Source organism: Gallinula chloropus (genome assembly GCF_964237585.1).
Source record: "Gallinula chloropus genome assembly, chromosome: 4".
NCBI lineage: Eukaryota > Metazoa > Chordata > Aves > Gruiformes > Rallidae > Gallinula > Gallinula chloropus.
The window spans coordinates 78,658,055-78,730,143 of NC_140088.1; the positions used below are offsets into that span (position 1 = coordinate 78,658,055).

The window sequence follows — 72,089 nt, forward strand, 5'->3', positions numbered from 1 at the left end:
GGCTGTAATGCCTCTGATATTATAATAGAAAATAATATAATTATTAAAAAGATGATGTGTGTCTCAAAACACTGAAATGTAGAAGTATATTTGATGGAAAAATGAGAACATGAAATGGTGTGGAAAGGAGAAAATTAAGAATGTCATCAACATAAATCAGTGATTGCTCAGCCAGAGCTAGCATTCAGTTTGATATAGTAAAAATGGAATTGTTTCATTCAGTGAGTGTCCAGTGTCCAAGTCCTGCAGCTGTCTCACTTGGAACAGACCTTTACAACTACACTGTCTTTAGATACAGCAATCAGGCCCAATTCAGCATTGCAGCTGAGGTTGGTGAGAGCCCAAGGAAGAAGATATTAGCATACAGCAGAGGAATATCTGAGCATCGCTGTGAACTGGAGCATCTGAGATTGCTCTTACTTAAACACACAGTTTGACCTCCTAGTTGTTTTCAGAAAAAGAAAAAAAATTCTGGAAGTGAGCCTCTCAATCTCTGAGAAAAACAAGAATTTATGATTTTTTCTGTAAGTCAGTCTCTTATTCTAGGTGTAGCAGGGCATTAAGAACACGCAGACTACACCTGGGAGTCTTTAAGCAGTAAGACAATAATTCGTAACCATGTTTGGTATCAGGACCACAAAATGAGCATATTGCAATGCTGTTATTTGATTTTCAGGTATCTTGGTCAGCTTGATCATACATCAATGTCCTGTAACATGCAGTGGTGTGGGAATAACATACATCAGCTGAGGAGCACATGCTTTTGGAAAGGTTATTTTAACAGTAATTATTGCTACAGTATATGAAATGGAGCTCCCTCTTCTTGTCATCAGATACCAGACTAGATTATTGGCTTAATCATAGTATCTGTCAAGAGGACTTGCATAGCAGACCTTAGAGCATGAGCAAAAGGCTTTATGGACTGATTCTCTCTTTCCTCCCCCTTAAAGCATGATACGCCTTTTCAGGCTTTTGAGAGTTTAGCTGCCAAAGACAAAGATTGCCTGAGGCATCAGATATGGACACAAACTAGGAGTATCTCGTATTTGCAAGGTTTTTCTTTAATGTCTAGGTTCTTAACAACAACATTTCTAAGAAATGAGACTAAGCCTTCCCATGTGATAGCATTTGGGGTTTTTTATTTGCAAACAGACTAGAACAACTGCAGGGATAGCTGTTTCTCACGAATATGCAGATGCTGGCATGAGGACAACTTTTGTAAGCCTACTTCTTTGTAGTGAAGTGCAAACCATTTCCTTATTTGTTTAGTAGAATTGCTTTTTGTCCATACCTGAACTCATAGTGATTTTACTTATCTTCCAGTGTCAGTTAAGTAACTGTAACACTCTTGTGCTCTTAATTTATTTTTTTACTTTTGAACCAGGATAGCTATGGTACATAAGCACAGACTAAGTTTTACCAACAGTTACTATTGATAATGAAGCAAAATCTGTCCAAAACTTTCCAGATTGTGAAGCAGCCTGTGAATGTGATGAAGCATTAAGAGAAACTACTGCTGCAGCTCTGTTGATCACTTTTATATCATGAGCAAAAACCATTTTGTGGATCTCATAATAGCAGCCAACTAGTACCTTTTGTTAATATCTGCTAAGGGAAACAAGCCTCTCTGTCATACTATACCTAGGGCAGTGATGTCTCTCTCCAGAAGATCTTGTTGGGAGACTGCTGAAACTACAGTTTTAATACCCATGAATTACTCTAGGCATGTCTACTTAGATTGATCCAGAGCAGATAGAAAGAAGACATGCAAGACCATACAGCAAGGCAAGGTAATGCTTTACTGGAAAGTATGTAACTTGTAACTGCTGTCTGGTTTCATGCTCAGCACTTGTGATTGCTTCATGCAGTTGATCGTAATCTGGTTAACTATCATGAGAAGGTGAAAAATTGCTAATCAGGAAAACATGCAAAAGAACATTATTCATTGATTCCTTACTGCAAATAATCCCATTTTAAAGTCTCACTCAAATATTAAGAAAAAAAATTTATCAGCTATCTGGTTTAACAGAACATGGACCACACAAACTCATAACAAAATTTCCTTGATAAACATGAAGACAATAAGGCACAGAAACCTAGTTTCAGTTATGTTTTAAGTTGGTGATAAGTTGGTTGAACCTTTCTCTTCTTTGAAGAGAGATACTGCTTTTGCTATGCAGTATCTTCCTTGTATCCACTTGTGGGGACAAGTAAATAGCTTATCATGTCTATAACAGCCTGCATACTATGTTTTTTCATCTTCAATGTGGATAAACCAGAAGTACTGAAAAGGAATCTGATGCATAAATCTGTGCTGATATTTTCTGTTACTAAGAGCACAGTATGATATAGCCTATAAAAATACTACTTTGGGCTTGAGTCCCATGGCAATAGTAAGAAGTCTGAGTCATTTGTCATTCCAAACCAAATGCCAAGTGCGAAATGGAAAGAAAAAACAAAAGATTTTCTCAAGATGGCAAGTATAATCTTCCTACTACTTCATCTATAAAAAAGTATCAGGGCAGTACTATGTTTTCCAAAGAACTTGACCATTGAGAATGGGGATGTCCATGAGCAGTGACTGAGCATTTATTCTTGATGAAAATGACACCATTTTGAAGCAATAAGGGTCAACATTGGGTATTTACCAGGAATTAATGGCTAGAATGCAAAATATTTTGGTTAATGCCATTTCAGAGCTTTTGCAGTGGATTAGTGACTCACAAAAAGACTTGCTCATTTGCTTGGACAATCTCTCAAAGTCACTCACTACTTCAACTTGTCTGTGCTACCATCTCCCATCACAAGCGAGGTGAGTGACTTGTATGGTTCCATTTCTGTCCTTGCCTGCTACACAAATGACTGCACTTCTAAACATGCTTAATTGTGGTCAGGTTCATCGGTTTCGTGACTTCATCTGAACCATGATTCCAGCCTTACTGAATTTTCCTTCACACATACTTTTCCCTATCTTCCCTTTTTGTATTCTTCCTGTTCATAGGTAACGCCTGCCATAAAAGCTGCTTTTCATAAGAAAATGGTTAATTTGGCCCTTAGCTCTAAGTGTAGAACTCTTATTTGGAAGAGTACTTATACTCTGGGCTCATCACTAGTAAACAGGATCAAGCACTTTCAAAAAGCGTACTTTAGTTTGTGTGAAGAAATTGGATGAGGATTTTTAAAATACTTGTATGTAGAGATACTAATTTAGAGATACTAATGCAGTATACAGAATTACAAGACAAGTGGTTGTTGTTCCTATGTTCCTTTCTTGCTTGTGAACAGCTGTAAGAGCAGCTTGAAAGAAGAGGAATCTGGTGATCCCGGAGTTGAGTTAAACTTACAGTTCAGAAAAATGAAGGATGACTGCATGAAATTCAGAAAATTCCTTGGAAGAACAGATTTAACATAAATATGTAATGGTTGTTTTACATTTCACATTATAAATGCTAGTAGCAAACCTTACAGCAATTCTCTTTAAACAGCCTGGAAAGATTCTTTCATTTCCTGAGGTGTTACAGAGGTATACTTCCAAAACTTTATGGGTCTACACAAAAGAGGCTTAAAATACTAGTTAACATTCTGCTACACCAAATGAAAAGTCAATTGACATTCAGTCCCCAGTTGGAAAACAGAACAGAACAACCAAGTAACAACACAGAACAGAGAACATGAAACAGAAACACAGTCCTTAATTGCATGGGAAGTTGGTTGTAATTCCACAGGCTGTTCTCATCTTTAACTTGGAAGACTATGGGCAAAGAGCAATTCATTAAACTTTTATTCTTAGGTTCTTACATTGTGCTTATCCCATCAAAATGCTACAAACAGGTAGGATTTCCAAACAAAACCAATCAAGTGATTTTCATAAGTTATAAAATTATTGTGACTTTTAGTTTCCCTATTCAAAGGAATTTAGATGAAGGTCAGTATTAGGAACACCTCAGCAATAACACTATTTTAGAAGAGGATTATTATTATTGGTGTCAGGTATGTTTTCTAGCATTAGGTTAGCTGATAGGTTGAGAGAGCTGAAGTGTTTCCATGGTCTGAAAAAGCACAGATTCAGTAAGTGCTATTCAGTAAAAGTTAGACACTTCTGAAGTGCTATAGAGGAATGCAAATTTTCAGTTTCATGTTCTATTTCAGAAATCAGAAGCATTTAATTTTCATCTCACTTTCAATGTCCTACATATCCCCTCATCATCTGAAACTCTGTAATTTTCTCAGCTACATTTCTTCTAGAAAAACAGAGAACAGAACGAGCCAGCTTTTTAAAGCCATGCCCAGAGATGTACAAAAACTCTTCCAGAACACAAGGAGTACTTCTTACAGCCACATATCAGCTGGAGGCAACAAACTGGACCAACCTCTTCTCACCAGATACTACACCAAGCCAGAGAAAAGACCAGAATGGCTTTGCATCACATAAAAAAAACCCCAAAAACCTCTTCTTGAGTAAATAGGCAGTTCCAGCTGAACTTGACTTAAAGGTAATTGCAGCCTGGTTGACTTTAAGCTTTTAGTTTATTCTATCTTTGGTTCTTACTGAGCAGAAGTAACCTTTATTTCTGTTACAAGAGACTACATTTTCATGTGGAAAAACATCACTGATGTGTAGAAATCCTAGGTGCTCAGGGACTGAATACACACAATGGCACATTCCCACCCCCTGCTTCCTCTTGTCACCAGAGCCTTGCACTCACCAGCCCACACTTGCCCATGATGCACAGGATGCATCCCTGCGCACGCCAAGAGACTCACCCCTTCCACACCCATGCATGTGGGAGGGATTATTTTATACCCATTGGTGCATGGCAGGTTTTTTTCCCACTCCTACCTGTTTCCCTTTCAAATCCATAGGCACAAATGTGTCATCACATGCCACACGTATTTCAAAGGGGTGAAATGGAGGAATGGCTTTCTCTTTCACTGCAGCTTATTGTCAAGACCCTGAAATGTTACTTTCCTCCACATTTTAAGAATATAAATTTATGTGAGAACAAGCAGTGTGCAAACTGCTGTTCTGCCTGACTCTGACCTGGAATGATGTAGATTGTAGGTGTTTGCTATGTAGCATGACCTTTATCTTCATGTTTTCCTGAAAGGTATTTATAGCACATTTCTGCCACAGCACCCATCTGAGATTTGTAAGCACACCAGTGAATCCATTAGTACTATTAATTATCTATGAGTAACTGAAACACACTATCTCATTTTTACTTTCCAGAATCACTTCAATGATCTCCCTTTCTTTGCCTTTAATGTTTCCAGATTTATTTCTTTGAATTGCCTTGCTAAAGGCCAAAGTAAAATTCATTATGATCTACAACATCTAATTTATGTTCCAGCCAGGCAGTAGCCTTGGGCAGAACAAGATATCAGAGACAGCTGTTAAGACTTAGTAGTTTCTATTAATCAAAAGATGTGCATGGGTGTACATGCACTAGTTTTCATAACAACTATTACATCTCCAGGCTTCCTAAGGTGGAAAAAGACATTTAAGGAAGACATTGCATACATCTCCTACAGAGTTTTGTCTCCACTGTATCAAGCCACACACTAGAAGAACTGCAGGCAACTTAAAGTTAATAATTGTTATTGTGTGAGTACCCAAGAACTTCAGTCTGTATCAGGGCCCTTGTCCTCTTTGCAGAGCTGTGCCATCAAAAGGAGAGGAACACAGAATTTGTACAGCTGCAATTCGCATTCCCACCAAACTAGACAGAGGCAGCAACAGGAAGCCATCAGTACTAATTTACACAGCAGCCTTTCATGGCTTACCCTTACATGGGTGACTGCCAGCAATTACCAACTATCGTCTCTTTCAATAACTAAGTTATAGTACCTTGTACATTGCATATGATTACCAAACCAAAGGCCATTGAGCCACTGACTTTGCCTAAAAGTACAAAGCAGATTGTACTGACAAAGCTCCAGCAGTAGCATCAGAACTATTTGTGTGCAATGTGTGTGTCTAACTAGACAGAAATAGAGCACAAAGCAGCTCAGCTATGCACATGCAGTGTACTGAGCTGAAAACACTGTCTCAGCATTGCTATAATGTCTGATTTCAGTCTCAATACAAGACATTTTTGGGAAAGATTAAAAGCTAACAGCATCTGACTGAAGATCAAGAACCATCCTTTGTTAACCTCTATCATTTCTACACAAACAATTCCTGCTCTCTTACCTATATAGAAAGAAATAGGAGAGCTGAGTAAAGATTAGGTGCTTCTGAAATATTATCATTGCTGAACATTTGACCTGATAATGGAAACGAAATACATACCAGTTCAAGTATTATAAACACAGTGCCAAACATTTTTGACCCTGTCTGTGTGATTTTAGTAGCCATGACGCAGGTTTGCATCATTTAAAGCATGATATGAGACTGCCTGTAAGAGCTTTATCTGCTATTGTTACAAATGAAATCCAAGATGACTGAAAGGGAAAGTGATTAGAGAAAGTGTTTCTTTTTTCAGCTTGTTTACTCGGTTCTCTTGACAATAGTTTCTGTACAGTCAGATTCTTCATGCTGAAAAAGATGAGCTTGTACAGATACAGACATAACATTATGATAAAGCTTCAGCCAGCATGGCTTAGGCTCTGTGTAACTCCAGCTCTCTTTTTATCTGCCTCCCACACCATTTAAGGACACAGTATCACATAATGGCCTGTATTCACATGAACATGCTCATACTCTAGTCCTGAATACTGAATTGGAGGAATTAATGCAAATTAGTACGTATGTGAAGCTAAAGTGTGATAGCTGTTGCTCACTAGGTCTCCATGAGGCAAAGTTACTCCATATTAAAGCCATGGCTGAATAGGGATCCTCAAGCCCAAGGCTTGTCTATGGACAAACACATGCAACCAAACAGCTGTCAATAACAGGAAAATGGAACCAAAGATCCCCAACAAACCCTCATGAAAAAAATTCACAACTTCCCCTCACCTCAAAAATGCCTCTAGAAGAATTTACCACAGAAACAGTTGCACCTGGCTCTGCCCAGAACACATTCCTCTCACATCAGGAGGTTTTTTCATGTTTTCTTGATGTTTCTCCTCACAAGCTGCTCCACTCCCCACCCTGGGTGGCCAGAAGCTTTTTCCATTTGGCTTCAATTCAATCTCTACTCTTCTGCATGCACTTGACACAAAGCAACTGGCTCTGACATCAGAGTTCTATTGCTCCGCTCATGCCTGCCAGCTTGCTAGCCCACTTTGTAGCCCTCCAGGTTTAAAATTTGCTTCCTAATGCTAATGAATGTGCTGTTCATCTACCTATCCAGCCTAAATTCTGTTCACAAATAATTCAGGTGAAAACTTGGTCCTATTTCATATTAATTTCCTTTGGAATCTGTATTATGCCACTTTGTTTCTTGGCAATATACCAGGAAAGATGCCCACTACCTTTGGGAGTAAAGGTGACCAAGGAACAGTTGTTTCAAACCACAAGCTTCTTCACAGTAACACTGCATCCCACACTTGCTCCTCTACTACAAAACTCATTAACTGTCAAATCTGACAGTTACATTATTGATAGGTCTGAGCAGACTTATCTGAAACAGTGTCTTAATTCTTTTCATCTTAATCAAAATATTGACTTAGAACCATGCAAAGGGAAAAAAAAAAAACCCTACAAACCAGAGTTCAAATCACTGTCTTTAAAACCCAGGGGCAAGTAGAACCAGCTCTTGAGTTTTTAACTAAGATCTCACAAACGCTAGAAGTATTTCTAGAATGTGACTTCACAGACAATAAGACCCATGAGCAACTGAAGGTTTGAATCTCTCAGCCTTTAGTCTGTTGGGTTTCTTTTAAGAAAAATTATATTAAATTAAATATATATGGGGGTTTTGTAATGTAACAAAACCTGCTCAAACAGTCAAAATGGTTAAATCACTTTCTTACATCTATTTCAGGAAAGGTATCTTACCACTCTGTTGCATTTATGCACCTTTTCCATCTATTTATGTCCACAGCTGAAACACTAAGCATTTGCAAGAGAGAAAAAGCACAGTTGACTTTCTTACATCACTAATCCCAGGTTTTGCCTAGTTAATGTGTTCAAAAAGTTTGAATTTGTGTTGTTCCTAAGTAATTAATGGTTAATGACTTCTATTGGAATACCTAGTAGCAGGTGACCCTGCCTGCTCTTCTCAGATGTCAATCCTGACTGCCAAAGGAAGAATGAAATCACAAGACTCACTGCTTTTAAAGAAAGAAACTTCTCCAGATAAAATACCATAACCCACATGACCTTAGAAATGAAGCATGGAAAAATAATGTGATTATGACAGAACACTGACTCAGTTGCCTCGTAATCTCCAAGACATTTCTCAAAGCAGATTTAAGAATAACATAGTTTAAAAACCCCCACAAAACCTAACTATAAATCTGTCTTTTAAATATGTTTATTACCCCACTAGAAAGAGTGTTTAGCTTTTGAAACTGCTCATTGTTGTCCTTATACTCAGCAGAAGACACTGGGGGAAAGCTCACACAGTCCCTACGATGCCTCCCCTTCCAAAAGTTTCAGAGGTAGTGGTTATGATTGTGTATTTTACTAATGTTAGCAATACAGAGAGGAGGCATAGGACAATTCATTAGTGTAGTCAGGTAGCTAAGAGATTTTATAGATACACTTCTACTGGGAAGTAGAAAAGCCCCCAAAACTTCTGTTCATTTTCAAGGCATAATTAATATACCTGCCAAATATGACTCAGTCCATGAAGATGTTTAAACTCAGAGCAGTTACTTACACATTAGTGGTGGCTCTGGGAGAGAACATGGTCATTCCACAGTGATAGACCTGCCACACTACCAGTTGCTTAATTGCCCATGCATTTTGACTCTGTAATTCAATGGCATTTCCTAAAAAAGAGCCCATGTTCAAACTTTCCAGCATTGGCATAATTAAAAAAATATTCGGATCACCACTAGATAGTGAAATTATCTGTGTATAAGCAGCTGCTTAAGATCCAGCACTGAGATTTTCTAGGATGATGCTCAGGTTTGTAAATTGTGCTGCACAGCTGAAGTCCAGCATGAAATGACACTTACTTACATCAGCCAGGATTCTAGCCCACTCTACTCAATACCTACACTTTTAGTTAGAAATGTTATGCCATAATGATTGAGCCTTCATTATAACTCAAGATTTGGCATATGCTGTTCTTAAAAAGGAGAGGAATCCAATGAGCCAGTGCTGTTTCTGCAGTGAGACTTCTGCTATCATTCACTGTTGATGCTTTCATCAAGAAAGCAAATTCCACAAAAATAGCTTTTCCATCCTATCTACTCTTTTTTGGTACATTGATGAAAACTCAGATTTTCATCAGCTTTTATTGTGAAATATCTCATTTCTATCTGAACTTGCTCATGACTAAACACAGGTTTGCTTTTTATTCCCTTATGCAGGGAATTCAGTACAAACACCTTGGAAAGGATGACAAATGGCACTGGGTAGCCAAAACCAACATTCAAAGAGCAGGATCAGACAGCCATTGACTCTCAGTGCCCACATAAACACAGTCAGCAGCAACTCAAAAGGTTAAAGTGGGTGCACATTACTGTGTATGCCCTTTAAACTGGTGTTTACTCTCAGATTACCTGAGAAGTACACTGTAGATCACTGGAAAGGGGATTGCTCCCAATTTTTCCCCTATTAATTCATATATGAAAATCTCATGCTAAGGAGATTTGTCATTTATGAAAGTCCCATGCTTTGCTTCCTATGTGGTGTTTTGCCATACTGTGTGGCTACTGCTTACTTTAATCTAAATTCACGTAAATTGATTGTCTTTGTGGACAGGTAAGAAAACCAGCGGTACACTTAACAAATATACACATCCAAAAGACGTTGAAGTAATGTTTAATCAGATAAATCTGAGATCTTTCTTTCTCTTCCCCACTATATGTTAAAGGAAGGGAAGATTGCAGCAGTTTGTGACATTTATTGATATAGTTTAGAAATAATATTCCTAATATTCTACATATCAAATTGGTTTATTAACAATGTTTGGTACCAGTCAGTTACTAAGTGAATACATACTATAATACTTGAATGTATGATCTGTATGACTGTCACCACTTTTCACTCAGTAAAAATCCCACTAGAGTTTGGGGCTAACTCAAGCCTTCCCTCCAAACCTTAGAATTTTTTTCAGCTTCCCCCCAAATGAAAGGTCTACTATTAGATAAAGACAATGACAACTGGTTACTAAGTCACCAACTATGTGACCCTTTCTCTCCAAAAGAGCACTTTGCTATGTTTTTGAAAAACTGCCTATCTATTACTAAAAATGTGAGCTATTAATTCACTGTAATAGACACTGGCCAAAGGGTAGGATGCAGCAATGTGGCACCTCTGGGTGAGAAGATATTTAGTAACCCAAAGGGATTTCTTCACTTTTGCAGGATGACCTAGTTTTTCTACAAAAGTAGAGCACTGAGATTTAGTATTAGTGAGGACTGAGGAACACAGATCACCTTAAGCAAAGCATTTGATCTTGATACAATATGTGCATATTCTGAAAGGAAAAAAAGTTTGCTTACATATTCAAAGTGAATAATGCATAATTCTTGAAATGTAAACCTTCAAGCAGATGTTGTGTGCAATAAGGTGCTGAACTGATATGCGTTTCCAGCACTAATTTCCTTTCAGTACTTGGCTTTTAAAACATTTTACCTACATTTAAGTCCAACTTATTCAATCCACTTTGGGTTTGTTTCCATCTTTATGGGGAACAAATTATTGGACCTAGCAGAAAAGTTTACCACACAATTAGAAAACATTCTTACACATTTTACCATGGAAAAAGCTTCAAAGGAGTGGACAATGTAAGAGCAGAAATGGATGTCATAATATCAGCTAGCCTGTTGTCTGGCCCAGAGGGAGAAGTGTCATCCCTAGTATTTCTTGAGTCTACTTTCAAATCAACCCCCCCAGATGGAAATGCTGTTATCTCAGTGCTAAACTACTGTTTCTTACTTTTTCTAATGACTTGCCTAAGACTGCTCACTATCATTTAAGTCCATTACTTCTTGCCCTACCCGCAGCACATGGAAGGGAATTTAATTTTGTTTATTGCACCCTTAGATGTAATCAAAGACTTAGATTTCCTCAGATTTTTCATCATTAAATTTGAAGTTGCTGTTCCCCACAACCTGCCCTTATGTTGCCTCCCAGCCTGTTTTCTAATCTCTAACTGGACTCACCACTCTGGACCCTGACATTTGATGTACATCCTTCCTGATCTGCAGAATTCAGTGCTGAACTAAGTAGAAGAGTCCTATTTCAAGACCCTGTTTCTGATGATGCATCCATTCTAGTATGTCTCACTCCCAAGAGCATGACACCTATGAGTCATATTTAGCTTGCCATCCTCTATAATGCTTAAATCCTTTCCTGCAATTCTGCTGTCCCAGCAGTCTTGTCCCTCTGTCCCTCTGAAGTTGGCATTCACTCAAGTGACCTGTTGGGTAATTACTCAGGAATCTGAGAACCTGATTGTCTCTTCCAATGCGCTTACAGACTTTTGAATTAATATCATCTGCAGAGTTAAAAACATAATTCCTTCCTCCAAATCACTGATGAAGATACTGAATAGTACTAGATTCAAGCAAAGTCCTTGAAGAATCATGTTTAATATAGCCTTTTGGTTTGATGTTAAAGCACTGATTTTGTATTCAAGAGTAGATTTTCCTTACCAATTCTGCATTTCCTAATAGTCTCACCTACTGCATATTTTCCTAGTTGTTAGACATGGCGAAGGAGCATAAAAATCTGTAAAAGTCAAATTATTTGACTCCTACTGCTTCTTCCTTATTCACCCTGTCAGAGTAGAAAATTAGATCAGCTTGACATGACTTGTTACTAGCACATCCATGCTGGATGTTACTCACCTCCTTATCATTTTCTAGGTGCCTACAAATTGCTTGTATATATATATTCTGGTATTTTTCCAGAAATCTAAGTTGCAGTGACAGCTGTATAATTCTTTGGCTGTTTTGTTGAAGTTTCTTCCCTGCTCTCTAAGCGAAGATAAGCTCAAAGCTCAGAGGAAGATTTTTTAAAAATAGGTTTTGTTGGTGATGCCAAGATCACCACTAGCAGTTATGATGGCTGAAGCAGTTTGTGTATGTAATGAAATTTAAATTTCACCAGGTCCAAATAAAATGAGAATATCTGGTATAAATCATCTTTAACCTAATCTTTCATTATAATAAGCTCAATTCTTATTCTTTTGCAACTGTTAATGCAACATCTTGCTGTCTTTAGTTAATGAAATTTGCATCGTCTCCTTTTTCCTCATGGTGAGGACATGTATAGTAGACACATATTGTGCATAAGACAGGAACTGGTCTAGCAGACATATTGAATCATGTCGTTACTGATAAATGATGGTCCTTGCTCTTTTCTAATTGATCTTCCTATGTCTGTTAGCTTCAGCACAAATATTTATTCAGGCTGAACAGACTGAATTTGTAAAGAAAAGTATTCTAATCCAGTTTGGGGCAAAAAAACGATAATGCCTTAAATGCCTACAAGAGTGCCTTTGCTTTGTTGTTTTTTACAGAACATTGTCAGTTCTGACTGTTAGAATTGTTTGAAACTGAGGAGTTAAATATTTGTTAGCAGCACACATTCCCTTTCGAGAAAGCTGTGAAGCACAGTCAAGCTAAATATAGAGTTCTTACACATAGGAATATGTGTACATGCACATTCATTAATATCTTGATCAGCACTTTTTTAAAGTCAAGAATGAAGGACTGCATTTCAACATAGTATCCCTGTTAACTATCTTACACATTTTCTGCATCTAACTGCCCCTGACCTCTTACTCAGTCTTTTCCTAACTTGCAGAAATTAGGAGTTTATTGACAGTATGGTTAGCTGAAGATGTAAATAAAGCAGCCATTAGTTTGTCAATACGGACTCCAAAGGGAAGATTTCTGGCGCCCTTATATTAAAGGATAGAATCAATGGAAGCATGAGACATCACAAGGGGAAAATTATGAGCAAAGAGGAAACCTAAACTAATGAGATGGCAGCATTAACAAACGCTTTTGCTGGCATGATTCTACTAACACCATTCTCCAAAAGCAGTTTATGTCTCTAACTCTTGAAAGTCAGTAGGAATGTCTGCCATTATTTTGGCCTTCATTATCTTCCCCAGTGGCTGACTCACAAGGTGGAGCTGTGCAGGGCACAACAGCAATTTCACATAGTGCTGCCATTCATACTCACTGAACAGCACAAGAGGCACAACGCCAAACACAAGTAAATCCCACCACAGCAGCGCTGGCCACCGCTGCACTGGACTCTGTCAGGAGAACAGGCTGCCTGCAGACCAAGTCAGCCAGGACCTGCTGAGCTGCTCAGCTTAGTCATCACAGATGCATGGTGGAAGTGATGGCAATCACAGGGCAGGATCGTGTGCAAGGGGACAGTGGCTCCAAAATGGGGCTGAGGCGGGAGGATGTGGGGCTGGGGAAGGGAGAGGAACAAGGGATTAGATGAGGCACAGGCAATCTCAGGCAAAGCTCAAACTACAAAGAGTTGGTTGGATGGATGTTAGCCCTTGTCTTGAGGACAGAACTTGGTACATTTCATTCCCTTCAGTGAGAGCTAACAGCTAGCTTCTCAGACATAAAGAACACAGCATCATGACAATTAAGGTGTGATTAAGCAGATGAAGGAGATCTGAAGAAAATAATCAATTCTGTATTTTGCCTTTCTCTAAGGCAGATAAACTGCAGTGAGAAAGTAATGAGCATGCAGGCGATTATGCACCAAATGTCCTGTTAGGTAGACTTTACTATTGCCTTCCTAGTGGTCACATTCACCATATTCATAATTGTCAATGCTGCCAGCAACTGATTTGCCTGCATTTTGCTCATAGAAGGCAGACATAAGAATTTAGCTGCAAGAGATGCTGAAGCAGAAGACTATCACAGACATACCATAGAAACTTTATGGACACCAAATATCAGCTTTCACTGACCCTTCCAACTTTGCTATTTCTGTAGGAAGTCTTTCGAAATACAGAGTCCAAGTTGCAGATCACTCCACAGGCTTAGAAAGACTGCAGAAAAATCAACTTCCCTTTAATACTTACTAGAAATCTCTTGTTGTTACCCTCTGCCTTGAAGCAACTAGTCTCAAACTCAAAAAAATGTCACACAGTGCACAAAGTTCAACCTTGCTTATGGACTGCACAAATCTTGTTGTGCTATTTGCATTTTGATTACCACCTTATGCAATACAGGAATGAGGCAGAAGTGTTTATCAAATCTGCTGTATTTTCCTAACTGTGGTTGAGTGTCAGATGACGAATCTGGACTGTGCCAAACATCTGACAGTTATGCTGAAGCTCCATTTGATGGAGCAACAGTCACTGTATATCTCTAACGATGAATGTAAAATTGGAATTTTAAATGTTATTTCATACATCAAAAGACAACATTATGTTATCTGTGCCATCCAGAGCTTTAAAAGCTGTGTTGGACAAGTTAAGGAATACATTCTATTTAATTTTATACCTTCTATGATCACACAGCTGTGTGATATGATACCACTAAAATAACTTTTCAAGGAATGGAAACACTCCACATGTTAAAACTCAGAAAGCAGTAATAAATCTTAAGGATTCAATTTGCTACAGATGTTGGATATTACAGTAACACAGAGCCCAGCTCTGAATATTGTAAGAAAAATATAATGTGAAAAAAATGCAATTTGTAGTTTTCAAAACAGTTCTGATCAGCTTTTTAAAAATATGTAAAAGCCACATCTGTCAGCTTTAGACTTGTGTTTTATTTAATCCTAAATTTTCTCCCTAGTATCTGCAACCTTTTTTTGCTTCAGTGCCCAATATGTGTAACTGCTAACATAAACCAAGCAAATAATTTGGAGGGTACATTTTTTCCAACTTAGCAAGTATAATCTATCTGCTTACATCTTTCTCTGACACATCGGGTACCAGCCACCCTTGCATACAGGACCTTGGACTGAATCTACCATGAAAGTTCATACATCTTATTTAAATGTTTCAGGATTATCCCTCAAACCTGATTTGAGCAACCAGCCAGTCCAGCTGCACTCTTGTCACAGAACATATGCTAACCTTCATAGGCTGTCGTTACTAACAGCTAGTGGTGCCTCCCCTGCATTATCCTTCTGCATTTAGGAAGTGTGGTGCTAAATTTGTATTTAAATGAAATAAAGGTGTTAGACAAGTATAAAGAACTGGGTAAACAAGCAATGGCTTGATGGTTGAGTGCCAACTGAACTAGCTGAAGGAGAATGTTTTCTTACATTATGGCAATTACTTGTTTATAAGCAATGAAGTACTAAAGCAGGAGCAAGCTCAGTTTTCCCCCTTGAAAGTATGTGGTTTTGTTTACTTACACCAAATAGCGTGGCATGTCCTAAAGCCATTTTATTTGGTCACTGTTTCCAGAAGAAAAGTTAAAATCAAAGCTCATTTAAAAAAGGTAATGAAAAATAAGATTTTAAGAGGCTAGATATCTCACTCAAGATCTCCCTCAGATAAAGTTCTACCCAAGATGGGAATTTTGCCTAAATACCTAATCTTCACCATGATCTCTGTATGCATCTGGACAAATGAGAGCTGACATTTCGTGGAACTGATACAAAGTATATGGGGACAGACACACTGATATGTGTGCATCTCCCTGTAAACCTGAGAAGTGTTTTGCTTTACTAGGACTGCTGACATATCACTCAAATGTCTGAGCAGGAAGCACTCAGAAGATGTAGTTGGAAGTCGCAGCAAAGAGGCTGATAAAGAGACCAGGGTGGGGGATTCTCTGCAACACATCCACTATGAAAGAGGTGTTGAGTGCCTGAGCCCACTGTGCCTCTCAGCAAATATGAGGCATTAATTCACGCACACTCACAAGGAAACATGGCAGCTGCTATCTGTACAGACTGCAGAACTGCAGAGCACAGATATTTGCCTTGCTTTGCTCCTCTCGTCTCCTGTCTCACATCTTCACCTCACCCAATCTTACCGTGCACTCTGCTGTCTTTCTGCAGGGAGCAGTGACGAGAAGGCTGGGTGGCCACACGTATGTTGAAGAAGATTTGGATGAGTTTCCAAAACTGTTTTCTACTGGATGAAAGAAGATGTATCTATAATCTAGATAAGCAGTTATAATAGTTTGGTTTAATCTACATTATCACAGTATGTGTGTTTTCTTTGTTACTAAAGGCTGACTGTAGAACACTGCTGACCATTTACAGCCCATCAAGCAACATGTTATTTAAAAGTAGCTTGAAATTATGCATGTATTTTCAGTCCTAATTTCCTTGGAATCAGTGGTACTTCTCCAAATTTCTATTTAAAACTTTAAAGAATTTGATTCTTACCTACTAATGGATAGTTCAATCTTTTTGTATTTGTGAAATATGCCAAACTTGGCATACGAAAAAATAATTTTTACATTGTTACAGAAAAGACACAGTAGCATGTATTTGAAATTACTCCTCCTGCTCACTCCAGTAGGTACCCCAGAAATAAACACACTAAATTTCCTGTGAACATGGAGTTACATAACACATGCCCAACAATGATGCTACAGAAGATATAGTAGAAGATATTACTTCTCCATCAGAATGGAAGAAGTTCTGTCTCAGCGCAGCCATCACAATAAACACCCCAATGAGCAGCTGGAAACCTCTCTGCAATATGAGACTGAGGAAAACAAAACTCATTTCTCATATACCACTGAATGTTGCCAGTAAGATGAAATATAGCCAGAAAGGATCTAGGTACCTAGAAGTTTGTCACATTAATATCTAATATTCAGGCTGATGATTGATACAGTGGAATTTGAAACAGTTATTGGATGCCTAGGTCCATACACAACAGCTGATGGAGAGCTGCTGTCTCACTCAGGGATTCTATATAGGTGTCATGCAGAGTAAATTGTCATCTACAGACAAGGAGACATACAGGTTATAGGAAATAACCCTCTCTAGCATATCCTTGTCTTCAGCAACAGAATGCAGGAAGGTTGTGCCAGCTTGTGTATCAGTCAGTAAACACAGCAGCAGTATGAGATGCTGTTAGGGAAAACCTGGCTGGTATTCAGCCCACTCCCATTGGGCTCCCAACACCCAGCACTGTTGCATTGGTGCTGTTGCTGGGCACATCCATGCCTGTGGCTTCAGACAACTAGCAACCTCAGCATCACCTTCTGGAGTTGCAGCTGCCAGTTTCAAGCTCAGCATCCCATATGCACAGATTATTTTTTTCTCTGGAGGCATTACTTTGTTTTAGCAGAGTCATCTGTTGAAGATCTGTTAAAGGCAGTTCACTCAGATCTCTGAGGTCCTTCTGGAGCTGCCCGCTATTAGCACAGCATTTAACTGCCTGAAAGAACCAGAAGACTTATTAACTAGAGAGAAAGTTTAAGATAGCATAACAGAAAAATGTTGAAGCTTAGTAGTTAGGACACGTACTAGGATAAGACCTGACTTCTGTCTGGAATTCATTTAAAGTCCTCGAGTATCTGGCTGAATGCAGCCTGTTTCAAAACTTCAACAGAATTTGTAATAAAAATTTAGTCTCATTATCAGTGCACTGAGCCATTTACTTACTCCCACACACAAGTCAGATGCATGGCAAATCAGTTTGCCGAGATCATTTAATTACTCATGAGTACACCTAGGGCAGTATATCCTAATTCTCATAAATGACCTATAGTTTCAAGTGTTTATTCAGAAGAGAAGCATTTCAGAAGGTCAGAAGGGATCATTCATCAGAAGCTTAGAAATTGCTCCTCTGTCAGTTTTACATACAGTAAAAGGATACACAGTAATTTTCAGACTTGCATCAGGTTTCATTATTTTTCTGATAGAGAGCTTTTTTCCCTGACAGAAATAATGAATTCTCATTTAAAGGATTTCTTAACTAGTATATTCTTTCATATTGATTCTAGTATTGAACATAATTTTATGCAATCATCCAAGGACTCTGAATAAGATTATATTTTTTTTATTTATCCTGGCACTCAGAATTTGATTGCTTTTGTACAGCTACATTTATTGGAATGCACAAAGGTTCTCCCCCCCTCCTCAAACATGAGAAAGAAGAATAAGCTCCAATAAGTTTTGAACACTCATGAAGTATCACACTATTACTGTGAACATAAAGAGAATTTAATTTTCACCATTTTACTGTAGGAGATTTAGACTCATTCTATTTACAATGCCTGAGATGTTTCCAAGTGAATGAGAAAGATGATGTAAATGTCCTTCCCTGCCTCTTTCATGTACATCACACATCATGGCAAGGCATGTTCTTCACAGGCTGTACTGGAAAGCACCATTTAAATCCTTAACTATGTCAGTTACCTGAATTGAGGTGCAGCGACATAGAACATCAAGTCACTCTAGGAAAGGCAGATGAGGGGCAGCAACATGACCACAGGAAGACCCTTGAAATGTTGCCCTTCTGTGACCTCCTCTTCCCCTCCTCTGTGAAGCCCTGGGGAACATGTGAGTTCCCTCCCACTCTGCCCCAGAGGGACTGGAGCCTACCTGATGGAGAAGGACCAGAGAGAAAGGAAAGTGCTGTGGCTGTCCCATGCTCCGGCACAACAAAAGTAGACTTTTCTACAGCTTAACAGAGGGCCAGCTCTGCCCATGGCTTCCTTCCTATAACTGGTGGGCATGATTTTAACATCACAATTCATTTATTGTGGGTCTTTGTAACTAAAAGATACAGTAAAAATGACTGCAGGCAGCTCAGCAGCCACCCTCAGAGATGCGGTGTCCTGAAAGGCTGGTACAAACAAAGACTTCTTGGCTTGGAACAAATGTTTCAAGTCTTCCCACCTCCCCAGGAAACGTTTATGACCTGCTTATCACACACTAGTGCAAATGTCCTTTGTAAAGACAAAATTTCAGATATAGATCAGGTATAATTCACGATACCTCTGCTTTCCTACACCTTGAAATAATCACTGGGACTAGAAATATTCCTTATTCTGAGTCCAAGAAAAATGTGAATGCAAGCATTAAGTGTTCAGATACCTGTCATTTCAGTGGCTGATATCTGAAAAGAATGGGAGATGATATAAACTGATAGAAAAAAAGTATCAGAAAGACAGACAATGAAAAGGAACAAAAAGTGAAACAGGAGAACCAAAACCAGGACAGAAACGGTTGGGGTCCATCACTGAACTCGCTGTCACTCTGTATGATATTAATGATGACAGAGTTTTGAAGAATTAGCAGTGACACAAGGCGAGACTCTGCCGCCATCTCACCTGCAGTTACATCATTGCTCTCAGTAAAAATCTGGCTTTGAGCGGAGGGCAGTGTATGTGGGCAGCGTTTCTTGGCTGTGAGCCAGAGCATCAATTATTTGCAATGTGTTCTCTCTGCTAAAATACTTTGCACAACTCATGAATGAGGTAGCAGGGCCTCCAAAATTTTAAGCAGGGAGTTGGTAGCGAACCACAGCATCAACAACTGTGAGTGCAGCCTGAGTAGCTGTGTGGCTCCCAGAATCCTGTGCCACACAGACAGCTCTATGGGTCACTTGCCAGTGCTGATCCGTTCCGCTGAGTGCCTATCTGCAGGTGCCAGGATATCAAATGACCTGAACCTAAAAGCATGAGCCCTAATCCACAGATAAATTTAAAGATCCCAACTCCCTGCTGATTTAAAACAGGATTCAAGAGTCTCTCCAGCTCCAGACATTGACTAGGAAGAAACAGCAGGGCATAAAAATTAGTGAATATTTCTTGCAGTAAGCAAAAGCTCACCATTACCCTCAATCAGTCTGAAGATCCTGAGTAGCTTTGAACACCCTATAGCAATTAGAAAGACAGCTTTGCCCCAAAAAGGGCATTTGCATTTGAACGAAACACACTTAACTAGCTAGAGGCGGCATCTCAGATTCCAACTTCATCCCCTGCCGTGGCCCCCAGCCCCGCTTCAAGCAACACTAATGATGCAGAGAGTATTTTCAAGGATAGAAAATTCAAAGCTTCCCTGCAGAAAGAGCTTCCCCACTTTTTTTGTCTGCTTACTTCCTCCCCTAGACTCAGGTCCTTTAATATCTCTGCTACTGCAGTTTGAACAAAGTTTGTCAAAACAGCTTCCCATAAAACTAATGACTGTAGTCCCCTCTTTAATCTTGTTTTGTTTGACTGATTAGAAACAAATAGAGCATGAGCTACAAAGGAAGAACTTTTGCTCTTCATCAGCTGACAGAAGGCAAGTTATTCTCAAACTCCCCAAAACGGACCTGCTGGTATATAAATAACTTCCAGACAGGCAGTCACATCTAAGCCTCTCTAACACAAAATTGAGGGGAAGAGACATGTTTGGACAAAATTGCTATTCTGGATCATTTGACCATTAAAGTGAGCCAGGAATTCAATTATTTGGTTACAGTGTATAGAAATACTTGGGCAGATCTTTCTTATCAGAACATTGGACACAATTATCCCTGTTGTGTTTTTGTAACGTGCCTATTCTGGCAGGATTTTCTTGTAGGAATAATCACACAAATGAATAAGACACCTTGATACATCCAGATTCTTGATTTTTTCCTATTCTAGATTGCTGGTTTTCTCCTATTAGGACATCCAGGCAACAACTACTGATTATTTTAGGTAGAAATGGCTACAGACAGGTATGTGTTGAAGTTCATGTGACACCAAGTGGAATAAAGTACTGCTGTTACGTTAAAGATGACAACTAAGAACCAAAATACCACAGCTAAACACTGCCAAACATCACATACAGTCTCACTAGAGGAGCATCCATCTGCCTGCACTTTTACACGTCTAGGAATCGTGGGTTTGTAATGGTACATGTTCCAAAAATTGCTATCTCTTTTAAAAGTACCATTTGTATTTGTCTTCCTCTACTAGTGAATCATATGCAACCGTTCAGAACGGTGGTGTAATTCTTTTGTATTTCATGTAAAAGAAGGTAACACATTTTGCACCCTGTTTCCCTATTTCTTTGGAATAGCTTTTAAAAAGTAGCTATTTTTATATCTTTGGTGATATTTTTAAGCATCTTTCTAGAGTTTAACTTGAAGAGAGGAACACAAACAAGTCATGTGCCCTGGGCTCTCCTACAACCTTATATATTCATTGCTTCCAGTTTGCTCAGATTCAAAATACCTTTAGTTTAAATTAAATTTTAAACAGGACACCATGCATAACAAGTAGCAAGGTGTCAGAAGTGTACCTTCATGGCCTTGGACAGTGACATGACATATCCACCTGTGCCGTGTTGAGAATTGATATTTGTGACATTTGTGTTAATTTAGTTTCCCTATGCTTTAAAATGGATAATGCAAGCATTAGGAAGTTGTTGTGCAGCCTTATTCAAATACATACATGTTACTTTATGCTAAGCAACAAGACCAGTGAAGTTAGCTGGCTTGAAGAGAGGCTGGGGGAGCTGGGCTTGTTCAGCCTGGAGAAGAGAAGGCCGTGGGGGGACCTCATTACAGCCTTCCAGTACCTGAAGGGAGCTTATAAGCAGGAGGGATTCAACTTTTTGAAAGGATAGACAATGGCAGGACAAGGGGGAATGGATTAAAGCTAAAGGAGAGAAGGTTTAGATTAGATATTAGGGGGAAGTTTTTTACAAAAAGAGTGGTGATGGGCTGGAACAGGCTGCCCAGAGAGGTGGGGGATGCCCCATCCCTGGAAGTTTTCAAAGCCAGGTTGGATGGGGCCCCGGGCAGCCTTGTGTGGATCCAGGCCTGAGGTTGGTGTCCCTGCCTGTGGCAGGGGGGTTGGAGCTCTATGATCCTTGGGGTCCCTTCCAACCCATGCCAGTCTATGATTCTATGAAGGCACTGGCAGAGACTGCCAGATAATATGTGTCAGCTGCTCTAAATGAAAAGCATCACCTGAATCAACACCTTTAATGTCAGAAAGGGACATGCTGAGCCTTGCTGGTTTCCACCTGAAATTTGGCCTGCTGGCTTTCTGCCAAATAGCTCCAGTAATTTGGGAAGCAGGTGGGAGGGAGCACCTGGAAGAGTGCAGATTCTCAGTTTGGATCCCAGTGTGTACCAGGCATCGTGTCTGCTGTTGATCCTGCACCAGAACATCTTTATGTGGCAACACCAGGCACAAGAGCCACACAAACTGCCTGTGCAATTGTGACTGATGTGATTAAACATTTAAAGGTTAGTGGGCAGCTTCCAAATTGCTTCAGAGAGCTAAAAGACAAAGGAGAGACTCCCACAGATGCTCATTCCCCCAGGGCTCTGCTTAGCTCCTCTCACTGAGGTGGCCTGAACTCACCTCTCAGCAGCCAGACCTATTTTGGAACTGAGACCCGGGACTCATCTCTAGCCAGGATCCTGGGACTTCCCATTTCCTTGCAGGATGCCCCTGCTTAGTAAGTTACCCATCAGAGTAAAAAAATCATTTCAAGAGAGCACCGTCTCTTGGGCCATGTTTTGCCAAATACTTCACACAGATGCACACAACTTCCCCTGGCTGTGAAGATTTTGTAACCTTTCTGGCTTTAAATCTTTCTGTTAAACAGCACTCCAGCAAGTGGGAATCCTGCTTTCCAGTAGCAGGGACCGTTTCCCAGGTGCTGTGCTGTAATTTAATAGTGCCAAGTACTAGCTTGAATTTTAAAGAATGCTTTTAGTGGTTTGAACTGCATTTTCCACAATATTTCACTACAGACACTCCAGTCAAAGAACCATGCATTGGAGAACATTTCAACAGCACAACCAAATCACAACTGTCTGATATCATCACAGTTGCTGTACCATGTTTAGCAAAAACAGATTATGGGATGTCATATGATTACCAGAAATAAATAATACTATTTTTGGAGAGCAAACACAAGCATTCAGAGCCGGTATCTATAGCTTCTCTAGCAAGCATATGCATGCCAAATTTTCCCTGAGTCTTTTTGTTGCTGAGTGGACAACTCCAACCAATCTTTTCTGAGCCATGTTTAACCTATTTTATGTCACCTACTTTTAAATTACATCAACTTTTTATCTTAACCCTTTCTTCACGCTTTTGTTTAAGTACTGGTACTTTAGGTACATTTCTCTTGTTTTTTCTATACTTTTATTTAATTAAAGCTTTCTTTATTGATACATTGATTTTTCTTTTTAACTTGTATATTTTCATGGCAAATACTCCCTCAGGCAAGGCTCACTGTAAGACTTCACCACATTTCCTTCCTACCACTTCCCACCTTTTTATCATGGGTTATCTGCCCCCTTCCCACCTATCATCCCATCTATTTTTTTCCTCTTTGAAACATGGGAATCATACTGGAAGTGCATACAAATTATGTCTCCAGGATCCCAGACTCATTGCCTTTCTCCATTAATACAGAAACATGCATTCCAATCAGGGAAACCCGTATAGAAATACAAGGCTATTGCTAATTACAACAGCCAAACATACAGCCCTAGTGCTGGTAGAAGTGTCTAGCAAGAATATAAATGGGAATTAACAGACAGAACTTGCAAATTCAACTCCATCCTTTCCACTGGCACTGAGTGTCCCACTCCTCAATAGTCCCTCCTACTACCCTCCATTTCCCACCCCCTGTATTGAGCACTGGCATTATCCATCTTCCTTGGACATCACCCATCCAAACTTTCTCCTGTTCCTGGGATTCCCATAACAGTCACACTAGGCAACATACCTGTGCCTTAGGCCAGCAAAGACAGCCCAGATAAAGGCAGCCCAGGAAGAGGCAGGTCGGTAGTGATCAGGATCCACAACACAAAACTCCCAGCATGGAGAATGGAACTCAGAGTTAGAGTATACCTGAACATACAGCTGAAAAGTTCCCCTTGTAATTCCTTAGTTCCCACAGCTGGGATACTGCTGCTCAAGGAGCTGCTGCAGCTGTTTCCCATCATCTGAAAATGCTTTCCAGGAACATCCTCCTCTCCAGGTTCTTGTCCCTCATTTACATGTCTGAGTCCTCCAGCTACTACTGAATGCAAATGACCCTATAAAGTGTGTCTCAGTAATCTCACTTATCTCTATTTGAGCTGTAAGCCTCCCACAGAGACCAGGCTTCTGGCAGAGCACCTTCAAGCGTGGCCAGAGGGTGATGCTGTGCATCAGCATGCTGACTCTTTCACAAGGCCTTCTCAGCAGTCCACTAAATTCAGCTTTAGACTTTCCAAATGCTGCATTTTAAATTAGATTACTTGGGTAACCCCCTCCCCTCCCTTTAGAGAAGTGGTTTCAACCAGCTTTGTGTTTGCTAGCATTTTAGCAAGTGTACTACAGACACCACATTAATAAAAGAGGTGAGTTACATCACAAACCTGTTAGATGCAGGAGGCAACATTTTAGACACTCGTCTAGCATATTTTCAGTATAGCAATAAAAGGTTGGTCTCTAGTTCCCCAACTTGTCAAGTTTTTTGCTATAGGACCACAGCAAAGCCTTTGTTTCTGATGAATCACTATAAAGCATGACTGAAGAAAAGCAGTGCCTGGTGCCTGACACAGACCTGTTAGCAAATAGATGTGTGCAGCTGTGTTCACAGGAGTTTATGTTTCCAAGGTCTAACTGTATCAAGACCAATTTTGCAAAAATTGTCACTAATTGCTTTCTGTGTTACAGCTGCCAAGCCCCAGAGCGCTACACACTAGCGAGCAGAGGGTCTCTGTGGGATCATGCCAACATAAGGACGCCAGGGCAAAGAGCGATTCTCTGCACCCCGGGCACAGGCACAGCTGAGTGGGGTTCCCCACAGCTGCTTGCCGGTGCAATGGTAACAGACCCCTACAGAACCATCCTTGCTACTGCCATTTTAACATGGCCTCCCTTGTTAGCTGGCAACATGGCTATCAAAACTCATCTCCCTATGGGTGGTGAAGGGGGGGCAGAAGTATTCCTCCCAGATTGTACAATGATAAAAATACACATTTCCAAAGCTTTCCCTCTTAGAAGAAGTAAACTAAGCTATTTTGAGAGTTTCAGTCAAAACAGACATTCCCCATCCATAACTGAATGCAGGATTTGGGTTTCCTGAGCTGCTTGAGGTGCCCTGTTCCTTACTGGCTGAGCACCAAGCGGCAGCAGCACTTAACCCTGCTGGATCAGCAGCCTGAGAAAGCTGCCGGCCCTGTCTTCCCTGTCAGCCCAGGTCTCTGGTCATGCAAGGTTTTGTGTAATGGACCACATTCAGTACAAGTGAAATATTTGCTATAATCATATTTACAGGGGGTCCCGCTCCCAGGAGAGGACAAAAGGCTGAAGATCATCTTAGATAAAGCACAACACAGTTGTGGTTTTTTTTCCCCAATTGTACTCAAAAAGTTCAGAACCAGAGAAAACCCCATTTTGTTGGGGTCAGTGGCTACAAGAAAGACTTGGAACACTTCTGGTGAAAATCAGGAAAAAAGTAGAAACATTGCTTTCCAGCAGAAAGCCTCTCTGCTTGCAGCAGGCTCGGCCAGGCCCCGAGCCGCCTCTCCCTACTGGCATCTTGTTTGCTCCATCCCCATCCCTGAGGCACTGCTGCAGTGGCAGCAGATTATCCATTTTATAAGGAATAAATGTTTAAATTGATGAAAAGAGCCTTGCCAGCCATGCCTATAGTAAATCCTGTTCTGGCAAGTGTGGGCAGAAGCTTGTTCAGAGGCATTTTCCCAACTGGTAGGTCAGAAAGAGACATTCAGCTTGTAACAAAGTGAAACCTGTACAAAAGCCAATCCTGTCCTTGCTCTGTTTTACCCCATCAGTGGGGAGATATGCCACAAGCTCAGGATATCATTGCAGCTCCATGGCATGATCCCTTGGGACACCATCATATATATGAACCCAGTGGCACAGGTGTGCAGAAAAGAGGGCCGCTGTAATCCGATGCAGATGCTCTGAGTCTGGGCTATAGTCTAGCACACTTAATTTCCCACCCTCGTGGCAGTAATCTCAAGTAGTACAGTCTTGCCAGTGTATTTTTTTAGCAATTTAGGTGTTGCATCCATGTCCATTTTATAATTTTACTTGTACATGTCACTCATAGACTGCCAGCAAGGACTGCATATACAGGTAGAAGTCTCCCTGCTCTTTCTTTGATGACTGCTTTTACCAGTTCACATGATTAAAACATTATTTATCTGCATAAGAAATGGTGAAAGTGAATCATAAAGAGAATAGTGTAAAGGATATTTGACTTGCAAATCAATAGACAGGCTTTGAGAAACAACATGCACTTGCTACACTGAGCCATGAGCAATTAAATGTGTTGTATCATTACTCCGACATTATTTGCACATAACTTCTTTTTCTAGTGATATTTGGTAAGCCAAAAAAACACAATTTGCCCTTGAAAATCAGGGGTTGTTATGATGAGTCCTAGGTTTGGATCAGTTACAAGAGCATAGCTGTTTGCAAAGAGCATTTCTCTAATGCAGTGCTCCTGCATTTTATCGATTCACATGAGGAATAGAAACTTTAAGCAGAATGTCATTTTTGCTGCAGTGAAATTTAACAGCTTGATGCTCTACCATCTGTTTAAGGGAAAATAAGTATCAAGCTGATGTTAGGGTTTAATAATACTTTAAATTGTACAGCAATCCTGATAGCAGATTTGTTCTTTGAGATTGATCTCTTTTGGAGGTGCTATATGACAGCAAGAATGGACAGAATTATTTTGTATCTTAAGCATGTGAGATGAAATATGGTACATTAGAAGAAAGGAAATGGGAAGATGCTTGACAACATAGTGAGCAGACGAGTCAAAGGGAAAATGAGCACATAGCCCTTGTCTGCTGAAGGCAAGATAGCAAGCAAAGACTTGGTGGACTGTGAAATCAAACTGCCAGGAGCTGTTGCAACTGTACCACAGCTGGTATTCTGAAACTGCTGCTGCCTTCCCAAGACCATCCTCGTTCTCCTCATGCTTTTGACTAAATCACTGTTACATGTTTTCTGGGGTGGAGATCCTTCTGTGGCAAGTCATATTTCCATTTTACTATTGCAGTATCCAGCACCACATTCACAACCACTAATGTTTCTACAAATTATAAAATTAATAATGACTGTACCGATTGCTTTATTTTTCTCACAGATGTTCTCTCCTTCACCATTACAGTCAAAAATATTTAAATAAAAGCCTGAATGTTTAAATTTTGCTCCCTGACCTTTTGCAGTATAAATCTTTCCTTCTCCCATTTCAATAAAGGACAACATATTACTTCAGTGGTAGATGATCTAATAAAAGTTGTATCAACAAGGGTCTAGATAGAAAAAAGTGAAATCTAAGAAGTTTAGAAAGATATCTGCAGTGTTTAGTTACTGGCTCAGTCAACTGCTGCTCATATTTTTCCTACAGCTGTCAGTGAAAATATATTTCTGGTTTGGGGAGGAATAAGCGAACACCATCCTGCCTGTGCCATGGAGCAGACACTGCAGTCCCCATGTATCCCAGAAGCCCTTCATGGTGGGAGCAGTTATCCTGCCTGCCTTTACCTATTTTCATCACCAGCCTGTAAGATGAAATCATCTCTGTACATCCTTGCTATACTCTGCTATTAGAAGTGCTAAGAAACATACAGGAATTCAGGGTAGCAAGAAAAGTTTTTCCCCAAAGGTCATTTATTCTCTATGATTCTGCAGATGCTTCAAGAAAGTGAAATAGATTGAGGATGATCTGAATGTTTTCCCTGTCTCTAACTATTTTTTCTGTTGTTTTTCTTTAACTATTTTGTTAGAAAGCAGCATATGGTGTGTTATACCATGGTAAAAGTTACAAAAGAAAATATAAGTCAACCAGGGTATTATTGTTAGTATCTAGGCTACACCTGGGCACCAAAACAGTTAAATGGTGGAACATCCTACTTCACTTGTTGGGAGTTAATGATGCTTGCAGACAATGTTATCCTCCTATCATTTGTTACTATCAAGGACTGGACATCCCAGTTTATATTTCTATTAATGAAAAATGATTAACCTATGGAGGGAGTTCTTACTTCTTTAAATGAAGAATTAAAGCAAGCACTTTCACCTGTTCTTGCCTGAATCTACCCAGAAACAAAAGCATCACAGAAAAAGACTGTTCATAGATGAAATGGTAGTAAAAAAGAAAAATACCTTGCAATACCATTAACATTTTTCTTCTGAGTGTAGGTGCTAAAATTATGTGCTATGTTGAAAATGTAGCTTAACTGTCTGAGTGCAATCTGCTAATATGATCAGACTTCTCTATGCCCCAGGCTGAAATAACAAGGAAAGAGTTTCTAAATTGCTTTATTATCCATTAGGGGTAAATGTAACCAATACATTCTATTAAAATTTTAGAAACTGTTCTTTAAACAACGGTTCAGTAGAAATCTGAAGCTGATGTCCTAAGAGGTGCTTGGCACTTGAGATTAGTTCTTTAATGGTGACAGGGATGAACTAGTCTGGGTTGTGAAAGCTGATGGACACCTGGCTGCCATGATTCTGATGTTGTGAAGCAAGCAAGAAAAATAGTGGGATCATAACCTCAGCCTTCAGGAGAGAAGATGATGGCTTGTTCAGGGATCTGTTTGTCAGGATCTTACAGGAGACAGCCCTGGACAGGAAAAGGACCCAGGAGAGTTGCTTGACCTTCAAGAACATCCTCATCAGAGCACAGGAACAGTCCATTCTGACATGACAGTTTTGTGTGGCAGGCAGCTGCCATGCACAAATGGGACTCTCCTACGCTGAGTTCAGACAGTAAACAAGCCCAGAGATGGTGGAGACTACTTGCCATTCAGGAGCAAGCCAGAGACGTTACTTGAGTGGCCATGGAAGGATTCAGTACATCCAAAGCTCAACAGGAGTTAAAGCTCATACAGGATTTGATGAGCAACAAGAGGGGCTTCTGTTAAGTACAGTGATAGAAAACTGTGCCCCTGCTGCTCAGGGGGACAGGTGGCCTAGTGACACGGGAGATGGAAAAGTTGAGGTACTTGCTGCCTTTTTTTTGGTTTTTTAATTCTGGTGAGTCTGCCCTCAGGCATGGAGGCAGATGAGGAAGACTGAGTAGGGGAGCATTTCAGCTAAGTAGATATAGCTAAGTCCACAGAGCCAAGTTGGGTGTTTCTGGAGGAGCTGGAAAAGCAGGCTGATGGGAATCTTGAAGTTCAACAAAGGCAAAGTCCATATCTAGGGCCAAGTCTGTATCTAGGGCCAAATAACTCCATGCAGCAGTATGGGCTGAGCTCCAACAGGACAGAAAGCAGCTTTGCAGGAAAGGACCTGGGGTACCAGAGGACAAGAAGCAGAACGTGAAGTTAGTCATGGAACGATGGAATAGCTTATGCTTAGGGACACGGCCTGGTTCATTTACATGCATTAAAGCTTTAAATAAAGATCTGTATCCTAGCATCTGAAGGAAACATTGAGGACATTATACCAAAATATACTTTATTAAATAAATATTTTCCCTCTGCCATCAATAAACATATTAATAGGATATATACAGATATATGCACATTTTTATAAATTAATGTACATATGTTCATATTTCTCAGCTGTATTTTTTCTATGTTTGTATCAAGCTGTAACATATCCAAGTTTTTACAATATAAAATTAGAGAAAGCTTCCAAAATTTTAAAAGTTAAACACACAGTTGTACCAACTGTTCTTCTATGTCTACAGATCATCTGTATCTTTTTCTAATTGAAAAGTTGTGGATTAATGAGAGTGCCAGGTATATCACTCCTCAGATGTTACCAGTATCTTCTATCAAGAATTTTCCATCCAATCATCTAAGGGCTTAAAGCTGGTAAGGATGCAGTATTCAGTTTAGGCACAGGCTGCTTCTACCATGCTTTTCATTTTCTGCCCTCAACTGCAGGCCTGGCAGCATAGGGATCTGCCACTTGCTCCAGCTGAATGCTGCAAAAATAAACACCCAGACGATTTGTTTCTCACAGACTGCATGCTTTACCTCAGAGTCTTGATCTGATCACAACAGCTGTACAGCAAACTGCTGTCTGCTACACATGTGATATGACAGCTCCAGTTTCTTAATGCACTAAACCTGAACACAAGGCTCCAAGTGCTAGAAGTCTGGAGAAGCCTCTCCAGCCTCAATGCCTGAATTAGTTCAGTATTTTTTCCATAAAATTTGGGTGCATTAGTTGTTAGTTGGCAGTTCCGTTTCCTTCAGCCTGTGCAGTAATTGTGATAACTCTGCTGCTGGTACCTGTAACTTCCTCTTAGGTTTCCCAGCGAAGCTGCTCCAGCTGGGCATCTTCTCAGCTTCCAGAAAGTTTCTGTCAGCAGTAGATTCTTCCTCATTGGGAATGCTGTCATTGTGATACCACAACTGCTGGAAAAAATGCCTGGCCTGCCACAAGGTAACAGCCAGGGCCAGAGCCAGTTTATGAAAGCCCTGTATTCACTTATCTGCATCATCTGTGCTACAACCTGCCATAAACCAGATAAAAATCTCTGAAGAAACCCTCATGTGCAGGATTCCCTAACTGTGTGTATCTGTGGTAATACCAGGCACTCCACCACTGCAGCACAGGAACCTCAGTGTGGGTACAGCTATGAAGGAAGACTACAAGAACAAACACAAATGGCCTTAGAACATGGCCAGACCTCAGGAGCAGACTGTGGGCCTCAGGGTGCTTCTAAGAGCTCCTGCCTTTGCGCTGTCTTCTTCCTGCCAAATGAAAAAAGATGAGCTTGGCAGGAGCCTGTACGAATCCTGACCTACCCAGAAGTTCAGCATTCGAGTGATGACTCTTGACACAAGTCTGAGCCTCTTAGAAGGGGCAAAAAGGTCACTATTGTCATTAAGGTCACTGGAAGACAAGTGTGCATTGCCTGCTGACCACAGATAATCAAAGGATTGGTATCATAAAAGTCTACTGACTCTTCAGTAGAACAAAAACTGTTCTAGCTACATTTCTGGGTGAGCAGCCCAGCAACAGAAAGCTAGAAACAAATAAAAGAATAAAGCCAGGTCCGGTACAATTGGGTTTTGAGGAACCAGCAGAGACCTGCTTAAAAAACCAAATACACAACAGGGCTACCACTAACATGGTGCATGGAAGGCAACTGGAAGTTGAGACATGCCACATAAAATCCCAGCCAATATACTCAAACGGGATCCCGCAATAAAAGTACTCTGTAATCTAGAAACTGTATCAAATCTGCAGCCACATCTCACAAAGGATCAAATCTGATCTGCCAGATGATGTGGCTGTACACAAATTCTGCACAACTACTAGTGAGACCTCACCATTATTCTCTATATTAGCAAATACTTCTTGACAGTGTCAGTAGACCATATGCAACAGAAATATTGTACATTTTACAAGCCTTCCTCTATACTTGTTTATGGAAAGAAATTAGATTAACAATGGTAACTACAGCACTACCTACTGTCCTAACACATACATCTTTCCCTTTTGCTTTCTAGTACCTGCTTCTGCCTGTCATAAACTTTGCAAATGAACAGGTTCATATTTAACAATGAAACAGGACATCCTTCTGATTTCACTTTTATACACAGAGCAGCAATAAATTTCACCTGTACAGCACAGAAATAGAAATAGTGATAGCCAAAACAAATGCTTCTAAAATCCTCAGTGGCTCTCACTAAAATGTAAAATCCAAGCAGGAAGCATCAGGAAGCTGAAGAAATTAATTTGGTTGCCAGTCTCGAGTTTTTTCTTTTCTGCCAAGATGCCCCAGTGTTATATGAAATGCAGAATTAATAAATATTTCACAGAATTATGAACAACATAGGAGGCAAGTCTACTTCTCAAATGCTCCACTGACTTCCCAAGGAGGCTGCCAGTCTAAGCAGGAGTGAGATTCTCATTTGAGAAAACAAATCTATAATTTAAAGACGAGGTTTTTTGGGGTTTTTTAATACTACTTGGTTGGTGATGTTGTTTATGTTGAGTTTTCTTTAGGAATACAAACTTGAGGAGCAAGTCTGCTCTGGAGTGATTATTAAATTTCAAATAAGAAAATACAAACATAAGTAACAGCTTGAGTTTAGACTGTAGGCAAACAAGAGATTTGAAGATCTCTAAAGACATGTAGTCTTGCCATTGTTTCCAAAATAGTAAGGCAAATAGCCATGAAAAACACAGAAAGCAAATAAATAGCAACTAGCGCGTTAGCAATGATGAAAACATGTTTTGGAAGGCTTTACTTGATCATGTAAAAACAGCCACATAAGCCTTTAAATTAAGTTCCAAAAGAATAATTTGCAGTGTCTAAGGTTGCCTTGTAAGACTACCACTGTTCTGCCCTTACAGTTGATTTTGCATGACCTGCCAAACATGCTTCTAAAACCAGTTTCCTGTAGGAAGCAGGAAAACTATGGAGTGTGATTCCAGTTTAATGCTTTTGTACCATCACAAGGCTGAGTTTGACCTCACAAAATCATGTTTCTGCTTGATGCAGTTTTAATTTGAAAGCTGGTTTTATATTTCACAATGTAACATAATCTAAGAATTATATCGTGTTTTCTTTATCTTGTCCTTTTATGTACCAAATGACATGCCCATACCATAGTTTGTAGCCTTGTTTCTTTCTATCACAAGACACCTAACACCTCCTTGCCCATCACCCATCCCCCTGCCCACCAATTTACAAAGCATTTCTTCCGGACTTAACTCCCCAGCAGTGTGGCCTAGGAATTTAAAATTAACCATTCTGCTACCTGTGGGGTGAAAAAATGTCAGAGTCCAACCTTATGCATCCTAAATATCCACTTTGACCAGAAAGGAATGGAGTAACACAGGATGTACCAAAACAAAGTTAAATGTGGAATTACAAAAATTAGTACATTTTCTAAAGCCATGGACAGGGACAACTGATCTGTTTCAACTGCAGAGAGAAATGAACAATACAACACCTATTATGGATTCAGTGACAATCAGTTGTTATTGAAATAATTGCCAGAACTTCGTGGACAAATTCTTCTCATCACAGGCAACAGACTGCTCAGTAATTCCTTTAATATGTGATTTTTCCAGGTGGACTCCAGGGAGAAGATGCTTCATGCCCACGGACAGCCTGCAACTTCTTTTGCTGCTTCTCAAGCTGCTCTCTCCTCTCTTTCTTTTCCTGAGAATAAAAAGATGTGTCAAAAAAACCCCAAACAAACCATCCAAACAAAAAATTAACTCCAACAACAAAAAAAAAATACAATTACTTTTACAATTTTCTTGTGTAAAAGGAAAAGCTAACATACAGCAGAGATTTGCCTTTTGGAGTATAGCACACCCCTTTTAGTCACACACATTGCACAATGCAACATGAGGCTACACATTTGATGTAATTTATGATTAAGGTGACTGTCTCAAGAATGGGCTGGTTTTGTGCACAATCTAAACAAAAAGCCCAGCAGTAGGCCTAGTGGATTAGGTACTGTTTTTGTCTTATATGTAATTAGTCTCTTCCTAATGACTTATTTTTTGTAAGAGGATACCTAAATCATAATGCTAAATACATAGTTCTCGTTACACAAAAACATTAACGCATCTTTGTAACTTTCTGTAACTTTCTTGTCAAGTCACAATTGCCATGTACTAGGAAAAAAATGGGAATGAAACAATTTAAATAGAAAATATCATCAGAACCTTGCAGTGTTCAGAATATAAGTTATTTTTACATTGCTCTGTTCTATATAAAATATGAATTTCTCTGTGCAAAGATGACTGCCGTTTCACCATTATGAAGACAAGCATCTTAAGGCTGCACCTGCATTGGCAATTTGGTACACTGGAGAGCTCTTTAGAGCTGAAAGTTTTCCTTGTATCATACTTGCAGGTTTGTGGTGCATGCTTGAGCACACACCACTTACTGACTTAAAGTAGTTCAGCTTTACATTACGGACCAGAGCATAATTTACAGGTGGATAACAGGTCCCTGGGCAGCTGGTGTTCTGGCACATGAACAGTGCTATCACTCCTAGGACCAGCAGCTGGCATACACACCATTGGCAGTAAAGAGGTTATGTGGATACGCAGCATCACTTGTACCAAATCCAACCCTGTTCCTTTCCTCTTTTGCAGCCTAACAGCCGGTATTTTGAAGCACCATAAAGGTTTTGTATTTTCACATGTATGAACTGTAGTGCAGTGCCTGTGCTGCTCCTTGAAGGTAGCTGTAAGATAACTGGCACTCTCAGATAACCCGTGACCCTAACTCTCCGAGGGACACTGTAGATCCTCATATTCAAGAGATGCTAGCAGTGTTTGCCTGTTATTTGTGAGAAGGGAAATGGTGAGGTAACTGTGGCTTAAGAGAGTAGGCTGATAAATGGGCGTAGAAGTGATACTGTGAAAAAAGGGAGCTCGAATGGAAGTTTCCCCTTGTTTTACGTGTATAGTCAAGACTACACTGATGCTACCTATGCATGTGGTATGTACAAAAATTTTAAAAACCATGAAAGTCACTGAAACATCAACCCTTTCAGTATGATTTTAATCTGTGCCCTCTAGGTGCCCTTTAAGTATTTGTTAACACAAATCTGAAGATCCAATTTGGTTAGGTATGTCTGGTCTGGCTAAACAAATACATAATTATTTCACTAATTGCTAGCAGAAAAGTTGATTAACAGTAAGGCAAGGTTTGCATTGAGAAGTAATGCTCTCTACACTGATATTACTTAAGCATTATTTTATTACTCAAAGTAAAGTAACACTCAAGGGATACAAAAGTTATCACAGTTAGTATAATAAAAAACTACTATCTCTCCATACAAACTGTATCTGTCTGGATTATGTGGAGTAACTGAGACAAATTAGCCTTGTAGCACTGTAAGATTCTGATTCTGTCATCCTATGCTTTTGTTTTCTTTCTCCCTCCACAGAGATCTTCCTTGGATGAACACAACTACTGTCTATGATTCTTCTTCTAAAGACAAGTTCAAGATATTTTTATCAGGAATTCTTAAAGGGAACTGGTTTGTACCCTAAGGACTCTGCATTGTAAGTGACATTTCACAAAACAGATGACTAGAGATGTGCAAGAAGTACAGAGGAACATGGGAAGAATGTGCTCTACGATGGAACACATACATGATTCCTATTCTGGAGTATCTGCACATATCCAGCTGATTTATATTCAGAAAAAAATAATCACATTCTACAAATCTAACAAATCTAAGAATGTGATTCTGTATTTGACATTTTAAGTATATCAGGTCAGGTAACTGAAAACTCATTAAAAATAGAACTTATTGTAGCAGTATTTACATTTGAGAAATCACGTTACAAGAAAATGTGCATAGATTATGTTTGTAAAGCACTCCTTTCTGAATACATGTTACAGAAAAGACTCATCAGAAACCAAAAATAAAGCATACATGCATCCTGGAAAGGAACAGAAAGTTGCTCTGGACTTTTTAATCATGTTTGTTTTGAATGGGTTTGAACATGAATGAATCCCAGTGCCAAGAAGAGTCTTGACTTAATTTAACTGGCTTGTAAAAGATTGATTTTGACATGAAGACTTACTAGCTTACCAGCTTCCTCCCTGCCTTCAACACAAAGCTTTTTATGTTCTAGTCCTAACTACAGCACACATTCTCATAAGCCACAACTGATGTAAATCTTCCCTAAAATAATAAACAAGATGTTATTTGCACTAACAGGAGAAGAGTAACAGAAATCGTGAAAGATGAAAACAGTAACTGTAGCTTCTCATCCTGTAGATCAACTGGATTGCATGACTTGATTGCTCCATGGAAGTTTCCTACTTGATAATCCAGAAAGATGCAAACATTTTTCACTTAAAAAATTCTGGGAAGATCACATCCTTTAGCAGTACGACTGCCACATAATAATTGAATTTTAGATAGTACGGCAGACTTACAACATTTAAGAGGAATAACAATAACAGCCTAATTTCTAACTTACTCCAAAGCCAGGAGATTAAAATTCCAATATAGAAAGTATTTTCAGATAGATCTTATTAAACCACATGAAATGAATAACCCATGTCAGCTGTTCCTAACCCAGAAAAGCAACAAATCCGTAAGACTCATCCAGTACATCATTTCCTGATGTTTTTAAACAGCTTTAGAATGCCAAAAATAGGTGTTCAGCATACTCAACCTCAAGGTGAAATTTCAAACTTCTTCTAAGGCATTTAATCTTACTATGTTGATCTTTCAGAATTACTTGTGAGCAGCCTTACTTCCCATCAACTCATACTCGGTTAATGTTTACCACATAAAGTGAAGAACATAACACATCTAGGGTACTTGCTTTTCTCTACAGAAAATAGGCATCAAGATTACTATCTCAAAAATAACAGAAATTAAACTGATCTCCCATTATAAACTTTCTACATGATTCTTCTACATGTTCTCCTCAGAACAGGTGCATGTCAATTACAAGTGTCAGATGCTGGTAGTATCTATTAAGTAAAAAATGATCATTTATCAAGCAAAGCATCTAAATTGGCTTGAAGAGTATATTTTGTAAGCAGCAAGAGGCAAATACTATGAAAGAAACAAAAAATCCCTAAGCTTAAATTTCCTCAGCAATGCTAAAGTATCTCAGCTCAAGATTATCCTTTTTATGTTGGTATTTTACAAGTGTTAATAACCTTTTTCAGGGCATTTATTTTCATGCTTAAAACATAATCTTCTCTATGCACTTATGTTATCAAACATTCACACAATGACCTCTAAAAGTATAAGTAACAGAATTTCCATTAACATAAGCCCAGAATGTTTCTTATATTTTAGAAGTACTACAGGGAGATTTTAATGTCTGCATGCCCAGGCATTATGGGCAACACCTGATTCAGGAAAGTTCAGAATGAATTTACACATTTATTTCTATTGAATGTTACAGAAAACATATTAGAATACTTCCCATCATATTACTCTTATTATTTCCCTTCAAACAAAAATCCTCTTATATGAAATAATACACTGAAAGACTTCCACAATTCTGCCCTCTCAGATTTGATGCCTGTTTGTCTGCCTGTAGGCAGGAATCATCTCAGATCCCTTCATAATACACTGGCAAATGTACAGGCCTTTCTTCTCACTGAAGGTGTGTATCTCCTTTATTACTATAGAAAGTGATATAGTATTCTGGCCAAACATGATGACAGAGCCATTGCCTGCTATGCTCTCTCCAACAGAGGTGTGCTACCAGCAAAAACCCAGCACAATTCCATAAAGTAAAAATGTGAAGACTGGGCATGAGACACGTCAGTCAGCATTTCTACACAGACACTGAAAACAAGATCATTTTAGAGGTGCCTTTGCCAACCAATTCAGTACCCATAACATCCTCCAACACCTGGCTATTTTTCAAACTGCTCCTTTCATGTAGGCACAAGTACATCCATTTAGATCTGGTCATTCCTCTAACTACTAAAATTTATTTTTAATAATTCGACTGAAGTGATGACCAATTTACACACAATTTGAACAGGGGAGCCTATGGTAGGCTGCATATTTCATTCCCAAAAAAGGTTTATTTTTTTAAAAGCTTCATATTGAGTCCAAAACTGCAAGGAAGTCAAAGGTACAACGCAAGGAAACACCCATGCATTGGTACAACCATGCTAACTGAGGATAGCCTCAGGAAGAGTATCATGCTGGGACAGAGTATTAGCTACTCTTCAAAGCGTAATACTTCCTTTCTTGGGAGCCAGGAATATTGACTAAGTAAGAAATGATCTAAGATTGGACATTAAGCATTTGAAAAAACTGAGCTGGAATCACTTGACAAAAAGGATGATAGAAAACACTTCTCACCAATGATGACATGAGAGGTATTCCCACAGGGGACCAGGTCAACTAACATCTTAAAAGCCTTAAAAAATTTGAAAACAGAGAAGGGAAAACATGCAGGGTCTTGCTGTAACTGCCTATTTCTGAGTTATTGAAGTAAAGGATAATTATCCTTTAAAAATTTGTCCTGCACCCTTACATTTCCTTGCCTCAATTCTCATCTATTCCTCACACCACAACACCCACCCCTTCCCCAAAAAATAAAGTCCACTCAAGACTCTGGAAAAGATTTTGTTAAGCTATCAACAGGAGAAATGAATCCCTGTAAGGTCCTTAAACTAGCTGAGCTGCAAGATCATGCTCTCAGAAATGGCCACAGAAATTGTATGTGTGTTTCTTCTGTTGTCTTTCTTCCTCACAAGGAAGAAAGCTCAGAAAACCTTGAAAGTCTGTATAATGAGTGACTGCATCACAGGGTGAGGATGAAAACCACAAGCTTTTCTGTGACCACAAGTCATACATCTTTAAGAAAAGAATATATGCTAAGAATATTAATGATCTCTCTCCTAGTTTGTCTTTCTGCAGCAAGGAAAAAAACCCTGCCTTATTGTTGGGCTTAGAGTACTAGATTAGTTTACTGCTTAACACCTGTGACCAAAGTACCCTTCTCCAGGAAAAATCCAGGTGATCTTGCTCTGGCAGGGGGGTGGGGGTAGGGGGTTGGACTAGATGATCTTTTGAGGTCCCTTCCAACCCCTAACATACTGTGATTCTGTGAAATATAATTGGAAGCATCAGAGTTCCACCCTTTCTAGTAAATGGAAATAATCTCAAACCTCATTACAAGTGCTCTTATCGATTTCAAGGTATACAGGTCTCACTGTTGCAGCTGGTGATGCTACTTGGTTTTGCAGTTTTTGTGCTGTGATGAGTTGGCCCTGCACAGATGATTGCTGCAGATATGGGATGTCAAAAAATTAAGACTAAGTATGAAGTTCAAAACCACGACAAGTAGCTAGGGAGAATATTATGTTCCAGGTATGCTAAATATCACGCCCACTGTATTTTATCATCATTTTGCTCAAGAATTTTGGAGGACTAGCTATGTAACGCTGCCGTCATCTGGCCTCTATCATAATAGCATGAGAAAACATGAGTATTACAATATAGAAGTGGTCACACTGATCACTACATTAATCTTTTTGGTTTTGAAAAAAGTGCAAAGAAAATTACATACCAGCCATCTTTCATATTCCTCCATTGCCTTTTTACTTTTTTCTTCCTTCTCTGCCTGTTGTATTTCTTGCTTCCTTCTCTCTAGGATTTGTTCTACTTTCTTCTGTTTCATATATTCTTCTTTTTTTTCATTCCTGTATAGTGAGAGGGAAGAACAGGAGATTACTATGGCACAGGCTAAATGCTGCATCTGTGACGGATTCATTAAATTGAGTAAAAACAGATTTTACACATTTAACAAAAGATAGAGAATATATATTAAAAAATCTTCAAGGTCCATCTTTATATATTATATCATCAAGGTATAAAAGAACCCACTATTCTATCTATTATGACATCACCTTTTCTGTACAACTCCCTTATTTGGCATCACATAAAAAATTACATTCAAAACTTCTGTGGGTAATAGTAAGTTGCATATTGTCTGTGAAAGCTCTTGGCTTGTAAAACTAACAAAGAATTTCTTCAACAGGCACATCTCATTTGTTTCTGAATACATCTACATTCATAAATTGCATTCCTGAAAACTTAAGGATGCAGATTTAACTTCCTTCTTATGGCTTAGTAATGAAACATGAGAGTAATCACATAAAACATACTACTCAGTGAATCTCACTTCTCAGTTGGAGTATCTCTTCCTGGGCTTAGGCAGTAGCCTTTTGGGGAAGAAAGCATTTAAGTTACTAAAGTGAAAGGTGTACAGCTTGTCCTTATTCTTATACTTGCTCTCCACTGGGGCCAAAAAGCCTGATCCCAAGCATGCCACTGTCTCCCAGCTGCAAGCACATCAAGCACTCACAGATGATCTATCGCGTGTATAAGCAAAGATTTGTGAAACTATTATATTCCAAAATCCAGTGGAGTAGTACCATTTTTCAAATGCTGACATGCTGTCTCTCTTCTTCTCTGCAACCAGTTTCTCTTCTTTCTTCTTCCTGATTCTTTCAGACTGTTGTTCCTTTCTGCTTTGCTCTCTTAAATATTCCATTTTTCTTTCTTTCCATTTCTCATATGCCTAAAGAAAGCCACAGATTCTTTAGAAATCTTACCCTTCATCTTTTTGCTTTATTCTGTATTATTTTTTGTTATAATTTTGACACATTCCAATTTTGGAATATTTATTTGTCGCAGTAATCAGAGCTTGGCATCATTATACCCCCACAGAATAAATTAATATCCTACTAAATAGTAGTTTATTTCCAATATATTTACATGGAGATTATTTTAAGCTCAATTAATAGAATACAAATACAGAAAAATCCCGGTTTGTGTGCAAATGTAAACACTACATACTTACACCAGAACATGAACTAGTATGAGCTTTGTTTTGATGTTTCATCATGTTTTGATTTTGATCATGTTCAGATTTTAGAATCTAGATAATTTCCACCTTTTACTGGATTAATCAAAATTCTCAACAATCTCCTGAACCATATCACACACATGTATTTCACATCACCTTTTGTGCTGCTTCCATTTTCTCCTCATTCTGTTCTGCTGCTTTCTTTCTCTTAAGTTCCTCAAGCTTCCTTTTTTTACTTAACTTCTTTGCTTCTATTTCTTTCTTTTTTTTCCAGGCTTCAAAAGATGCAATTGCTTCCTCTCTTTTAACGGCTTCCTAGATTGAAAATAATGGTCTACATTTAAATACACTTAAGCACAAAAGTATAATTGAAATAGTATGCTTTAAACTCATTGTCAAATGTAGAATTAGATGGAACAATTTTCAGACATTCCAAGTAATGGTCAAAATTTAAATTTGAACAATATAGAGTGTTTTTTCCTATGCTCATTTCTAGAGCATAGTAGACAAGCTACTTCTGCAAAATATGTGTAGAAGAATAGGAAGTACATATTAAATCCTTAGAAGTAAAACACTAAATACTTAAAAGCCAAATCTGAGAACCATATATGGGACTATTCAAAATACAGTCCTCTGTAGATAAGCATCTCTTGAGATAGCAAGTAAATTCACTTTCTAACAGATGACAAATAAAAACACCTGAAGGGTTGAGCATCTCAAGGTCTTTATAAAAAAAACCCTGAAAATTAATCTAAGAAGCCCACTTTTAACATACTTTACATAAATGTGCAGGGAAGCATCAGCCACACACCCTTTACAGCTACCATAACAAGTGGGATGTGCCATTTACTATTACAACTCACCTCATGCTAGGCAGAGAAAACTAGATAACTTAGAATAGCTGAGGTATGTAATTAGGCAGAAAGTACAAATAAGAATTTGAAAATTCAAAATTAAAAGTTTACCAAGTTATTTTAAAAACAAGAATGTAAAACTAACCTTTTCAGTATTTTTTCTTAGATCTTCAGCTTTCTTCTTTTCAATTCTCTTTAATTCCAGTAGAAAGGCCTTTTTCTTTTCCAACCAATTCTGTAAGAATCATTACTAGACTTCAATACTTTTAAAGTCTTTATAAGGTTTAACTAAAAATGTTCTGTTAAAACAACCATATATCACTAGAGCAGCACCAATACGATGACCACCAAAATTACTCTTAATTATTCCATGTGCACTTAAATAGCTACCTCATGTGGAAGACTATGCTGTGATCACACAAACACTGTGGTCAAAGTAGCCTAAGGTTATAAAATCTTAGCCATAAAACAACTGTAAGCATATGCAAGGAATATACTCAGAAATGGTGATTTCAAGAAAATAAAAGGTGGTGACTCCCATAACAGGACCTTTATATGCACAGCTTTGTTTGTTGGTTGTTTTCTTCAGTTTTTGTTTGCTTTTAAGATCTACCTGGAAAACAGCTGCTCGTAAGCTATCTGCTTTGTCAAATTCTGTACTGTTCTTCTGCACACATTTGTCCTCCAACACCTTTAATGTTCCCAGATATTGAGATGAAACAGGTGCAGCCGGGACAGCTTTTGCTTTTTTCGTTAAGTATGTAGATGACAGAGACCTATGAAAATACCAAATGTATTAATGATCTTTCTGTTTATTGTAGCTGATACCAAGTAGTGTTCCTTTTATTTCAGTGTACACTAGAAGTTACAGTTACTCAGTTTTTACATACACTTGGCTGAGGATAGGGAGGAAGAGGCACATTTTCTTCTGAGGGCTTTATTATTGGCAAAACGAGCCACTACTTAACATATTCAGCCCCAGACAGTTTACAAAATTCTTATAATTTCATCTACAAAACAGCTTAAAACCTGTAAAGACACCATGGACTGGATTCATTGGTGGACCCAGTAGCACATACTCATCATAGACACTGGTAAAAGACTTGGAGCCTGATCTGATAATAACCTGAATAAGGGTTATAATAACATGCCACATCTACTAAACTGCTTTCCACAGATTGTCAGAGGTTGTCAGCAGGGAAGAAAATGCTGACAGAAAACAAGAGTGGAGCGGCACTGTCAGGGCACTTACACACATCTTACACTCTGCAGACTGCAATACATAGCATCTTTCTCTTACCTGCCAGATGAAGAAGCTTTTGGGTTTTGCAGAACTGACTCCTTTGTTTCACTTACTTTCTAAGAAATGAAGAGGAAAAGTAAAATGTTAGAGTCTCTCAAGCAACAGAACTAGATTGTAATGAAACTGATTTTTACAAACTAAGGAGGATGTTAGAGAAACATGTAAGAAAGCAAGTTTAATATAGAAAGGGTACAGTACAGGATAAGAAATTAAAAAAAATCACATCCCAAACAAGCTTTCAGAATGCCTGTATCACTTTAGAATGGCATCTGGAAACATTTCTTTGTGCTACGTAAAAATAAAATCATTTAGAAATACAAAGGAGTAAAGAAAGCAATGCTGGACAGTGAGCTTCCTTCTTATTATATCAACGTCCTTTTAACTGTTTTTAAATATGTAGCTTTAGCAGCTACATACATACACACAGACACAAACAAATACACATATTTTTCTTATGATAAAGCATGAAGTGTTTTGCATCTCATCCATTATTCAATTCACATCGTGATTCCATCCTCTGCCAACATACACTGCTCATTCCTCTTCAGCTAACATCACAATAGGGATGACCTTTTCACTCGGTAAGGATTGTTTCATTAGTACTGCAAAGTGCACATTTCAACACCTTTATCTGAAAAGGTGTTTCCTACATCTTCCACAAAAACATACAGAATGTTTAAGAGACTCAGCTCTAGAAGCCAGAGAAAAATTGTCTGCTTTACAGAGAAACTTCTACAAATTTAAGGCATCAGAAGTAACTGCAAAATTTTTCATGGTGCTTCTAGGACATAATTCTAAACAATTGTAAAAATACATGTGAATAATACCTTGGCAGGGCTCTCTGAAAGGTTCTTTGCTTCCCCATGCTCAGATTGTTCCTTCACTGGTACCTCCTGTACTGTGTCAGTTACTATTTGCTCTTCCACTATTTTCACCTTTTTATCTGAACTGTAAACTTTTGATTCCTCAAATTCCTTTGCTTTCTCATAAACTGTAGTCATCATCATTTCTATCACAGAAGGGGATTTTCTACTATTGTCCTCCATTTTCAAGTCACTGGTGCTGATACTCTTCTGATCTTGATCTAATGGTAGAAAAAAGATTAAGAGTCCACATTCTCTTAGACAACATATTAACAAGAATTTAATAGTTTTGCAGTACTGAAGACTGGAGTGGCAACTGAAGTTTTAACACATTATAGAATGTAAGAGGATGACTGTCTTGATTTTGGATTTTTAAAAGACAGAAGCTGTGTACAAGAGATTTACTGCAAGTTACCTGAAGGAATACCAATGCTGACAGTGTAAGAAATACAAGCCAGATTTACAATTATGAAGGTAAGTTCAAGTTGACAAACAGAATTCTGAACACATATGAATTCTATCTTCTGTGGATCTGTAAACTTTACTATTTTACTTTACACTTACCAGCCAGTACACCTGTCTCAGCCATAGGATTCAGAAACTGTACAAATGTAATTAAGCTGTAGCACTTAGTGCTGATCTACTGCTGACTATGAAGGCCTTTTGCACAAACTGCACAGAACTTCATGAGCAAGTCAGTTTGTTGTGCTTGCAAAATGGTTACAAAATACTAAGTTTCTCATGGTTACCTGAAAAATGCCACACAAAGCCTCTAAGTACTATGATTATAGTTTCTTGACAATTCAAACTATAGAAGTTTGATCAGCCTCCTTGGCACTCTTCACTATCAAATTTAAACACTTAATCTTCCCCAATCCCTTTTCCTCTGTTTTTATTGCAGACACTGTATTGTTATATTTTTCTATGTCCTCCTTTGCCCTGACAATGCCACCTTTACCATTTTCTTCCTCTTACGATGTCCATGTACTTGGAGAATCTACCCATTCTGGTGTACTGATGCTAATACCCTTCATATAAATTCTCTTCCAACGTTGTTTCATTAATGATGCTTAAAAATATCACACCATACCAAACAAATTTTATAATCCAAGGTATCACCAAAACATAAAAACCACTGAAACTAAACACAAATTTAATGGTATTCATTATTTACTACTCAACCTGAGCTTTCCACTTTTGTTCACCCCTCTACACTAAACTCTTCAAACCAAGTCATATCTTTCATCTCATTAAGCTGCAGCATATGGACATTACACAGGCCATGCAGACAGTATTCTTCTTGCTGCATCTGACAGTCTACATTACCTACCTGTTACCATCCTGCACACAGCAAATTACCCTCCTGCGTGATTCCATCAGCAAATTAAAGAAGGTGTCTAACAGTCTGTTCCAATATTTCCCTACCTGGGGCAATGGATTTTTTGTAACCAGTCTGGAAAAGGGGACTAAGAAAGGTGAATCCAATGGATACTGCTGAGAAGGCCTTAGATTTGATATTTCTTAAATAGTCTGCACGTCCCCCAAGAGCTACTAAGGGATCACAAATCCAAAAAACACCTAGAATAGTGCTACTCAGTTTGTATTAAAGTTTGTGGAAAAGGTGCAGTAAGAAGTAAAAGACCCTAGTTGACTGCGTAAAAGGAAATTAAATTTAGTCATTTTGACATCTCTTCAGTCTCAAAGATGCTTAGACAATGATGCATACACTTGGCACAAGTCAAAGCATATAAAAATTAAATTCTTAAACTTTAACATCTTCCTCTCCACTCCTGGAATGCCTTTAGGGCCAAATTTCCCAGTATGTGAGATGATACTGTACTTGGACATAACTGCAAAAATGTGACTGGCACATCCTCAAAACCAGGAAAGGAGGAGACACAAGGGCATAAAAAGGATACTAAAAGAGCATAGAAAGGAAATTAAGAATGCCACTTGTATTGCACCATTAGATACTGCTAAGATAGAAATGGTATAAATGGTAACATTTATCTAGTTTTATGTATCCAGGTTCTACCTTTTACAGGTGGTGCTTCTCCACACATCAGTAAATTGGAGTCTCCAGATCTTTCATTGTGGGAAGTAAATTTAATGGAAAATGGTGGTGAAGTACTTTCTAGCCATGGACCCTTAGATCAGAAAATAATAGATAAACAAGTGAGCAATTCATAACAAATCCGAGTAATTTAACTTGACTTTATAATACTTTGATAGCATTCATGTTCAGAACTCCTAGAAGTATAATTCTTGTTTTACACTTGGATAAATAAAAACAATCAGCACATAAAGCTGAAAAAAATCACAAAAACCTGTTTCTAGTTAAAAAAAAAAAAAAAAAAAGAATTAGGTACTTTTATCTGACCCTCATCATAAGAATGCTACAGGTGAAGACTTCTTTTTTTTCACTATTTTTGTCCTCGTTTTCTCACAGAAAATTTTGTCATCTAATTAAAAGTTAGTTTCAAAAGTTTCCAATGTAGATGGCAAAAAAAAAAAGAAAAATTCAACACATATACTGTCTTACTTCAGGACAAGGGTTTTCAGTAAGCAATTTTTTCCTGGGTACGGTGCGGGCATTCCGGGAAGTTAGGGATGATGATGTTGAAAATGAAGACAATCCATTTCTAGAAGTTATTTTTCCTTCTGACCTATTGAGTTCATTCTTTTCCAGAGGACCATTTTTTCTCAATATACTTCTTGGTTGAGGTAATGGCTTATAACAGCGGTCTAATGTAAGAATGTTGATAACCTCAGCTGAAAATAAATATCATAGTTTCAGTTATGCCTAGTTCAAGACATTTTTGTGTGGAACACTGTTTGTCAAGTTAGAATCAACTATTTTCAGATAAATGAGCTACTTAAGTAATAGCACAGCTTTCTTAATGCAATGAGGCCATATACAAACAGCCATACAGTTACAACCAATTTTTCAGAAAGCTTAATAAAAATTATAAAGTTAAACAGACAATTTATTTTGTCTGTGTATATTTTGGAACCATGCTCAAAAGCTTATCTGCAGTTAGAGAGAGTGGTTTCATAAATACACAAGAGAGCACAAGTCTAATATAGTACTGCTGTGAGAAAAACTTTTTGCTATTCTGCTTGTCCCTCTACCTACTGCTAGAGAAGATCCAATGGGAAGATGCTTCTCTCCACATGGTGCACAACAGAACAGCCTTGGGTAGGAGAAGACATCACGAGAAATGCAGCTGAAGAGGAGTGCTTTCAGTGTATTTCTAGTTTCTTCAGCAAGGTCTCTGTTCCCTCCCTAAGGCACTCCCTGGGCAGCAGAACCACCACACAATGGTTTCTTACAGATGCCTATCCTCTGGCCCCCTCACCTTCCTCCTATTTAGTAATCCCATCTTCCTCGTTTTCTTCCCCCTGCCCTGCAGCCAACAAGATCAAACCATATAACAGCTTTCTACCTGCCTTTTTCTTTACCTATGCTGATCCACCTAGAAATGTGCATCTAATTCTGCACACTGCCATGGAAGCATTTCTTTCTAAGTTCTAGTTCACACAAATCTATGGCAGGGAGTGGGAGAATCACCAAGCCTGTCCAGCAAACTCAGCTGTATAAAGTCTAATTATATCATTAGTGTGAATTTTAGAGAGCTAAGAGGTCACAACAATATTCCAACAACTGCACTGACAGTTTTTTCGTGCAGTAAATCCCAAGAAAACACAAAGGTGCACAGAAAGCTGATTAATCTCTGGACAGTCATCTCCTGTTGGACAGAGATCACTTTATCTAATATAAGAAAGTTTACCATCACGTACTGCTGAAGACAATATGCTAGTATCGCTATACTATTCTGATTCACATGAAGAAAAGTAGTTCCACTTTTTTTTTTTCTGCCAGTCTGAAATTACACGGGCACTAGGCCATGAAAAAGAGGCATCTGCAGTGCCCGGCGGCACATTCAGATATCCAGCACTTTGGTGCCATCATGTGGAAAGACAGAAAGATGATCTCATTAAGTATGCTCTACCAATTTCAAAGTTGTAATCTTCAATCACAGGGAACGACCGGCCATAAATCTCTCTCAGCATCAAACAGGACAAATTCTTTTCATATTATGAAGTAGATAAAAAGTATGAAGTCTTCTGACATTTTAAAGTCATAAAAGCACATATAATCAGTTAGGAGGATTCCAAGTTCTATGAAGCATATTAAAAATGAATTAGCTATTCCTGTAATGAAACAGTTCTTTTTCATGGGTTTGACTATATCCAAAGCAGCTCAGTATCTTCAAAGCTAAAGATTATTTGTGATGATAACTCTTACCATTTGGAAATGTTTTGGGTACAGCTCATTTTCTGAGATTCTATTACATTACAGAATATCATGTCTCAGCATGATGACTTCAGCATTGCACTTGAGAACACTGTGGTACAACTTCGCTGGCCACAGAGGAAGGATGCCTGTTTAAGGACCTTCCTGATAAAGGGTGCTTGGCTGCTGTAGACACTGTGTGGCTGTGGCTCTCTCTGTGCTACACACACACAGAGCAGGCAACTCTGTCACACTGCCACAGTCTCCACGGACCTGCACTTTCAGCATGTAAACAGCTGGTTTTCATCTCCTGAAAGGAAAGGGCAAATAGGAACCTCCTCCTGCTTGGCCCACACTGGTTCAATTTACCCCCTGGCAGCTGGAGGTTAACAGAACACGTATTTTTATAATAATATTAACTGCATGCCCTGAAAGCACCACTTTTAATATACTGTAATAACTGATTCACCTGATGCTGAAGCATTTCTTGTTTTGCGCAGCCGTGGCTTGGGTACTGGTTTGTTTTCCTCTTGATTCAGTGTAAGCACCTTTCTTTTTTTCTGTAGTTCACGAATAGGCAAGTCATTGCAGTGGTCACTTTCACTATCAGCACATGGTACTCCTTCAGCATCCAAACACTCTCCGTGACCTTTTCTGTCATCATCCTCATTTTGACTTTCCAAACATTTTTCTTCACCATCTTTTCTGTTTTCACTTCCTAAAAGCTGCATTTGCTGAAGCTTCTTTTCACGAGAGGATGAAGTCAAGTCATCAGCAGCTTCATTCTCCGTATCTGCTGCTTTGTGTGAAGCATCATCATCTGAGAGAAGACTTTCAACACCAGCTGATTTCTTAGTGCTTTCAGCACTTGAATTACTTCCATGAAGTTTTTCACTAGCACCTGAAAATAGCACTTTATCAACTTCTGTTGTGGAAAAAAATGGGAACACAGAAACAATATCTTCTGTAATTTAAAGTATTTTTCATATAATACTCTCCCGACTTCAGTCTCTGAGCATTTCTCTTTCCACACCTCTGATCATCCCAAAGCCACCAAACTAGTTCCTTATTCTACTTTCTTTCCTGTCATCTTTTTCCATGGTCCCAATCCAAAGAAAATACTTCAAAATATTCCCTGGTTAATTCTTACCTGTCATGCAATTTAGATCCTTTCTAAAAAACTATGTCTCCAATGCCATAAGAAGTGGGAGCAAGCCAACAGCAACAAAGCTAGGCACATTTGGTTACCAGAATCCATCCTCACCTTTTATTCTCCACTTCTACCCCATCTGAAATCTACCAGAAGATACACAAAGGAGGTATCTGCTCCAATACTAAGGCTCACATGTTAAAGAAAAATATTTTTATCTTCCTGCAGCCTGTTCTTTTTAATTGACTTTATTTCCAAGTTCAAATGCTTGAGGTAGATGACAAAAGAATATCATCATAGTTGAGTAATATATTTAATGCAGGACAAGGTTTTTTTCTAAATCTTGTCAGCAAAGGGAAATCAAAGCATCCCACAAACCTTTAAACTATGTCTCAGATGTAAATGAAAAACAGGACACAGAGGAAGTTCTTTTAAAATACATTATGACATTTAAGATTCATATTTTCCTTAACATGCAGCACAATATCAGGAAGAAGAAGAGCCATTTGGCCAATCTCGTTAGACTAAACATAATCAATTATCAAATGCAATTTGCCCCGAGAAAAACAGCCAGCTCAAACCTGTTCCTGCTTTGGCTACACTGCCAGGCAACCATGCTCTGCAGTGTGTCCTGCAGCCCTTATTCGCTGATTGTCCAGACTGCAAAAATGGTGACACAACAACATGACTTTCTCTTTGCCCACATCCACTTTCATTAACAGCACTGTGCACTGTCATCTCATCCAGGTATAAACAATATGGCACTGGAGTAAAACCGGGCATCACAACTGTAGGATAACAGCACAGACTCTGTCTGGTCTAGCAGGCTGGCATCACCACTGGGAATTCTGCCGCTAAAAGCGATTTAGAAGTTCTTAAAACAGAAATCTTGGAACATCATATTGACTCACAAAGATTCTCTGTGATCTACTATTGATTTAAGAAAAAAAACACCACAAGGAAAAATACCTAAGACTGTCTTACTGTTTAACATGCCATCTTCATCACTCTCAAAGTCATCTGAGTATTCGGCTGTTTGATGTATTGCAGCATGGGCAGATGTTGCTTCTTGTAGCTCATCCTGAAATGGTTTCACAAATAACTTTTACACAGAAGGGAAGACTCACTTCTTCTAGTTCAGCACTAACTACCCCCTCCCACACATACAGATGTAAAATTGAGCAATAAAGATCAACCCATTTAACTGAAAATTATTATTAAGTATAATACAGTGTTTTCACTCTAAGTTCATTCTCCCACTTTTTCTATGTGTTTCTTCTATAAGACACACATCTTGCAGATCGCTCTTCAATTTCAGCAGTAATGAAGTATCATTACATGACACTTTTCCCCCTTTTCTATTTTCTACTCTGCTGTCCATCTGCAGTACTGCATCCAGACCTGGGGTCCCCAGTACAAGACAGGCATGGATCATCTATCTCTGGAGTGAGTCTAGAGGAGGGCCACAAAGGTGATCAAAGAACTGGAGCAACTCTGCCAGAAAGACAAGCTGAGTCAGTTAGGGTTGTTCAGCCTGGAGAAGGTTCTGGGGAGACCTTATAGCAGCCTTCCAGTACCTAAAAGGGACTACAAGAAAGCTGGACTGTTTGCAAGGGCATGGAGTGATAGGATAAGGGGTAATGGCCTTAAACTAAAGGTGGGGAGATTTATATTAGATATTAGGAAGAAATTCTTCACTCTGAGGATGGTGATGCCCTGGACCAGGTTGCCCAGAGAAGCTGTGGCTGCCTCCTACCTGGCAGCATCCAAAGCTGGGTTAGATGGGGCTTTGGGCAACCTGGTCTAGAGGAGGGTGTACCTGGCAGTGGGGTTGGAACTAGACGGGCTTTGAGGTCCCTTACAATCCAAACTATTCTACGATTCAACAATATGTTTTGTTTGGCAAGAGAAGGTCTGTACAGTCACGTGCGGTAGAGGAGGTGAGCGAGACCCACCTCTTCACTGACCTGCAATAAAAGAACCTGAAACAGGTGGCAGGTCCATAACAATGGAAGAACTTCACATAAACCACTGTCTGCTGCAGGACATCATGGAGACACCATGCTTACATGGGTCCAGAAGGTCTTTCTTAGAGATGAAAATACATTACAAAAGGCAGCACTATCTCCAGATCGGAAGTCCCTGAGCCACAAAACAGTGAAGGCTTGGGAGCAGGATAGCTGACATGAGTCTTATCTCTTCCTGAAGCACCTGCTGCTGTCCACTGCTGGTCCTTTAGCCAGAACCTTTTCTGCAGGATTACTGCCATGACGGAGCCCCTGTTTCCCAGACTATTCACGGGGAGCAGCCTCTGGTGTCCGCGTCGAAGGGAAAACGCCCCCTGCTTTCGTTTTGATAGGAAATCGACTTTTTTGTGTGTGTTGCCTTTAACAGCAAATCAGCACAGTGACAGCCCCAGAAACCTTCTGGCAGCCAAACGCCACTGACGCCGGCCCCCGGCCCCGCCGGCTGCGCTCCCCGCCCGCTCGCCCCCTCCCTCCGCGGCCTGCCGCCGCTCACCTGCAACGCGCCGCGCCGCCCGGCCGCTCGCCTGCTGCCGCCTTTCCCTGACATGGCGACGGGTTCCCGCTACAGCTCCGCGCCTGGCAGAGCCTGGGGCCGGCCCTCTTGACAGCCTCGGCGTCCCACCGCCGCGCTGCCCGTCGCCTGGCAACGCCGCTGCGCAGGGGATACCGAATAATGGGCAGGACGCGGCGTCGGCTTAGAACCTGACGGCGGAGCCGCCTCCGCCTTCAGGCCGCGGCTGCAGGCTGCTGGGCAGCGGCGGTCACTGCACTGCGCCCTTGAGTTTCACGCCGCTGAGCTCCCGGCTCCGTGACACAAGGCCCGAGTCTCCCCCTTTCCCACACCTGCATGCACAGACGTTGGGGTGCAGCAGAGCACAGGCGCATCAGTGCGTCAGACTTGGGGCTTTCTGTCAATCTCTCTTACCTGTGCCAAAGACAGACTTCACCCGTGTTTAGTAGAAACCAGCTGATGTCGATAGGATTTATTATGTATGCCTAAATGCGACATATAACCTGTGCACCTGTTACCACCAGACAGGTACAGGCATACACATACACATCTGTCCAGAGAAGGGCAAGAAAGCTGGTGAAAGGTTTAGAGCACAAATCTTATGAGAAGCAGCTGAGGGAATTGGAGCTTTTTAGCCTGGAGGAAAGGAGGCTGAGAGGAGACTGTCACTCTCTATGTAGCTGGTTGGGTGTTGGTCTCTTTTCCCAAGTAACAAGTGACAGGACAAAAGGAAATGGGCTCAAATTGTGTCAAGGGAGGTTTAGATTGGATGTGAGGAAAAATTTGGAAAATTAGGAAAAAGGGCTGTCAAGCACTGGAACAGGCTGCCAGGGGAAGCAGTTGAGTCATCATCTCTGGAGGTCTTCAAAAGATGCCTAGATGTGGTGCTTAGGGACATGGTTTAGTGGTGGACTTGGCAATGCTAGGTTAACAGCTGGATTTCATGATCTTAGACATCTTTCCCAGCCAAAATGATTCTGTGATTCTGTGATTCTGTGGGTCTATGTAAGCCAGTCAGGACATGCCATTGCAGCAGAAGACAGGATGAACACAAGTTCGTCAACTCCTCTTACAATCAGGTAATTTAAGTGATCATGTAGACAACGCTTTCCATAAGAAACGAACTCATTTTAGCGCTTTCTGGAAAAAAGTATCTCATAGCACCAGTGCATTAATCTGAATTAAATTTTAGTGATAAAAGAATGATACTTCATAGAAGTAAATCAGCTGGTGCTTGCATCTCCTAATACCCCTATTTTTTTTTTCCTGAAAGGGTGACTGCAACACTCTTGGCAGTCGCCAATCCTCACCTTGCCATGCGGCAGCTTGTCCCTGTCCTAAAGGTCATCCGTCTATCATAGGAGCAGTGATGGAGGCAGAGGAGCAGTGATGGATGCTGTGGGAATGTTAATCTTGTGCATCAAAAGAAAACTTGATTTCAGGACCATGTACAAATACAGATAGCTGTATTCTTATTCCACTTTAAATGCTTGTGATCACTCCTTTTCTAAAATAAGCCCAGTGCTCCAGTTGTCTTTGTGATAATAAAGAACTTCTGACATGCTTGCTGTACTTGTGTTACATTTGCATATATTAATCTTCCGCAAATTGCATTGCATTTTCACATGAAGAAAAATCTCTCTGACAGAAACAGGGAGAGAAGATGTAGCACAGAGCCCAAGGACTTAGGACTTGTTTGCCTCTTGTTTGTTTATGTATGGTTACATTTTAAAAGCAGTGCAGTTATGCAAAGGCCACAACACACCTGGGGGGAAGAGGGACTGAGCAACCTTGGGTTTAAAACTAATAAATAATTGTGAATGATTAATTGATATTTATGTGTTATGTGTGAGCAGCTCCTGCCTTGTTTTACATTTTTCTTTATGACCAAATAATGCTTGATCTGCTGATTATTCATGCTGTTTCTTGAGAGTCATGATTGATGGTACATTTTCTATCTTATTCACATATAAAAGCCTTAAATTTGAATCTGTGCTATTCCATATCTAGGAATGAAGAAGAAATGTATGTATTCTTTCTCTGTAATAATGTTAGCAGCTGCTGTTGAAAGTTAAATTATGTCCATGTTACCAACACGAGATGACCATTTCATTAAGTTCCAGAAGGTGGCAGCAGAATAATTCAAAATTTTAAAAAATATTTCATTTGTTCAAGTGTCCACTTTATTCTAGCTTCTTTTACATTACTGATGGTATATACGGGATATTTTGAAATACACTACATTAATTTATTTTCTAGCCTTGCATACATTATATATAGAAGGAAGAAGATCTGGTTTCAACTGCTATGTTATTTACGTGAGTCAGACAATGGGGCCTAATATCACCTTTGCTATCAAATATTAAATATCTGGTGCACTGAGTTGGTAGGTTGTGGAGAAAAAAAAAAGATTAATACTGTCAGCACTGAAGAACTCAAAATGTGTGAAGATGTTTTTGTCAAAACGCATGAACATCAGGTCTGCATCTTCTAACCTCACCTCAGGCAAAAATCCCATCGAGATCCACTGAGGTGAATGGGATTTGTGCCTAAAAATGGATGCAAGGCTCTGAGTATAACCAGAAAGAGTTTTAAGAGTCATGCTTAACAAAAAGACAACCAACAACAACAAAAAAGAAGGCTTATTGTGAACAAAAAGCAGAAGATTTTATAGCATGAAAATGAGCATTAACATATGTTTTTTAATTAATAACTGGTTGAGAAAAATGCTCTAAACAATCCCAGAAATTATATTAATATAATTTACACAAACTTAGAGGAAATGTCTCATTCTGGTGCCCAAATGTATGTTAATCTTTGGTGTTGCCCAGAAGCTTAAAAAAAGCACTTTTAAAAACAAACAAGATACAGTGACAAGCATTATGATGCAGTGTAATTCTAATCTGTGTGAAGGACATTACATTCAAAAAGCAGTCAGATGTGAGGAGTTTTTTGCATGGCTAGCTCATATACATATAAGCAGCTTCCAGAAGTGGTTTGGTTTTGGTCATTTAGCTAGAGTTTGTAAGGTTGGGTTCAGGATTTCCTCAGAACAAATGACACACGGATGGAAAGTTCTAACATTGTGCTTGGTGTCACCTTGAGTCAAAATATATTAAACTCCTTACTGGTGAGGAACTATATTCTGCTGGCTTTTGTACTTCTCCCAAAGTTGAAAGTTACACTTGAAACAAGACTTAATGGCATGGTAAATTGCCCAAGTTGATGTCCATTCCTGTAGGAAGTGATTTCTTCCGGTGTTGGTTGCAAGTCTGCACTCATAAATGACTGATCCTGCTCTTGACATTGGTGGGAATTAGGCACCTCGCTACAAGTGCATCTGGCTTTTGGATTTTGCATAAATATTGGTTTACCAGTGTAACATCATCAATGAGTCAAGTAACTTCTTCAGTTTAAATACAATGAGATAGTCTACCCGTGAGTTACTGTCCCTGCCATTTTTAACCACAAACATTAAAAATTACTCTTCTCACTTTTCTCTCCCAGTCCATATAAAATAATCTCTTACAACGGGCCATACCTTGCAGGGATATGCCTATTCTCCCAAAATACACTGCTCTTTTTTTCTCTTGTTTGGAAATCAGAAATATAATCTTATGCCTTATGCCTTTAGGGCTAGATGTGCCAGGGAAGTTGTGTGCCCTCACCAAGTCATCCAGTATCGACAAGACTAGCTGGGTTTCACCTTTGCTGTCTCAAATGGTGAGAGTGGTGTTGCAGTGTTGGAAAACATTCAGTGTACTCTAAGCACAGAAAAATCTGGGTGGGTTCCTCACTGAGTCTGTAGCCCTTAGTACACGCTGTTCTGCCTCAGCCACTCACAGCCACAGAGGTGCCCAAACCAGCTGAAAGTCACTCTGGAGTAACTGCAAAGCCAGCCAGCACACCACTGCAGAGGAATACACAGTTGGACTTCAGCCTTTTGCTCTCCTGACCTATGTTAATGTTTTTCTCAGAGAACAGTCTGTTCAAACCATGACATTACCAGTCTAACTGGGAAGGATTTGAAAACTCACCTTAATTAGCTTAATTAATTGGTATTCAGCTACTAGTATCCCTGGATTATTCCACAGGTGCTCCTGTAAGAGCAGAAGGATTTACATTGCTCCTTTTAAAAATGCTTTTGTACCTCTCAGTCACTTCTGGAAAGACAGATTTTGGTATATTTCTTGACCATTGATTTATTTCTTTTCAACAAACAACAACAAAAGACCCTGTTCAGTTTAAACAGCTATGCAGATAAGAGTAAGGTAATACCAAAACTGAGGATGATAACGTGTCTTTTTGCCCTTTTCCTTTTGCATTTGTAGTACGACATGGTCTTTAATTAGGTGGCTGAATTTAAATATTAACTTGCAAATACATGGCAGAACCTTTTTTCAGGATTAAAATTTATATTTCTTCTTTTTAATTTTTCTTAAACTGTCATTAGTGATTAACACAGCAACTTGGTCTCCACTGCACAGAGGAAAAGGTTTGTATTCCAATGCATTACAAAGTGACTGCGTTTTTAACCACATCTGGGACCAGGAGAAAGAAGAGCTATCAGATTGTAACATTGACTTAAAAGTTAGCTTGACCTTTTTCTCCAGCATCCATTCTTGTAGAAAAACTCATGATATGGAAACAAAATATTTCTTATTTTACAGGTCCTGTACTCGGTGGTTTCCTGCCATGTTTCCAGAAGAGACTGTTTAAGTTTTTAATAATGCATTCTGATTCACCGGGCCCAGTAGGATCCACAAAATGCATGGTGGTGGAAATCAGACAGAAATCTATGTTGTCATCAAATTCACCCTCTCAGTCTTACATCTTGATCCTGATTTATGTGTAGTTAAAGAAGAAGCTGTCAGGATGTGAGGTATAGTGGCATCACTTGCTAGATTCTTGCTCTCAAGCATATTACCAGGGAACTTGAATTTGATCAATAGAATATATATGGGAGTAAACACAGATGTTGAAGGAACAGGCTGCAAAATCAGGGCAAAAGAAGGGGGTGATTAAGATAGATAATTCCACAACAACTTAATTTATATAGCAGTTTATGAAGAATACGTGACTTCTTGACTGCTTCATTTATTTCCGAGCATTACACTTAGAAACAGTAGATGGAGGTAGATATAAAAAAACCAATACAAACACCAAGCTCCTTTTATTTTTTAAGGTTATTTTAAGCTACATTTTTTAAGCTGCCTTTTTTTTGTTAGTAGCACTCAATGCATTGAGGAAAAGCATTGGAACACACAGGAACAAGGCACAGCTGTCTGCGTGTTGTGCTTGGTCATAGAAACAGACAATGAACTTTTCAAACAGACAAGGCTTGTATGTGTTGGTGATGGCAGATTAGACTTCCTGTAAGGGGAGTCAGAAAACGCAGACCTTTTCACGACAAGTGGAGCCTTTTGTGCACAAATGACTCAAGCTACTGGTATCTTTTGTATGTAGATAAATTATTCTTTTAAAAGTCTTGCAGTTGTGAGCCCTGGTTGAATAAACACCTTTGATAGAAACCTCACAGACCTGCAATTTCACTAAACATCTCTCGCTCTTGAAACATCTCTGTGTCTAACGTTGTATTAATACTGTCAGGAAAAGCCAACAGCTGTTAAGTGCTGAGTGATAACTCAGTCCTTTAATGTTATGGCACATTTCACAGAGAGAGGAAGAATGCTTGTCAGATTATCACCTGCGCCTTTGAGAAGTGTCAGGACTCCAGCTGCTTCCACCTGCAGGATCACCAGAGAGGTGACAGGACCCTGGGTTAAAGACTTGGACAATGTCCCGCAGCCTTCCAGCCCCAAGGGACAAGAAGTCTGGCATCATTAAAATTAATCAAAGAAAATGGATGCAGTAAAAGGCGAAATTAAATTGCTTTGCGGTCAGAAAGATTGACTGGCTAATTCTCACTGACAATAATAATGTCTGCTCCTGCTCTTTACGTCTATATTCCTCCCTTGTCTCCTTTTAATTTTCAGTGCTATTCGAGGTACGCTAGAACAGGAAGATTTAAAGGAAAATAAGGCTGCCTTGTCTGATTTTGCTACCATTATCCTAATGAAGATAGAACTTTATGGTGTGAGTAGCTTCAGCAAGCAAAAATGGAAGATTACTTTACTTGAGTAGGTGTAGCAAAACTAAGGCCCACTGGGAGCACACTGACTGTATTGCATATTCTTTTTGCATTTTTAATTGATCACATAAGAGAATATTTTTCTATCTGTTGAATGCATTGGTTTAAGAATACCAGAACCTTACTACTACAATATCTGAGGACTTTCTGTTCTTCAAGGGAGTTACCAGTTTTCCCTATGACACTGCTGAGAGAGGGAATTGTTATTTCCATCTTCTGTATGTAAAGATGAGACTCAGGGTTTGTGCTAGTGACCCAAAGGCATGCCGAAATTATGTGGTGGTATAACTTTGGAGGATTTCTAAAATCTTTGTTTTTCACTAACCTATGCCCCCTTAATCATTGAAGAAAATTCCGACATCTCAAGTGAGAACTTGTACCCAGCAGTGCTGCACAATAAGCAGAAGGATCTGAAGAACGGCCATACAAGGTCTAAGAATTTGCTAACGACACCCTTTGTGGTGTTTTGGGGTTTTTTTTAATTGGTGTTGAATGGAATCTTTCTGCATACACTACAGACAAACTATGTATTTATGATAACATAATAGAGAAAGCTACAACATCAGACCCATTCCTGAAGAAATGTAATGACTATAGCATCTTGTTGGGCATTTCCTACTTTCTATTTAGCATATAAGTGGGTAGATAACTGAATATCATGCAATTTGGTTTCATTAGCTTCTGATGCACCCTACTCAACTGCTCCTTTAAAAGGGAACTATTGTAAGGGAGGACATTTACATATCCTTTCCCCCTTTCCCAGACAGCCAATTTATGTCCACTGGTCATGTAAGGGCCTGCTTGCTGAGCTCTACAATGGTAATCCCAAGAGCAACTTCTGTGTGTACTCTACAAAAGCTATACAAGAACTATGGAAAGAACATTTCATTCAGAATTCAGACTTGTTAGGGGAAAACGTTGATTAACCCCAGCACTTGGAATCAAATAATCCAAGTTAGTAATCTGGAACATTAAATCAAACTCTGCATTTGCAAAAGAAGCTTAACAGTTCATCTTGTCTCGTTCTCCATGTTTCCTTCCTTCCGTCTTGTGACTTAGTTTATAGCCTCTGTAACGGGTTTGAAATTTTGCAGCTGCTAAGATTACTAAAATTGGGTTTAACAACAAATGTCATCAGCCCAAATCTGTGATTTGAGTGATCTTTCTTGCCAATTACTATTTCTTTTTTTCAAATTAATTAGTCACTGGTTTAAGGGATTATCAAAAGCTGCCCTAAGACTGGTTCTTTGTGCCACGGCTGTTCAGCCTGTTTAGTCAGAGGACAATCCCAAACAGGAGGTCACGGGCAAGCCAGAAACACATGGAGAGTAAGAGAGGGTCTCAGTGCCGAACCTCTCAAGAGGGGCTATTGCAGAGTGCAGGAGGGACTAAGGGAGAGAGAGGCAGCATTGCAGGCTGGTGTGGTAGGCGGGGAGGAGACAGCTCAAGGGAGGGAAGGGGTTAACTGAGCTCTTGGTGTCACAGTATTGTTGAGCGTGTACTCTTCAGGAAAGGGATGGTGCCTCCTCAAGGTACATTTTCATGCGTGTGTAGATTCAGATTAGCTGATGTAAATTGCGTTTGCAGTTACATAGGTCCACCCAGGCTGCCTAGGGAAGTGGGAAGAAGAGCTATTTATCTTCAGTGCTGTGGGATCATACTAGCAGCTGCGCTGTTCCATTTCTGAAGAAAATTCAGTCAGCAGGAACACTGATACCAGCAATACCTTATGCCATTAAGATACATTCTAAATGTCTGAGGTGCATGCATAATATCTAGGTACAAACCCAACATACTGAAGCATTACAAACAATAATTGAAAATGGTATATTAAAACCACGCCTGGAAGACATTTGTAACATGAACTTTCTTAGTTCAATACTTGTACTTTTAAAAGGACGGTGGCTGATGCTGAAGCTAATCTCTCCTGAAGTTAAAACTTACTACTTAAAAAAAGTGGTTTAAAACCTACTTGCAAGCCAGCAGGAAGCCCATATATACATATACAAACATTTATACTACAATATCTATCTAAGCACCTGATTACCTATCTATCTACTTAATCAGTGAGATTTCTGTGTTGAAAACAGATCCTGAAATACTTCAGGAGAAGAACCAGCATGATCCTTTTCATCTGTTGCCCATGAATTATCCATAGTATAGCAACTGTGCTTCCCACCAATGGTATTTTCTTAAGCTTTCTAGTTCTATAACATTGGCAAGCTTTAGATGCAAAATTAACAGGCAGCATCAACAAAGCAGAACGTATTTACCCAGCTGCTGAGAATCTTTTCCTGATAGTAGAGCTGTGGGCTATGAAAGCCATTTCATGACAAAATACAGCTGGGAACTGCGTTTCGTCTTGTATCAAAACATTTTTTTCCTGTAGAAGAATAATGGAAAGCATATCAAGATGAAGCAGTGATCGCATGCTGATGTTTTTATGCAATGTTTCAAAGTTGAAATGCTTCATAAAAGCTCCTTTTGCTAATGATGCGACAGACCCATTTGCGTTGCAGTAAATTGCTAAATGGATTGTGCAATGATTTTCTTAGGTGAGATTGTTTCCTCTCTTTCTTTTCCTCTCTCTTTTTTTCCACATATATAGTTATTTACCCCATAATTCAAATAAAATATACCATCTGCATTTCTAAATCATCTAGGGAAACACCATGCCACTCAGGCATTACTAATAAGGAGCACAGTTCACATTGTCTTTTGAGCGGTGGCAGCACTGACAGATGCTGATGGCTTACTGCTCAGGAGTAGCTATTGCAGATCTAATGGGATTTATTCTAGTACTATCTGCTTACTTTTTGTTTCTCATTTCTCTCTCCAAAATCACCAAGGGATTCTTGGAAATCAGTGGGGATCTACCAGAACCAATCTATTTCCATGTTCTAATTTGTCTGGCCAGCTGCTGAAAGAAGGCCCTTATAAAAGCCCTGTGATTTTTGCCTGTTTTCATACAATCCAGTCAGGTTCGAGCTCATTGAAATAAAAGGGGAGAATCTCCAGCAATACAATGTCCATTATACACGCTTAAGCAAACTGGATTCAGTGAATAAAAGGCCGTGGCTTTCATATACAGTAATCCATGCATTCCACATACTTGTGCTCAGGGGTGGCCTAGTTCTGCACCACCAGTTTTAGCCGCAAGACTGTAATGATCTGTGCAGGGGCAAAACCCTGGGCAATGCCGAGGGTTTTTCTCATTCTTTACAGCTGCATTATCTCAGTCAGAACATTCTCTTTGGGCGTTGAGTTCCTGTATTTCACCTGGGGCTTAATGCTGTGCAACAAATGGCTTTAGCCAGGTCTGGATTTAGCACAGCAAAGTTGTTAAGTGAGTGCAGAAAGGCGCTCCAGAGTCAAACAGTGCCCTTACACAGTTCAGCACCTCCTCTGCTAGCTATTTTAGCTAGCTTTAATCTTGCCTAATACGGATAAAAAGACTGATGAAATCAGGACTGCAGAGACTTCCCTACATGTTGTACAAATCCTGTTGATAACTCTGCATATGTATTTAGCAGTTGCCCTCTGCTGTACTGAAGCTAGATGGCTAGAGAAATGTATCCTTGTCAAACGTAACATGTAGGGAAAAAAATTATAAATCCAGAAAGGTATTTAGACCTTGAAGTCAATGGTGTAAAGCACTGGAGTATGACTGTGGGTAGCAGGGTGTGGTGGTTGTATCTTGTTCTTTTGGCTTGGGGCTAAATGCATTAGTTTGAAAAAAGCTGGAGTAATCCTGCAATGTCTGGTCATCCTCAAGGTTATGATTCCACCCTACTTACTCTTTAGAGATAATACTCAAGTAGACAGAAACAAAGCTAAAGAAAAAAATAGAGTTAAAAATATATGTGAGCTCTAGATCTTCAAAGTGGGGAGAGAAAAAGTAACTGGCCCTGATTTTTTTTTCTTTCAAGTGGTGCCTTTCCCTCCCTGTAATAACAGCACTGCTAATGTTGTAGAGGATTTCACATGTTCAAAGTGCGATGTTGTCATTAACGAATGATTCTTACAAACATCCAAGTGAATTAACAGCAAAGTAAATATTACCTGCCTTTTAAATTAGGGAAAATGAACCTTAGCAGCCGAGTCCTGCAATGAACATTAAAATATATACTTTGTAATACAGTACTTAGACTCAAAACCAGTCTCAACACAGATTTGGATGGGTTTTTTTGATGCTGTGGTCTTTTTCCGTTTCTGCCTGGAAGTGCTTACTGCTGGCAAACAGGAAAAAAAAAAAGAAAAAAGCTTGAAAGCAATTTTTCCAAGTGGATGAAACGTGCAAGCTAGTGGCCAATGTTTCTTAAACTAATTTTCAATTTGAATGTCAAAATAGTCTTCTAAGCAACCTGGCTTGTGTATATGGAGGTGACTGCACCATTTCTATGCTACAGGTTCTTGGGTGCGCAGTGGGTGTGCAGGCTTTTTCCATGGTTTCAGTTACATGGAAATTTTAGTGTTATCTGCCAGGGAAGTTTCTGTTTGGAAGACAATTTGCATGGATTTCCCTCTGTCTTTTGTTTCTTTCTCTTTTACACACAGAACTGTGTGCGCTTCTGCAGCATTACATGCTGAGCTAATGCCCTCCTTCTAGTCCATACTTCTTTGTGTGGTGATTTAGCCCATGGATGTAAATTCTTGTGAAGTGGACTTTTCCTTTTGGAGTTCATCTTCTTATGCTAAAATAAGGGTAGATAATGGCAGGACAAGGAGGAATGGATTAAAACTAAAGGAAGGAAGGTTTAGATTAGATGTTAGGGGGAAGTTTTTTTACAGAGAGAGTGGTGAGGTGCTGGAACAGGCTGCCCAGAGAGGTGGTGGATGTCCCGTCCCTGGAAGTGTTCAAGGCCAGGTTGGATGGGGCCCTGGGCAACCTTGTGTAGATCCAGGCCTGAGGTTGGTGTCCCTGACTGTGGCAGGGGGGTTGGAGCGCTATGATCTTTGGCGTCTCTTCCAACCCCATGCCATTCTATGATTCTGTCATTCTATGATAAGCAACTCTACTTACATTTAGTATTGTCTGTTGTAACAGAGAGTCTACACTAACAGACCCGTTGTTGTTAATTTGCAGATGTGAGAATTCAGCACTGTAAAGCTTGATTTATTTGCTTGCCCAGTTCTCTGTTCTATAATTAGCTTTGGCTTCCTTTCACATGGGACAAAAATCATAACATGTTCCATGGGGAATCATCCAAGTGTGTTGAACTCGGATGTAGTACTTAAATGCTTTTAATTTAATTTTTCTCTCTTATCCTTTATTACTTTGTAGCTCTCACTTCCTTAAAAAGATTTGCAGTGGTAGAATATATTTTTAAATTTAGAGATTTGTGCTTAGAAACCAGGTTTCAGATATCCAGATTATTTCTTCTTTCTTTTAATGGAGTGAGAAAAGATATAATGATGTGCTAAAGGTTCTTGTGATATCTTCAGTCTCTAAAGTTACATTGAGGTGATGATGAGATGTACAGCCTATTAAGGAGGACTGGTGTAATATACTCACTTCTAAGATTCAAGCTTTTGGCAGACATAAATCGATCATAGGCGGAGGAGAATCAACTTTAAAGTATGTGGATTCTGCTATCCTTAATTTTAAAACAAATGCCTAGGTTAACATACTGACAGCATCTGGGACGAAGTCTTTGAATGAAGTATAATACTTTTGTTTTCTAGGTTAGAGGTAGTAATCAGATTAAGAAAGGAATTAAATTGTAAAACCTTGATCCTACACATGAAAGGGACCACTTAGTGCTAAACAACTCCTATAAAAACATACCCAGGGTCTAAGAAAACATTCCTTTGTTCATTAACCGTGACAAAAGAGTATTACCAAAGTTATTCCCAGAAAAAAAAGAGATCCCAGTTACTGGAAGAAACCTCTAAGGACTGTCCAGTGGCTTCAGTGTCTTTTTTTTTTTTTTCTTTCTGGTTATTTTTTTCAATGAGAGTTAGCAAAATTTTTCTTAAGAAAATTAAATTTTGGAAGTGGTGAGCACTTAAGACAAAATGGAGGCTTCTTTTAGTCAATTTTTCAACTAACCTGTAATAAAGGAAGATACTGACAGGTACATCCTCTCTGCTGACTATCACATTACTGGTAATTGGCTGTGGTCCACAGAGAAACCATGTTTATGGAAGTCATAATTGCTTCAGTGTTTTTTGTTTTAAATAGGGACTGTGGATCAGAACTGCATTCCTTCTGGAAGACAAGGCGCAGCTGATGCACAGGAACTCTATCTGCATTAAATAATAAGACTATTCTCACTAATTGTCGAAGCCTGGAAATGCATTGTCTGGCCGCCATTTGGCAAGTTGAGGCATCTGCTCCGGCAGCACAGGATGTCAGTGTGTGTTACTGAGATCATGTGAACCTAAGAACAGAGCATTTGCCTTTACGAACAACTGTTGCTGCTGTTGCCTTGTTCATCCACACAGGGTTTTAGGTCTTTCAGCCAGCCTTATCCTTCCCAAGACTTTTTTTCCTATGAAGATTTTTGTCATGAGACTTTTCTTCTCTTCTGGGAACTGAACTTTGGAGAGAGGTTAGAGAGTTATGACTTTGCAGAATCAATCAGAGACATTAGGCTAGATGGTGCTGTCTTACAAAATTAATGACAAGTTTTTAACTTGTATTTTGATATAAAAATCACATCCCTCAAGATTCTTTACAATTCTTCCAGAAATGAAAGAAAGACACAAAATGCTCATTCACAAGTCTTAAAGATTACAGAATCACAGAATTGTAGGGGTTGGAAGGGACATCAAGAGATCATTGGGTCCAAGCCCCTGCCAAAGTAGATTCCCTAGGATAGGTCGCACAGATAGGCGTCCAGATGGGTCTTGAATATCTCCAGAGAAGGAGACTCCACAACCCCCCTGGTCAGCCTGTCCCAGGGCTCTGTCACCCTCACTGTGTAAAAGTTCTTCCGCATGTTGGTGCCCCTTGTCCTGTCTCCACAGAGCACTGAAAAGGGGCTGGCTATTTCCCCCCGTGTCCCACACTTGAGATATTTATAAACATTAATAAGGTCCCCTCTTAGCCTTTTTTTGTCAAGGCTGAACAGCCCCAGTTCTTTCAGCCTGTCCTTATAGGGGAGATGCTCCAGGCCCTTAATCATCTTCGTAGCCCTCCTGTGGACTTTCTCCAGGAGATCCCTGTCTTTTGTATACCAGGGAGCCCAGAACTGAACAAAATACTCCAGGTGGGGTCTGATAAGGGCAGAGTAGAGGAGGAGGATCACCTTATTTGACCTGCTGGCCAGGCTCCCTTTGATGCACCCCAGGATCCCATTGGCCCTCTTAGCGACCAGGGCACACTGCTGTCTCATGGCCAACCTGTCATCAACCAGGACCCTCAGGTCCTTCTCCACTGAGCTCTTCTCCAGTAGGCCATCCCCCAGCCTGTACTGATTCAAGCAGTTATTCCTTCCCAGGTGCAAGACTCTACACTTGCTTTTATTGAACCTCATTTGGTTTCTCCCTGCCCAGCTTTCCAGCCTGTCCAGGTCTCGCTGAATGGCAGCGCAGTGTTCCTGCGTGTCAGCCACTCCTCCCAGCTTTGTATCATCGGCGTACTTGCTGAGGGTGGATGCTATTCCCTCATCAAGGTCGTTGATGAAGATGTAAAGACCAGACCCATCACCAAGCCCTGGGGAACACTGCTAGTCACAGGTCTCCAGTCAGACTCTGCTCCACTGATCACCACCCTCTGAGCTCAATCCAACAGCCAGTTCTCATCCTACTTCACTGTCTTCTCATCTATCCCATACTCTCTCAGCTTTGCTATCAGGATGTCATGGGAGACAGTATCAAAGGCCTTGCTGAAGTCAAGATAGATGACATCCACTGCTCTCCCTCCATCTACCCAGGCTGTCATGAGATCGTAGAAGGCTATGAGATTGATTAAGCATGATTTCCCCTTGGTGAATCCATGCTGACTACTCCTCATGACCTTCTTCTCTTCCAATTGCTTGGAGATGGCATCCAGAACAAGCTGTTCCATTACCTTTCCGGGGACAGAGGTGAGGCTGACTGGCCTGTAGTTACTTAGATCCTCCTTCTTGCCCTTTTTGGAGACTGGAGTGACATTGGCTATCCTCCAGTCTTCAGTCTTCTCCTGTTCTCCAAGACCTGTCGAAGATGATAGAGAGCGGCTCAACAATCACTTCCGCCAGCTCCCTCAGCACACATGGATGCATCCCATCTGGGCCCATGGATTTGTGTGCAATGATCCCTTTGAGCTGCTCCTGGACCACCCCCAGCTCAACCAGAGGAAAGCTGTTCATTTCCCAAACTCTCTTACCTTCTTCTAGTGTCCAGGGGTCCCGAGGGGTCTTTGAAGTGAAGACTGAAGCCAAGATACTTTTTCTAAGGATCTGTGGAGTGACTTTTGCCCTACACCTCCTCACTGGTCCTGTGAATGTTGTTCTTTACAGAAGCCATGTGTATTAGGAGTGGAGGTCAAATTTTAGGAGAGCAGGAACACTTCTTGCTGACCACCCAGAAAAAACAAGGGGGAGTTTAAACCTTAAAATTATTAGAACCATTGTGATTTAGGCACATTTCTCATTAATTTTCTGCAACCTCAGGAAGTTAATGTTACTATTTCGGTGACAAAAATGTATAGTTTAATTTCAGCACCTCTCCAGCAAACTGTTCACATACAGAAGGTCGAGGCTCTAGACAGGACTGAAAACTCAGAAGACAAAAATCAGCGCCTTTCTTTTTCAAATCTATTTGAAACTTTTCCTATAAAAAGATTGTATTTTAATGTGGCCACAAACAGAACTTTAATGTAAGATTGCACATAAACATGAGAAAGAGAAATATTTCTCTTTCCAGACATAAATTCCTCTATTTACTACAGATACAGGAAATTGCATATTTATCTTCCTCAGTTCGGATCTGTCCTTATGTATTTTGTTTTAATCCAGGAATAATAGCATCTAAACCATCTCGCATGGAAGGCAGAGAGATGAAGCTCTAATGGCTGTTAGACCTTTAGAGTATTTCTAATCCCTGATCAGAAGCAAAGCACTAAATCACACTACTGACAAATGCTGTTATTTTAGTTTCACTCACTGAAATGTCTTCCACCATTAGCATGTAGGTTTTGCTTGCTGTAAACATGCAAACATTTTGTGTGCTCTGAACACCAAAGGTTTAATGTTGCATGACTAAGCTTGGCTCTCTCCTTCCTTCTGGTGAAATGACCTTTGAAACTTCACATGAACAAGAAGGTTGTCACCTGACCCCAAGTTCTTTTTCAAGAGCTAAATGGTATCACCAACACAGTCATCCAAACTGCTATTGATCAGTTTTCAAATAAGCAATAGCAATTGACTATCCCTGCCTTCCAGCTGCTCCAGGAAAGCTTATCTGCTGGACCTGTACTTCTCCTGAGGGACTTCTGGGAGGAGAATGATCCCTTGCGCTCAGTCTCAAACTGATCCACCTCCTCTTGTCCATCCATGCAGAGCACTTTTCCCCAGTGTGTAGCAAACAATCACGTAAGTGGCTGGTAAGGCTGTAATCCCTTTGTGGCCTAATCTGTTAAATAGGATCCTTAATTGTAGGGCTACTGATTAATTAATTTGGAATGATCTAGCTCAGCAGAATTTGGTCTCCATCTTAGATTTTATGGCAGAGATTCTGATCTATGAATTTAAAATACCATCACTTATAATTCACAAAGCATTGATTCTTTCAATTAAGAAAATATATATAAACTGAACATGAATGTGGATACAAAGTGTCTGGTGTCTGTATTACCATCTTAGAAATGTTGTATCAGAAAGCTTTTCACGTGAGGCATGTCACCAGCAAACACATACTAATGTTGTGATCATTTAATTGGCTGACGTGTTTTACTCTGTTTCACTAATTTCTAGAGTTCCATCTTACTTATAAGTTATACACCAAAAATAGCTCTAATCAGCACCAGTGTCAGGCCATTACTACTATTACAATGCTACATTTGTAGAGTGAAGTCCTCTGTTATTTTTTAATTTTCATTCCCCTTCTATGTTGTAGCTCCATTTTACCCCTGAAAAATGTAAAAGATTTTTAAAGAACATTAACTCTGAAATCTCAGTGTTAAGAGTCCAAGATGTTGCCCTAATATTTACAGTAAGCTTTTCTCCTTTTTCTGGAATTAGGCAATGATCTTGTTAAGCTGCTTGGCCTTGTCCATATCAAAAACCCTCTCGAACACATTCGGCAGTCAAAGTTTGGGGTTTTTTAAGTGTTTTTAGTTGAGAATGAAGATTAAATATCATCCCTCCTCTACAAGAAAAGCTATGGATTAATTAGTCTTGAAAAAGGTGCAAAGCAAGCTGCAAAACTTAAAATCATTCAGACAATCACTGTTACATCTTTTAAATGGTATTTGGAAGAGCTTTTAGTAATCAATATCTTTAAAGTATCAGAGGACATCATGACTGTAGTCACCAGGTTATTTTCTATTTTGACCTGATCGAACATCAACCAGGCCTAACTTTGGAGCTGGATCCTGGTTTGAGCAGGTGTTTGGACTCCATGACCTCTGGAATCCCCTTCTAATCTAAATTATTGTATTAGACTACCTGTTTAGATTTTGCATTAATATGATATTGATTGCAGTGAGGCTTTTTGTGACGCAGAGTAGTGTGAACTCAACATTGAAGTCAGAAGCGAGTATTATTATGACAACTAAAGGTGGCTCCTTTTTCTCCCCTCACTCCTTTGTTCTTCTGAAAATTAAGGCCCTTTGTCTTATCTGTTTATGTTGCAGATGATCCCATGGTGAGCAGAAAATGCGTGGAAGAAATTATCACTTACATAAGCAAGAATGTCGGGGGAATCCGGACCAACAGCCTTTTGAAATTGGTTCTGTTTTCTGCATGTGTAACCATTATTCGTAAGTATTTGTTGAATCATTTTTTAAAGAAAATTTCAGATTGTAGATGGTTAGAAAGCTATTTATATTGGATGCTCACTATTTATAGCATGTGAGTGATCACTGAAATAAGAGGGCACAGATTCTGCTCCCGAGAAGAATGCATCTGTATTTTCTCTAGTACCATAGCTAATGGTGGAAGTTAGGTGTTAGCAAGTAACTAAAGTCTTCCAGAATTACCATTATCCTGATAATACATACAAAATCTCAGTGAGAGTGTAACATTTTCAGAATACCTCACCAGTTGACAACAAATAATAGTGTCCTCCTAAATAAGGGTCAACTGATCTCTTTGTTTGCTTTTACAGAGTGTATCCTAATTGCGTTTTGATTTATATAACCAGCTCTTTAAGAATTCCTAATAGCATTCCACTGAAAATATCAACACTTCTTTATTGTGACTCAGCCCCATGAGCTTAACATCTGGCACACTTTATGGTAAAACTATTTAATACCGTTGTCCTCCAAAAAGATACACAATTTATGTCATGGCTGCAATGGGTGTCTGTACTTTAAACTTCTCGTTGGGTTTATGGAACACATAGAATAAATAATGAACAAGCCTAAGCATGTCAGACAATAGATTATGAGAAACACAAAACCATTAAAAGCTTTGCACTCACTTGAGAAACATTAAAAAAATAATCCAGTATATAGACTACTGTTAATATAACTGCAAACACAAATGTTTAAAGTACATTGAGGTGACAGTTTCCAAGATCTGTTTATGTCAATAATATCTGTACCTTTTTTTGTTGGTACCTTGGCTTACTGCTTTGCAGATTTTGCTGCTTGCCAGTGATTGCACCAAGGCAGCAATGAGGGTCAAAGTTCAAAAACTTTCTTGGATGCTTTATCTCTTAATATTTTGCACCTCATATGATTATGAAGTTTGATGTTGCCTTTGTATTTGAACCAAGAGGCCCCAGGGTTTTTCCCCAAGGCTTTCATTTTCATAGTCCTCTAAGAGTTGGGGTTTTGGGGGGGTTATTTTATTTGTCTGTTTGTTTTCAGGCTACTATTTATCATTCTCCCTTTTATGTAGAAAAAGTAGGAATTTAGAGATGTCTTTCTGAGATTAGAAGTAATATGGAAGTGAAGCCTGTCCCTCCTCCAAAGAGCAAGGGTGAATCAAATTCTCAAAGTGAGTGAGTCTTTGTGTGGGTTTTGTAGGGGAATAGGAGAATTTCATGGAGGGCATCTGGACTGGAGATGGTAAGGCACCTTGTTTCTCATGACAAAAGAAGAATGTAGAAAGAACACATTCCTGGTTGTGTAAGCATGGGGATGGTCTTTGGTACAGCCTCTGTGAAAGAAACCCGTTAAAAGCTCAGGTTTGCTCCTCTGTGGACAATTAACATGCTATGACACTTATTTTTTGAATGCTCAGCTGCTGATGGACATGTTTGTTAGTATTTTTGAGAAAGGGTCTAAGAATGACATGTGTGTAGATTACAACCCAAGGAATCACAAAATCATTTTTGCAGAACTTATGGCAGCCCGATGGATGAACAAAATACTTAATATATTTAGTTACTTGCATTAATATATAGGAGGTGTGCTTGACTTTTGTGATAAATACTGTTATCTGATTTGGAATAACTCCTGGTCTGTGACAGGTGGCATTAGTGTACAGGTGCATGGGCATTTTATTTGTATCTTTTTCCCCCAAAAGGTTATTACAGACATGTTGGAAAAAAATAGAGAATAGGAGAAAGGAAATTCTATTCATTTCCAATAAAATAAAAAGAGAGCACAGGTGTGTAATGGCTGGTTTCATTGCAAAAGTATCAGTTTCACCACATTTGTATCAGCTTAAGTAAAAATGTACCAGCTGGAAAAAATTAAATCAGCATGAATCATACATCCCAAAGGTCACTGATCTAAAAATATACATCCCAAGAAAAAGATAAAAATGATGTATGCAAACTTAAATTGCCAAGTAAAAATTAAAATCCTTCTAAACGTTCTAAACTTAGGACAGTAATTAATTTTAAAGTAATGTGGAAAGAGGCAAAAAGCCACCCTGTGATGTCACTTTCATTATATGGAACACAGCTAAGGAGATAAAAGAAGATCATGCAGAGCCCAGGAGAAGATTAAGCCTCTTTATCTCACTGTGGGAGGGGAAGAGCAAATATAGGTAGTATTTTGTTTGTGGAAAAGAGGGAGGAACTCCAAATAACAGAGTTTTAATGTGCACTTCTACCACTTCAGTGTACTGGTAACAGGAGATACGCATATGGGTGCTGAGGACCATAAAGTCACCCCAGCTGTCCATCAGAATTACAAAGATAACGAGTAAAACCAAGTCCTTCTTCTTAATAAAGTTCTGAATGTAAATTTTCACAGGAAACCAAACCGAGTTCTGTTGGATGCTGAACCTTCTTGTCACAGCCTAATGCTTAACAAGAATGGAAAAATTAAGTATAAGTATGTGGTAGGAATGGAAACAGAGCGCAGGCACTTTTGAAGTCAGAGCCTTATTAGTAAAGCCCAGAGATGTCCTGATCCAAAAGTAAATTGTACAGCATTTTGTCAGATTTGGTTTGTATGTGTTTTTGCCAGGAATTCTGAAAGGGCACTAATTAGCCTTTCTTTTTCCTGTGGTAAGATCTTGTTACAATGCTATGTGCTGGCAGGGGCACCTTTGCAAAGACTGCCATGCCACTTGCTGGCCAAAGAAAGGCTGGACAGGGAAACAACACGTGTATTATCCCATATGACTTTTCCTAGAAAATATGTCTCACATTTAATTTTATCTGGAAACAGCCCCCTTATTCTTTTCTTAGCCATCCAATTACAGCAAAAAGGGGCAGATGGGCTCACACAGAGCTGTTGTAAATAATATAGTTCCACTAAATTCAGTGGAATAGGACTGATTTGCACTGATGCCTGCATCAGGCCCAGAATATTTACAGAAAGCTTTGACTTTTTTTTCCTGCTGCCAGCCAGCAATCTTGGTTCTCCTTTAGTCTCCTGTCCATGCATCTCTCCCTCTATACCTATCCTTTCTTTGGATCTTGTAATGTCATACTGTGGGGGTATCTTCCATGTAAATCACTTCTAAATTGCAACATTTCTGGTGGGCTTGATGAGTTTCTCTTCTTTCTCGGAGTGCCCATGTCTGTTTGAAGTCAGGTGGTATCCTTCTTTTTCCAGTTAAGTTTGTTGACTTTAGTATTTTGCTTGTATTTATTTTTAGAGATTTTTTCAAAGAGAGGTTGGAGGGCACATAGAAGGAGGAACTATTGCTGTAAAAACTCTTTAGGGCGACAGAGATGAAGACACCTTGCACTGTTTTCTAAAGAAGGATAAATTCCGAGTTCATTTAATTTTCCCCAGCAGTCCTTTTCACCGCCTCATCTCCTTGGCTGTGGGCTATCTAACACATTTTGTAAATCAGAGATTAGATGAGGTGATGAATCACTGCATCAGCAAAATAGACCAGACTAGAAGCAGAAGGCTGAGCAGTGGATCGCTGCACTAGGAATAGGCCAGAAGGCAATGGAGTACACCAGGGAACTGAGTGGAGGAGCTATACGGGAGCAGAAGCTGGAAAGAACAGTACTGAGATCATTGAAGACTCAATTTAGCAGCAACTTCAGTGAAGTTGTGGTAGGCATTTGCATATGTGGTGAAGACTGAGAAGATACAGTCATGTTAACAAGGGTTGAGCAATGTATGATAACATGAATGTTTGCCCTGTCAAT

General features: G+C 39.4%; 1 protein-coding gene across 1 annotated transcript; it reads right to left on the reverse strand.

Moving 5' to 3' along the window:
• Positions 1-32,898: 32,898 nt before the first annotated feature.
• Positions 32,899-51,008, reverse strand: MAP9 (microtubule associated protein 9; the record flags this gene model as incomplete). Its single annotated transcript, XM_084263270.1, has 13 exons — positions 32,899-33,097; positions 38,971-39,103; positions 39,839-39,984; positions 40,429-40,587; positions 41,272-41,361; positions 41,740-41,902; positions 42,427-42,485; positions 43,257-43,513; positions 45,328-45,439; positions 45,835-46,064; positions 48,059-48,514; positions 49,724-49,820; positions 50,850-51,008. 13 exons carry the CDS (start codon positions 51,006-51,008, stop codon positions 32,987-32,989), a joined length of 2,172 nt encoding a protein of 723 aa, XP_084119396.1. The 3' UTR covers positions 32,899-32,986.
• Positions 51,009-72,089: the final 21,081 nt, after the last annotated feature.